Source organism: Osmia bicornis, chromosome 3, assembly GCF_907164935.1.
Source record: "Osmia bicornis bicornis chromosome 3, iOsmBic2.1, whole genome shotgun sequence".
In the NCBI taxonomy this organism is placed as follows: Eukaryota; Metazoa; Arthropoda; class Insecta; order Hymenoptera; family Megachilidae; genus Osmia; species Osmia bicornis.
In genome coordinates this window covers 11605475-11677563 of record NC_060218.1, presented here as the reverse complement: position 1 = coordinate 11677563, position 72089 = coordinate 11605475, and the positions used below count along the sequence as shown (strand labels likewise).

General features: G+C 38.5%; 2 protein-coding genes and 1 long non-coding RNA gene across 16 annotated transcripts; 2 read left to right on the top strand and 1 right to left on the bottom strand.

Annotated features, from left to right (window-relative positions):
• The first annotated feature begins 11082 nt into the window (after positions 1–11082).
• Positions 11083–11979, top strand: LOC114881388. The gene is made up of 4 exons (XM_029198163.2): positions 11083–11119; positions 11212–11305; positions 11417–11713; positions 11802–11979. The coding sequence occupies exons 1-4, from the start codon at positions 11083–11085 to the stop codon at positions 11977–11979; spliced, it is 606 nt and encodes a 201-aa protein (XP_029053996.2).
• A 29471-nt stretch (positions 11980–41450) lies between these two features.
• Positions 41451–45839, bottom strand: LOC114882157. Its single transcript, XR_003790381.2, has 4 exons — positions 45505–45839; positions 45300–45438; positions 44871–45233; positions 41451–41742 (listed from the first exon to the last, which is right to left on the bottom strand). It is a non-coding gene; the product is annotated as an uncharacterized LOC114882157 (long non-coding RNA).
• Positions 45840–59098: 13259 nt separating this feature from the next.
• LOC114880952 (coronin-2B-like) lies at positions 59099–71460 on the top strand. 14 transcript variants are annotated; one of them, XM_029197482.2, is made up of 12 exons: positions 59099–59209; positions 59509–59636; positions 59718–59823; positions 60607–60881; positions 65756–65953; positions 66285–66401; positions 66908–67222; positions 67286–67510; positions 67597–67806; positions 67874–67991; positions 68074–68300; positions 68394–71460. In XM_029197482.2, exons 4-12 carry the CDS (start codon positions 60738–60740, stop codon positions 68586–68588), a joined length of 1749 nt encoding a protein of 582 aa, XP_029053315.1. In that variant the 5' UTR covers positions 59099–59209; positions 59509–59636; positions 59718–59823; positions 60607–60737; the 3' UTR covers positions 68589–71460. The 14 variants fall into 14 exon arrangements, with proteins under 14 accessions (XP_029053315.1, XP_029053317.1, XP_029053319.1 ...); XM_029197484.2 differs by having other exon boundaries at positions 59494–59636; XM_029197489.2 differs by lacking the exon at positions 60607–60881 and adding an exon at positions 63898–64152 and having other exon boundaries at positions 59100–59209.
• The last annotated feature ends 629 nt before the right edge of the window (positions 71461–72089 follow it).

Genomic DNA, 72089 nt, shown 5'->3' with positions numbered 1-72089 from the left:
TAGAGTCGATTCCGTTAAGAAGCCTCTGGAGCAACCATATGAGGGCCCGTATCGTGTGCTAGAGCGTGTCACGGATACCGTATTTGTTATAGATTTTAAGGGTAAGGCCCAAACATTTTCGACGGAACGGCTTAAACCAGCTTTTATGGAAATTGTTGAACGTAGAGATCCGCCGAGAACATATGCTCGGGTGGTGTCGTCTGCTCTCCCTGACAGGTCAAGCGACTTGGAGGGGGGTAGTGTGGCGGCACCTACGTCCGGTGGGCCGTCCCGTCGAAAAGTGCACTTCCGGCTGCCGCGGCGCACTCTGTAACGCTAGAAAACGCGGGAAAAGGCATTTTCCCTCTCCCACGCCAACGCTTGGCGTGAGGCATTCGTTTCCTCGACCGACCACGGAAAGGTCGAGACGCCCGTCCATGGTTTAAGTTTATGTGTGTCCAAAGCAAAAGGATTACTGTACATTATAGATAGACGAATTATATGTAAGACTGACTAGTTAAAATAAAAGATCGGGATTTATATTTTTTGTGAAAGTTTTAGTGGTGTCGAGACTTTATTTTTCCCCTTCATGAAAATCGCCCGTTGGTACTGTAGGGACCGCGCCTTACCACGTACGCAAAAGACCCTACAACGCGGTCAGAACTAGTGGCAGCGATACCTTTCTCATCACCCAGAATTAAGGAAAGATCTTTATTTTTCTTCTTTTACGTTGTGCGCTCGCCTCGCGTCGCGCAACGTAACAATTGAGTGTCGTCGTGCAATTTCTGGGTAAGATCTGTCAGAAGTGGAGATATGCCCGTTTTGGCGAAGTAATTTCTGCAGATTTTGATTGTGAAGGAGTCTATGCGGTGGATGTTGGCTTTGTTGTGTAATATTATGTTTTTGTAGTTTTTAGTGTAGTTAGATTCTCTTGTTTTTCTTAGGTTGATGCATACTCTGAGACAATGTCTTTCGGACAGTGCTTAAGGGGGTAGACACGGGTAATGCAGCGAGGTGACATTACCGGCAAAAATGGGCCTAAAAAGGGGTTTACGGGAATACACTTTTCGTCCTTATATGAGAAGATTTGGGGCTGGGTGAGGGCTCATTCGAAAGAGGAAGGTCCAATGCAGGGCGGTCTGGTCATGGTTCAACGAGATTGTGTCGATATTTAATAATATGAGTGTCCAAAGTAGAGGAAGAATCGACAAAATACATCCGCAGATTCCAAGTATTTTTTAGGTCACTAAAACAGTTCTGTGACTCAAACGGTGACCAGACCGCCCTGCATTGAACCTTCCTCTTTCGAATGAACCCTTATTTAGATCAAAATCTTCTCATATAAGGACGAAAAGTGTATTCCCGTAAAAGCATTCCCAAAGACGAGTTCCGCCATTATCTAGATACTACAGAGCAAGTTACGTGACAAATTTAGTTCAGCTAGTAGTTATAAGGTGGCGTTTAAGTAGAAAGGCTGCCGATCTGGAATCATAGCCAGAATCAAGCGTCAGCTTGATTACGTCACTCGAACTGTGCTGCGAAGGCAAGCGAAAAAGGCAACAACGCACGAACGCTGAGTGAGACGCACTACAGTCATGCTGTCCTTCTCTCATTCTGCATGTTGAGATTGTCCCTTTTCTCTAAGATTTGACTGCCGTCCGCCTGGATATTTCACAGCGCCCCATAACAAACCTCGCCTCATTCAAACTATATCGTGTTTGGTATCATTTTAATCAGAGAAATTTCACCAATGCGCTAGTAAAAATTTCGGTTAAAAAAAGTCAAAAATAAAAAAGTTTTATAATTGAATTAGTATTAGTCACACCGATATGTTTCGGCTCTTTCCTTTGATCATTGGACCTCTCGCTCTCTCCTCCACTGTCTGTCCCTTTCTACGTTCACGCTTGGCTGGCTATGGCATATAATCCGAGATTCGACACCTCTGCTGAATATATGAATTGTTGCACATATTCAACTTTTACTGTACAGACGCGAGGTCCCTCCATTTATTAGTTCTAATAGTACCATATTACTTTTTTATGCAGAATGTTTCAAGGAGTTGACACAAGTAAAAAAAAATGCAATTCTACTTATATAAAAAATGGATTTGCATTTTTTGAGTGCATCGTTGCATTCACGAAGAAAATGAAATCACAGAAAAATATACATTATCATACCATTGAACTTTTACATAAACAGCTTTTCCCTATCTCTTACCAAATTCAAGATATAACCCGTCCCAATGGCATGACGTATCCTGTATACTTTTATTAATTAAAAAATATTTATTTAAAAAAGTTAATAACCTTTTCTAAAAATAATTCTCAGATTGCACGTTCCTTCGGTTCTTCAGAGCAGGCATATATTTTTCAGCAGCGGGGAGTGCTACGGTGTGCTATGTACAATAAAATCCACGCGTTTGGTCAGTCAGAATTTATCGGAGCGGGACAATTCTATCATTTGGGTTGAAAGAAGGATAGCATGATCACCGTACATCTCACTCTAAACACGCGCCAATGTTTCGCTTTTGTTCTTCAGGCGTATCGTCGCGATGCCTCTGACAAGATGAGCGTTTGAATGTGTTTGTAAAAATACTTGTGGCGCTGTTGCCTTCCTAGATCGTGTTGCGCGCACGCTAGCTAAGAATTAAACCTTTCAAGTTCGTAACAAAACACGCAAGTGGCTCCACCAGGCCCAACGAGACAAGTACATACTGTATATACCGACGTCCCTAATCGGAGAGGTCACGTGCCGTGTCTACCCCCTTAATAGAAAATATTTCAGTCTCAAAGCAATTTGAAACGGTTGTATTTAACAATTTTATTTTATATACTACCGATCCTAACAACTGCTGCAGTTTTCGCGACGGTAGTATCATTCTTATGCAAAATGCAATTGAAGTAAATAACGAATATAAATTAATAGGTCGAAAATTTTTAACTGCAGCAGATTTTTATATACAGCCATGTAAGTCGTCACTGTTGGGTATTTTTTTAGTACAGCCAAATTTAGGACCTTCTGAAATATTCGACTTCAGAAATATTCATTATAAATGTGCCAAATTACAACATGCAAAAAAATTTGTCATTTTTCCCTCGCTTCATTCCAATCGGTAATTCTCTGTCCATTTGTATTTATCTATATTCACAACTTAAACTTGCCTTTTTTGTTACCTTTGTTGAATTCCGGGTTGGGGAATCAAGTACAACACTTTAAAACCAAGACGTTTATTAGACGAACGGCAAGAAGCGCACGCTGGTACTGACTACAGAAAAATCTAGCAAGACGTTTTACACGGGGTACATGTATATATAGGGTAAGCATGAGTAACCGGTGGTCAGCGGATGGCCAAAGTACAAGGGGCAGGATGAATAACTGGGGAGAAGAAGCTAGATTAGTTAGGACTATGAGAGATCAAGGTACAAGGAATAGGATGACTGAGTACAGGAGGCTAGATGAGCTGGAACTATGACTAGGATATGTTTGTGTTAGGATATCTTTGTTGACGGTGAGTTGGTCATACAACACCTTTATCATTTTAGTTCATCTTTTAATTTATCATTTAGTAGTTATTAGTACTCTTAGCATGAAAAAGTAATCTCGCCTAAGATTTTTTAGGAAAACAAAATATGTCAGCAAACACTTGGACTGTCGTGAGGTTTGTGGAAGACGGTACCGTCGAGGCTGTCCCGTCAACTTAGATGCGAGGAGATTTATGCCACTGGCCATTGTTGCACAGAAACGGCTTAACAGCCGCAATTAAAAGGTCCGAGCCGGTAAATTTATACTGGCCGACCCATACCATTCAAATTTTTAAGCACGGCATTTTTGGTAAGTTAAAATTGTTAGATAACATAAACGCGTAAGCACTATAACATGCTATTGCACATTTTCAGATACTTATATCAAAGCAAGAGAAAAAGCCAGGATAGCGAAGAACACTAGCGACCTTCAGTCAGAAGTTGAGACAATGCGGAGACGAAAAAGGACTCGCAGATTTGTCTCATCGGAGAGTGATTCCCAGACTTTACCCTCGCCTCCACCGATGCCGGAAGGGAGAAAGGAAAGTATGTGACTACGGTATTACAAAACATATAAATGCATTACAAAACATATCATTTCAATTACGTATGTAATTCTATTCTCTACAATTTGTAGTGACAACGTTTGGCGATAGTGCTGCAGGGAATGCAGCCGTATCATCCGCGACAGCTCCCACCGTAACAGCCACGGCAGGTCCCAGCAGTAGCGGTGAGTTAATTCATTTACATAATTTCTAAACATGATTAAATGTATTTCAACAAATGTAATACCTAACAAACAACTTGTTGTAGGATGCAATAATTCAAAGATGTGTAAATGCTGCAGAGAGAGAAATCAATTCCTGGATACATTAATCAAGCAAAACCACCTAATCCGCGGATTGTTAATGGATTTGACGGCTGACATGAAGGAATTAAAATTAGCACGCAAAGTTGACTCTGTTGCAGAACTGCCAGTTTCATTATATTCTAGATATGAGGGACTGAAATTTCCCCTTACGCGGAAAGAAGATTTGTTGCTCTTAGAAACCTCCCAGCAAAGGAGGAGCATTTTAAAGATGCAGTAAGCAAGATACTGATATATCGAACAGCTTTTATCTTTCATAATTTACAAACAATATTTTACTTCCAGGTTCAGGAATTAGCAAGAACAGGTGGGGGGGATGGTACAACTACCAATTTGTGAAAAGGGTGTTGTCCTCAATTATAGACAACAACTTAGAGCTGACATACAGCTGGCTGGGAAGAAAGGACAAGAAAGTATTCTGCACCTTGCATTCAGCTAGGTTGGTGTTCCGACTATTCGGAATTACAATAAAATGAGGAAGGACATGAGGTGGAATTGGCGTCACCGGTAAATAAATAAAACAAATGATATATAGTTAAAACAAAAAATAACTTTAATAACTCAAAACCCTAACTGACTCTATTCTACGGGTACCGGCTGTAAAAAACCCCAGTCAAAAGTGGAGAAATAGCCTGGTCTCAGCAAACAAATTATATTAAAAGAATATATATATAAAAAGATACAAACAAAATATAATAGTATAAAACGTGAAATAAAACTAGAAATTAAGACTAGCATGCACTTGCATAATCATTCCAACTGTTACATAAATTCGCACAATCGAGAGCTCTCTTACCAATCGTATCGGATGGTGTCTCGCCGACGTCGCAACAAATCGTCGTGGTCCTTACCAAAAAAATCACAAACCCTGATCACAGGAAGCGTCCCGACAACGAGGATAAAGTGGCCGTAAAAACGCACCACTAACTGCACGGCTAGCCAGGTGGGCAGAATGAACCGATCGCCGAACTGTGCGCACAGTTAGCCGTCTGAACCACCCACAAGATCGCCCGGCCGTGCAGAAATGACAGCACCTAGTGCTTCAACAATAGGACACACGCCCGACAGCCACAGCGCCCGTCAACAGACACCACCAGTCCAAGATCCAAAACACAATTCACTCTTTTACAAGATTCGGGAAACTCAGAAAATTCTGGGAAAAGCTCCCGCACAAATTGACCGATCACGGTTCAATGTGCGGGCCCGGTTCCAAGCCATACCTCGCCACCACCACCGACACGCCGCTCGCGCCTGCGCAGTGTCGCGTAACATCGTCCAACCGCACACCCTCGCGCAGCGCCAAATTTAAAACCAACCGCTCGAGCAAGCAGGCAATCGCGCGACGCGAACATTCCGCCCGCCTTCGTCCACCGGACGAACCTCTAACTCGCGCTCAAATCATTGCACTATCCGCCGCAGGCTGGGATGGACTCCGCTCTACCCATAACGGGCATAATCGCGCAACATGCCGTTTTAAACAAGAAGTAGCCGTTCGTACCGTGGCTACTCTCACTAAACCATCCGGTCCAAGGTGGACTTCACTAACGCGCCCGAGAGGCCATTTCGAAGGAGGATACCGGTCGTCCCGCACGAGAACCAGTTGACCGACCGCGAAATTTTCCGTTGGTCCTCGCCATTTTGAACGCTCGTGCAGATGTTGCAGGTATTCCTCCGACCATTTCTTCCAAAAATGGTTTCGAATCGATTGAAGCAATTGGAACCGTTCAAGACGATTCTCTGACACGTCGGGGGGTGACTCGTCTGGAATTAACCCTGAAACTACACCGAGAAAATGCGCAGGTGTCAAAGCCTGCAGATCTTCAATATCCGCGCTCAAAGGACAAAAAAGACCACGAATTGAGGCACGCCTCAATTTCTACTAAGACAGTCGAAAACTCCTCAAAAGTTAAAGGTCGATCACCGATCGCCCGTTTCAAGTGGTGTTTAACAGATTTTACCCCCGCTTCCCATAAACTTCCGTAGTGGGGAGAATTCGGAGGGATGAACGTCCAAGTCGTTACGTCGTTCGCGAGAGTGGCGGCTACACCCTTATAAAAATCCGAAGCCGCTATAAACATGGCCCGCAACTCTTTATCCGCGGCTTGGAACGTAGTAGCATTATCGCTGTAAAGATTCCGGCAGACCCCTCGACGTCCTGCGAAACGCCGATACGCGGCAAGAAACATCCGAGTCGTGAGATCGCTCACTGCTTCAAGATGGATTGCTCGTGTCGCGAAACAAACAAAGAGTGCAATATACCCCTTATAACATTTATAACCCCGACCCTTAGCAGTGCGAACCTGGAAAGGTCCAGCATAATCTAAACCGGCGGAAGAAAACGGTGGAGCCGATGTAATCCGCGTGGCAGGCAGATTACCCATCATTTGCCAGGCCAAACGTGGCTTAATGCGTTGACAAGTGACACATTGTCGAATCTCCGTTTTGACCAGACGGGTCCTACCGAGAATCCATGCATATTGTATAACCGTATTCGACGTGAGCGTAGGTCCACCGTGAAGACAGGAACGATGCGCGTGCCGAACAAACAAACGACTAAGTGAACTAAGTGAACGGCGCGGTAAAATAGGTGGATGCTTGCGATCGTGAGACAAACTCGAATTTGCTAGACGACCCCCAACGCGCAAAACACCGTCCATCTTGTCCACAAACGGATTTAAACTAAGCAAAGGGTTACGCTTCGGTAAACTTTTCCCCATCTGTAACAATTTAATTTCTGAATCAAAAGCATGCGCCTGTGCCAACTTAACTATTGCAATTCATGCTGCAGACAATTCTGATGTGGTCAAAAAATCCGGTAATTTAGAAAGATTGCCCTTGCGCCTTCGCAAACTACCCAATGGACGTAAACAAAAAGTCACAACACGAGTTAACCGAGTCAACGTAGAAAATTTACACAAAATCTCCGGATCACTCGGAGTCGCTTCAACATGCAAGACCTGCGGAGCTAGCAGCGCTTTCGGCCAGTGCTCCTCGGGCATCGTAAGCCAATCAGGCCCATGCCACCACAGGTTTGCATGTATCAAGTCAGCGGGCTTACTACCACGTGTAGCCAAATCTGCGGGATTCTCATTCGTGGGCACATGCGCCCATATAGCACTCGGCAACTCGGTCTGGATGAACGATACACGGTTCGCCACAAAAGTTTTCCAATGGCATGGATGTTTGCGAAGCCAAGTCAAAACAATTTGACTGTCAGTCGAAGTGAAAACAGGCAAATCCTGTAAAAAATCTAACTTACGAACATGGCAAAGAAGCTTGACAAGTAATACGGCCCCACACAGCTCTAAATTAGGGATGCTCACTGTCTTCACAGGAGCAACTTTACTTTTCGCGGATAGCAGAGAAACTCGAAAACGACCATTTCCCTCATTGATTCTAATATAAATTGCTGCAGCAAAAGCACGAGATGAGGCGTCTGAGAATCCATGAATCTGCGAACCCGAGTCGCAAGAGGCTCCCATCCATCGACTAATAGATAAATCAGGTAAAATTGAAAGAGAGCTACAATAATCACGCCATCTATCCTGCACATCTAGTGGTAGAACAGAGTCCCATCCAACCTTTAGAATCTAAAGATCCTGCATCAAAATCTTGGCGGTTATTGTAATCGGAGCCAACCACCCCAGCGGATCAAACAAGCGCGCAATATTTGAAAGAACAGACCGCTTGGTTACTGCTCCGGTTAAGCCTTGAAAGTCTAAAGCCGGGTATCCACCAGTATCAAACGCCCGTATCGTATCACCGTTCCGAACCCTTTTGAATAGGCAGACGTTGCCTCGTTGCATGCCACGGCGTGCTACGGCTCGGACAATAGTTCTTCGTGTCTTGAAATAAACTCCTATAGGCGAGAAGTTTCGATTTGCTGCATGCTGTTTCTTTAGTGTAATTATCCAAACCATATCGTGTTTGGTATCATTTTAATCAGAAAAACGTCACAAATATCTTGGTAACAGTTTTTTAAGAAAAAAATGAAAAATAACAAAGTTCAGTCGTTGCATTAGTATTATCTCACTGATGTATCCAATTCCAAATCATATTATCTCGTGCCTCAAGTATCATGTTTCCACTTGACATAGCATTTCGGGCCTTCGCCTGGGTATGTTGTTTTTACGTTTCAAGTGGTTTCCGAACCAATCCTTTGAACGACAAGAAACCGACAATTTTCGGATCGGCCCGTTCCTTCGCCTCCGTATCACAGACCAATAGAACTTTCGATACTCGGCAACGGAAAAATCTCTGGAAAATTAACATTGTCCTTTTTCAATAATCACACAGGTGATTATTAACATTGCTCTTTTATGTACAGCGTAGCACCGAAGATAATTGATCTGTTTAAATATATTTAGACGATAAAATTTGTCTAAATTAAATTAGATTAAATTCATAAATAATTTCATCGCTTTTGAAATGAATCCAATAATACCCCAAGATTTCAAATAAATTGAAACCCAAGTGACGGCACGAAACGCTATGTCAAGTGCCAACGCATGAACCTTTCCTTCGATGCAACGGCAAAGAATCGACAAATTTTTCGGATGGATCCGTTGCCTCCGTTCCTTTGGAACGGCACGCAGCAAAACGAAACTCCTCGCCTGTAGTGGCCCAGTCCTATTGCCTAACCATTTATATCAAGAAACGAAGAAATGTTGTCCGCGCCGCAGCATGCCGTTGCATGCAACGAGGCAACGTCTGCCTATTCAAAAGGGTTCGGAACGGTGATACGATACGGGCGTTTGATACTGGTGGATACCCGGCTTAACGTAGTGAAACGAAATTCATCCCGATTTGGATTCCACTGAACCCATAAGTTTTGACAAACTCATCGAGACCTATTGATTTTGAGTCTTCCGTCCCAGATTGCTGTGTATTGCCCGGCAGCAAATCAGAGTGATTCGCAGCCCATTTGTCTAACTCAACGCCCGCTGATTTTAAAAGGTCAATGTGCTCCCGTCGGGTGCGCACCGCGACGGCGAGCTCTTCCGCGCCCGCAAACGTGTCGTCCACGTACGTGTTATATACTAAACACTGGGCACCGAGAGGGAAGCGCGATTTTTCATCCTCCGCCAATTGTAAGAGCGTACGAATCGCGAGATAGGGAGCACACGCCGCACAGTGGGACAAAACGGCTTTCGGCGATCAAAATTCTGTAACTTCGATTCTATTGGAAATATTTTAATGAAATTTTGGGACGTTTTTGCCTACATTATGGTACATAAGTTGTATCAATATGAATCATATTGTAATACAGGGTGTCAAAATATTCACATATAAAGTATAACGGGTTCAATATCCTTCACTTGTTAGACATATTTTATGTCATTTATCAAAAATTTGACTCAAAACTGTTAATAACTATAATAAAAACGGATTTAATAATTAAAAAATTACAAGACATGTGTTATTATAATATATTTATTTATATTGCCCCATCGGATTATCACTTATTCCGAGCATTACAACATTTTTTGGTGGGTAAAAAGTTCGAAAATATTGACACCATCTGAAATAGCTTACAAAATTATTTGAATCAAAACCACAGAAATTTTATCATGACGGAATAATGGCTCTGACAAAAAAATGGGAAGAAGTCATACATCGAGAGGGTGATTACGTTTTTTCATAAAATTTAAAGGTATTTTTACAACATTAACACATGTAACCGTTCAAAAAACGGCACGAACTTATGGGATGACCTAATATTTATTATGATCGATACCAAATTATTTGTGAAAACAGTTTCGACAATTATGAAAATTTATCATGGCATATTGCAAGGACGAAATAGAGTTTTGGATGACGAATATACACGTGGAATGAAGTTAACTGGTTAATAATCGTATCTGTTACTGCTTTTCCATCTCCGCGCGCAGCGGCCAAGATGGGTGTAATTTCATTCAATAGCCATTTTCTTGAAAAAGTGCAAAAAAGTGCACCCGACTTTTTCAGATTCTGATAGAGGAAGGTTCACTCTTTCCTGTAGTAATAATTAAACATGTGGCAAGTTGTGGCATTTTTTTTAAATCAAACTTAAAGTTGAGATTTTAGTTAAATGTACTTCGTTTCAATCAGATCCTATTATTTAAAAAGTTGTTAACATTTTAACTTACTTTATGCACTTAATAGAATCTATACTATCCTAGTAAACTTTATCATTCATTTGAATTGAATCTTCCCAAGTAAAATTCATTAGAATCGTACATTGAAGTTACGGGTAATATTATCAGCGTTTCGTTCCTACGAATTTCTACTGACTTTGAGTGCGAACCACGGCAAAACGGAAGCAAATATGAAAAAACGGATTACACTACGTTAAACTACAGTTTATTCTCTATCGATGTATGTAATTAGTTTTTCAATTTTCGAATTCATGAAAATCGAATTTTGATCGCCGAGAGCCGTTCTGTTCCACTGTGCGCCGCACAGTGCGCTGCCACTAACACGGTATCAACCATGAGATGTTACATTTGCGGAGCAACCTCAAAAGATTTTAATAATTTATTAATAAAAAAACCAGTTGATCCAAATGCAATAAAATTCGGCTTGTCAATTTTGCATGCAAGAATCAGATTTTTTGAAAGTTTATTGCATTTATCCTACAAACTACCGATACAAAAATGGCAAGTAAGAACTGAAGCCGATAAAAATATAGTGAAAGAAACAAAGAGGGAAATCCAGGACAAATTTAGAAAAGAAATGGGCTTATTAGTGGATATGCCAAAACAAGGATACGGTAATACTTTAAGTTAATATTATCAATTTTAAAATAAAAATATCTCTGTAAAAATGAATTTGCAGAAAATTAATTTTTGTTTAATGTTTCAGGCAATTCCAATGATGGGAACACAAGTCGAAGATTTTTTAAAAAACCGGAAATATCAGCTAGGATTACTGGCGTAGATATACGTCTAATAAGAAGGTATAGATTAAAAATCGTCTTTTTCTCAATTCTGCAACAATAGTTTAACTTAAAAAGACCTCATCTTGCTTTTACATTTTTGAAAAAAGATTGGTTTTGTTATAAAAATAGATTCAAAGTTATTTTGGAAGTTATATCCAGTGGGCACAAAATCAATGTGGAAAAATTCGGAATTTATACCATGGACACAGCTAAACTGTATGTACAGTTGTATTCCTGGTATCCAATGACGCCAACAGTACATAAAGTTCTTATTCATGGACCATTGGTAATACAAGATGCATTGGTGCCAATCGGACAGTTGTCTGAAGAAGCGATGGAAGCCCGAAACAAGTACGTTCGGAATTATCGCTTAAATCACGCAAGAAAATTTAGTAGAGAAGGGTGCAATATGGACGTTTTGAAGAGGTAGGATTAAATATCGACTCTAAGTTACTGCAATACGTTATAATTAACGAAAAATCGAATATTATTTAATTATTTTTATTATGAATAGGCTTCTAGTCACGTCAGACCCTTTAATATCTAGCCTTCGAAAAAATATTAAGAAAAAGTCAGAACCTTATACAAAAGAGGTTACAGAAATGTTTCTCCCAATTTCGGAAGCTGAAGAAGAAGAGGAAGAAGAAGATACGGACGAAGAAACAGATGAAGAATCATTCATTGATTCGTGAATTCTTCCGTTTCCAAATATATACGTAATTCTAATTAACACGTGTATTATTTGTCCCTACCATAAAATCCCTTCATAAACTATAATTTCAGTTTATTTATAAACAAGACCAGCAAATTATAATTTTAAAAATTTGTTTCAAAAAATGATTTTGTAAAATCACTGATTGTTAAAGAAAGAATGCACAAAAATGTTAAAGTATTGTTTAAAAGGATCAATATGCACTTAATCATTTTTATAATACTGTATTGTTGCCTAAAATACCCACCTGCACAAAAGTTTAAAGATTCAAATGAATTAGAAGTGCCTAAAAAATGAATTATAAGAATTGATATTTGCAACAAGTGAAGTTAAATAAAAACATGTAAAAAAAGTAGATATATTGTAGGAATTGTATCAGGAGTGATGTGGATTGACCCAGATATATATTCGAACTCCAAAAAATTAAAAGAACGGAGTTAGGTATATGATTTCAACTATAAAATGTTTTCTGCCGCGTTTGGCGTGCAATGACCCGGCGCCATCCCATAGATCACAGTTGTCAACGGTATTCCACCGGCGTCTTCGACGAGGTAGGAGCCCACACTATCCTTTGCAAATTTTGATCAACGCGCACGACGCAAATTTGCCGAAACATCTTAACAACGTCCGCCGTAAACACAAAACAATACCGTCGCCAATTTAATAGGATCAACGAGAGATCACGCTGAAGAGCAGGTCCCGGCAAGAGCAAATCATTTAAACATTGGCCTTCGCGAGTCTTTCGCGACGCATCAAAAACTACTCTAATCTTCCACTTGGACGGCGTCGATTGCACGACCGCATGATGTGGAAGATACCATGCACGCGAATTAACAAGCTCCGGCGCGGGAACACGTTCCATGTGTCCCAAACTTTCATATACGTCTAGGATCACGATCAAACCGGCGATACATATGCGCAAGAGAGCCCATAGCCATACGTCTGGTTTCCGGACCAACCGTTGGCGGCTCAGATTTTAACGGAAGACGCACAATAAAACGACCGTCCACATTACGACCGTGTGACTCTCGAAACAATCTTTCGCATGCCTCGTCTAATGGTTTAAGGGCACAGACTCCTTGTGCTATGACCTGTATGCGTGCACTCACACAATCAACGAAAAGCATGCACGTATACGCCATGCGTGAGAGAGACATTCAATTTCGTAGAATCGATGCGAATTTCCATGATTGCTTTTTCTTCTTATAAAACATTCATTATTATATTTCAGATAAAAAAAATTCAATACCATAGCCATGACTGGGATGGCTGACATGGTAATCGACGATGCAGACGCCGCGGAGAAAGAAGAGGCCGAAGCAAGCGGCGGGCGGCGGGCGACGGGCGGCCAATTATTATTTATATACCTATATTGAAAATATTTAAATGAATAAATTGGATATATAGATCAATTTACATCTGTTTATTTTCCATTCTTTTTCTGAAATTATTAATGCCATGTAGTTTTTATTCGTATAACTTTTATAGTCGCGTACGTTATATGTATTACAGAGTCTCATCGAATCTGTCGTGGCGTGTGACTCGAACATATGTATTTCTGCCGATCGGTACTACGTTGTTTCATTCATGATACTCCTTCTCTTTCTACCGCGCTGTCCTTTTCTATGTCCGCCTGGAATTAAAATCTCGCTCGGCTCGAGTGAATTCATTTTGCTAGATGGTCAGGATTGTCACAGATGTGGCAACATCGCGACAGAACTCTGAAATGATGTGATTCGACAACTACGCCGCCTCACTTTCGTTTATTATTCTACATAATGACGTTAGATGTCACACCGTCAAATGTCAAATTTCTCAATTAAGTGTTTTCATGATTGGCCGATTCTTTCCAATAGCGCTTACATCGATTCGGAGGAGGCCTCGAAGGAGTCTGTGCCCTTAAATGTCCCGTGTCAATGTGACCATACTAATGCACCGAATAAAGTTTTTTATTTTGCACTTTTTGTTAATAAAAATTTCACTATCATGTGGAGAAGATTTTTCTGATTAAAATGAAGCCAAACACAATATAAATCGGTCAACATTTAGTAGCATAATATTTGGTTAAATATTGTGCTTGCGAGTATTTCTCTCTTTGTTTATCCTTCTTGCGCTATCCTTTTCTATGTTCGAAAACATCAAAGAACGACGGATTCGTGACGCTGGTGGAGGTAGAATGAATGAAATAATACACATAACGTAAGTACGCAACCATAAGACTTATGGGCACAGACTCCCTCGAGGCCTCATATGGTTGCTCCAGAGGTTTCTTAACGGAATCGACTGTAATGAAAACGTGTGAACAGTCATGTAAATGTTTTGGTGCAAAGTGTTTACGTCTGTCGTGATGTGCTACCTGTCTTGGTCTAATCTGTCGCATGTAGTTTCTAAATTTGTCTAAATAAAAATTGTCTTGAGGTTGAGAGTCAATAAAGAATTCCCCCGACAGCCTAAGGGGAGTCCCATACAGCATTTCTGCTGCAGTTACACCAATATCTTCCTTGAAGCTGGATCACAGCCCAAGCAATACGACTGGGAGTATTGCGACCCAGTTGCTGTTTTCATGGCACATTATTGCCGCCTTCAGGGAACGATGCCACCTTTCAACCATACCATTTGAAGCAGGATGGTACGCTGTAGTATGAATATGCTTACAACCTATTAAATTTGTTAATGCCTTAAATAGAGCTCCTTCAAATTGTGTGCCTCGATCTGAAGTAATTGTAGCTGGGGCTCCAAATGTTGAAATCCAAGTGGCATAGAACCCTGAAGCGACTGTGACCGCTGTAATGTCTTTAATTGGGAATGCCTCAGGCCACCGAGAAAATCTGTCGATTATTGTCAAGCAGTATCTGTATCCGTCTATTGGAGGTAATGGTCCTACAATGTCAATGTGTACATGTTTAAATCTTTCCTCTGGAACAACCATACGTTGAGGTATATTAACTATATGCCTAGCAACTTTGCTGCGTTGACATTGAATGCAGGTTCTGGCCCAGTGCAAAATGTGCTTGTTCATTTTAGGCCAGACGAACCTGCTGCCAATCAGCCTTTTCGTCGCTCTACCGCTAGGATGAGAAAGATTATGTACATTATCGAATATTTGCTTCCGCAATGCTGCTGGTACATAAGGCCTTATATTATTGCACGAAACGTCGCAGTAAACTGTATCGTCAGTATTGTCTAGTCTAAGTTGTTTAAAGTGCAGTGCCGTGTTGCTTTGTAAAAGTTGTATCAGTTCCGTATCAGTCTTTTGATGTTCGGCTAGTTATTGTGTGCTCACCACGGCTGGCATATCGATAACGTCCAGCCGTGATAAAGCGTCAGCCACTGTGTTTTCCAAACCTGGTGTGTGAGTTATATGAGTAGAGAACTGTCCAATGAAATCTAATTGTCGCAACTATCTAGGCGAAGCTTTGTCTGATTTTTGCTGAAAAGCATAAACTATTGGCTTATGATCTGTCTGAATAGTGAAGTCGCGTCGGTCTAATGAATGTCTGAAATGCTTAATAGATTTCAAAATTGCAGTTAGTTCTCGGTCGTACGTACTATAGCGTTGTTCCTGTGGAGTAAACTTTTTTGAAAAAAATGCCAATGGCTCCCATACTCCATTGATTTGTTGGTGAAGCACTGCACCCATTGCATTGTCTGAAGCGTCTGTTGCTAAAATCAGCGGTGCATTGTGCGAAGGATGCACCAGCAACGCTGCGTTCGCCAACGAGGTCTTACATTTGTTGAATGCATCTAGCGCTTCTGCAGACCACTCAATAACACGCTTGTCACGCTTTTTAGCTCCCACTAAATATTCGTGGAGCGGAGCTTGAATTGCTGCTGCATTTTTAACTAATCTTCTATAAAAATTTAACACGCCTAAAAGCCGACGTACCTCTTCGATGGTTTTGGGTTGAGCGTAATTCTTAATTGCCTCAACTTTTTCCGGCACAGGTTGGATTCCCTCCTTGTCTACGAGGTACCCCAAATAATGCACCGAACTTGCGCCAAAAACGCATTTAGATAAATTTATGGACATCCCATATTGTTGCAGTCTCTCGAGCACCTGCCGTAAATGCGCTTCATGCTCAACCTCGTCGGTGGAAGCTATTAAAATGTCGTCTATATAACAGAATGCAAAATCTAAACCTCGGAGCACGGTGTCCATGAAACGTTGAAACGTCTGTGTCGCGTTTTTCAATCCAAAGGTCATGACATTGAATTCATAAAGTCCGAACGGCGTTATTATAGCAGTTTTGGTACGATCTTCCGGTGCAATCGGAATTTGGTGATAAGCACGAATCAAGTCGAGTGTTGTAAAAATTTTTGTACCGTGTAAATTGAAAGAAAAATCGTGTACATGAGAAATTGGATATTTGTCCGGTATGGTGATACTGTTCAGTCGTCTGTCTTCACCACATAGCCGCCAATCACCGCTTTTCTTCTTAACTAAAAGTAACGGGCTAGCTCATTCGCTACTCGACGGCTGACAAATCCCCTGAGATAGCAAATGTTCACCCTCAGCTTTTGCAGCTTTCAATTTCTCAGGGGGTAGCCTGCGAACCTTTTCCGCTACAGGTGTTCCTTTAACGGCTATGTGATGACGTACCTGATGTGTCGGGTTGTCTTGTCGTCGAACCGTTCGCGTCACGTCTTTGAATTGACTAAGTAACTGAAAATACCGGTTGTTGTTGTCGATTGTCCTCAGTGAGGGCTCCAATGATTGCACCGTAAGTCCTGACGTCTGTAAATTGGTCAATCCGTCGACTAGTCTTCTGTTGCGTAAATCGACCAGAAGACCGTACCTGTTCAAAAAATCAGTGCCAATTATCGGTTGTTGTACACGGACTACAATAAATTCCCAAGCAAATGGGCGGCGTAATCCGAGATCCAGGATTACGTTCCGAGTACCGAACGTGTCAATCGGCGTACCATTCGCTGCAAAAATCTTAAAATTAGCGGGAGAGGGTTTTCCTTTTACCGAGTTAAGCGGTAATACGGAAATATCCGCCCCCGTATCTATCAAATACTTAAGGCTACTTCGCTTATCTCTAACAATGAGGCGGCAATTCCGCAAGTAGCCGTCCGATGCCGTCTCAACTCGGGGATGGCCGCTCAGTTTCCCTGAGCGGGACTGGTTGACGATGACGGTGCTGACGGAGGTGGTCCGGTGCAAGCGCACGGGATGACGCAGCGATGGGCTGCCTCCCCGAAGCATCGATGGTAGAAGCATAGTTCTACCCTGCCATCCTGAGAACGTGGCCGCCGGTTTGCGGACCTGTCTCGCTGCTGAGATCGTGGTCTCCATGTTGAGCGTGGGCAGTGCTCCGTTTGTCGCGACTGCCGAACAGAAAGTGCCTCCACCATGGCCGTTAATTTCGTGATTTGCTCTTGGAGCTGGTCGCTCCGAACTGAGCTTGGGCACCGCTACTGCTGCTGTGACAGGTGCGGACATCTCCATAACTTTGTCCGCTAACAAAGCTAATTTATTAACATCGGCCGTGTCGCTAATTGCTAAAATGCTCCGCACGTTCTCTGGTAAATTTTCCAGAAGCAATGTACGAAGCACTGCCTCCCCGATCTAACCACCAGCTAGATTCCTCAGCTTCTGTAGGCAATGCGAGGGCTTCTCGTTGCCTAAATCGGACCCCCTGAGCGCCCGCCTCAATTTCGATTCCGGGGATTCATCGAAGGCGTTGACGATTCTTCTTTTGATTTCCTCAAATTTCCCTTTTAGTGGTAGACAGGTGAGAACGTCCGCGATAAACGGAAGAACCGTGTGGTCAAGCTATGTGACCACGTGACGATATTTTGTATCATCGCTCGTGATCCGCGCCAGATCAAACGCCGCTTCAACCTGCGCGAACCACACAATCGGATTTTCCTTCCAAAAAGACGGTAATTTATGCAACGTAGTCGCATTGATGGACGTCTCCCTGTTGGATGTCTCTCCCTTTGTGTCGGCCATCTTGTCTCCCTGCGCGTCCTCCCGCGTGGGTGAACGTTGCAACGGCATTTTGTTTGTTGGCGTCACTTTTCTATTGCACTTCAATCACCCGCGATTCCTTCGTGGAAAATCGATTCACTACTGTCGGGGTCACCAATTGTAGGGGCTTTCGCGTACGTGGTAAAACGCGGCCTCTACAGTACCAACGGATGATTCTCGAGTAGGGTAAAATAAAGTTTTAACGCCACTAAAGCTCTCACAAAAATAGAAATTTCAGTCTTTTATTTAAAACTAATCAGTCTCGCGAATAATTCTTCTATCTATAATATTTGGTAGTCTATTTACTTTAGTCGAACAATTTCACACACTTAAACTATGGACAGTTGTCTCGACCCTTCCGTGGTGAATGTGAGGATCAGAATGCCCCACGCCAAGCGTTGGCGTGGGAGGGGAAAACGCATTTTCTCGCATTTTCTAACGTTAAAGGGTGCGCTGCGGTAGCCGGAAATGCACTTTCCGACAGGACGGTTCACCGGAAGTAGGTGCCGCCACAGTGACATTTGACGGTGTGACATCCATCGTCATTATGCAGAAGAAGAAACGAAAGTGAGGTGGCGTAGTTGTCGAATCACATCATTCGGTGCATTAGTATGATCACATTGACACGGGACATTTAAGGGCACAGACTCCTTCGAGGCCTCCTCCGAATCGATGTAAGCGCTATTGGAAAGAATCGGCCAATCATGAAAACACTTAATTGAGAAATTTGACATTTGACGGTGTGACATCTAACGTCATTATGTAGAATAATAAACGAAAGTGAGGTGGCGTAGTTGTTGAATCACATCATTTGAGAGTTCTGTCGCGGTGTTGCCACATCTGTGACAATCCTGACCATCTAGCAAAATGAATTCGCTCGTGCCGAGCGAGATTTTGATTCCAGGTGGACATAGAAAAGGACAGCGCGATAGAAAGAGAAGGAGTATCATGAATCAAACAACGTAGTACCGATCGGCGGAAATACATATGTTCGAGTCACACGCCACGACAGATTCGATGAGACTGTAATACACATAATGTACGCGACTATAAAACTTATACGAATAAAAACTACATGGCATTAATAATTTCAGAAAAGGAATGGAAAATAAACAGATGTAAATTGATCTATATATACAGTATTTATTTATTGAAATATTATCAATATATATCAACAATAATTAGCCGCCCGTCGCCCGTTGCCCGCCGCCCGTTTCGGCCTCTTCTTTCTCCGCGGCGTCTGCATCATCGATTACCATGACAGCCATCCCAGTCATGTGGTATTGAATTTGTTTTATCTGAAATATAATAATGAATGTTTTATAAGAAGAAAAAGCAATCATGGAAATTCAGTGGCTACTGTTGTACACATAATTTCCATTTCACGAAAAATCTAATTCTGCCACATTTATTACATAAAAGAATCAACGCTTTTACTTACTTGCGACGTTGACGGCCTCGGATTCTCTTTTCTCTTCCCTTTTATCCGACTTCGTTCCTTAGACCTCTTTCTCCTGTTTCTTCTATCCTCTTTCTTTTTCATTTCCTCTTTCTTTTCTTCTTCTTCTTCCTCGTCCATCTGTGAAGAAAGTAATTTATGTATAGATAACGTAATATTAATTATGTAAGATTATATCTGCCGATTATACGTGATTAGACAGCATATTTGCAGTCCAGTTGTCCTGGTAGGTAATGCTTTCTTGAATATACCTATATATAATTTTTTAGTTTATTTCGAGAAGAGGAAAATGCTGTTTTTAATTTCTCAACGACAAAAATGTTCATGCAAAGATGAATGAAGATGAATGAAGATAAATATTGAAAAAAGAAAAAGTTAATGGAAATAGATGATATAGGACATTAATAATTTCATGAAGAGAATAAGAAAAAAATTGTTTCAGCTGAAAAAATAAATTTAGAGCCCTACGCTCGCTTCGCTCCAAAAAACCTCTTCTCGGGAATCCTTTCTTCAAAAATCTGTAACAAATTTTACGAAATATAGTATGGCATCGCGTAATTCACGAGATCGTATGATCCGCGAGTACAATTGCTATTTCATGCAATTGTGAACCATTAACAGAGTCAGTGTTACTACACTTTACAGTGCAGTGCGACGCCGGACAGTAGCAGTATTCGTGCTACTTTCTGAGAGAGACCTTTTGCGCTTTTCTAAGCTTGCTTTCTCCTCTGTTATAAATTGAGGCTCCCGAATGGGCATTCCCCTATTGTACCGGCTATCTATTAATTCCGGTGACATGCACAATAAATAAAATTGAATTAATTTTGGCTCCATATTGTTTTGCCAAAAGTTATCGTCTCTATCGACTCTAATGTACTTTAACCCTTTTCAGGTCCAAATACAAAATAAGCAATATTTTCTACCTGTGACATGTAATTGTCCTTGTACTTGGTAGTAATAGTAGTGGTTCCTGTTCAATGAATTTCCTTCTGCGTCTGCAAATATACGCCGAATAACTGCAACACTTTTGATTGCCTCCTCCGGCAATAAATTCTCCGCCGTTTTCGGACATTTGATTTCCACAATGCCTTCTTCGTCTATAAGTCCATCTGGCGAAGCTCCTAAGAACAGGATGGCACTATCAATAAATAATCCACATTCTTTAATTTCAACACCAATGCACACACTTAGTTTTTCACGTGCGAATTTTTCGCATTCCTGTCCATATTGTACTGCAGGTGTACTAACGACTTCACTGAATTCCACAGAGCGTACCAATTCGACGACGGCATATTCTTCCAAAATTAGAGGCCGTCAATAATTTAGATTTGTAATTCAACCATCTCGGATTTTTCGCTTGACCGATGGTTTCTTCTTCAATGGCAACTCTTCTATTTTGCCAATTCTGTAACATTTCCATATGTTTTTTTCCTCTAATTCATAAATATTGTTAGCCATATCCGGCTTTTCAGCGTTTGGTCCGTAATTGGAATCCTTTTCAGAACGGAATTGTTTCCGCACGTGCTTTGTAATTTTTTTTTCCTTTCTCTTTTCACTGGATTTCTCATTTTCTTTCTTCCTTCTATTTTCTATTTTGCGTAAAATAACGGGCGGTTTCTTGTTCATCGCTGTATTCAGACGCGACAACACTTGTTTTGTGTTATACTGTAGGACAGCAGCAGCACATCTTCCCGTGTAAGATCCCCTCTCTCTCCGAAATTCAATCTTTTTCCTCCTGTATATTTTGCGATGATTCCTTTGAAACTTTCGACGGCATTATTGTTGCTGTTATACAGTAAACTCTCAGCATGCGCCAACAGAGGTCGAAGTATTTCTTTGATGTATTTGTACACTCCCATCTTCATCAATTCGGGAACAATGTTCTTTTCATCCTTTTTACTCGTTCCATCACAGAAGTATTGTAGTTTTGAACAATCTGCGTGTTCACCAAAAACGTGGCTAGGAACATTGTGTATGTCGGCGTACAAATTCTTAATTTTCTCAGCGGTTGTTACTTGCTGACTGTATCTGAACTCTGCGGCTTTTACTATGTCCGCACGCATTCGCCGAATGCTGCTTTCAACGATTCTTCTCAATGGACCAGGTGTTGTCATCTTTACAACTTCTTTCATTTTTCTGCAAAAGTTTCTCAACAAATGATTCGTGCATTCAATTTTTTTTACACGAATCTGCGTTTTATATGGATCCGCATCTATAATTTTTTTATAAACGCTGTTGTCCCCATCAGCAATCAGTGTTGAATAAATCAGCCCACGTTTTTCTACGCTGGTCTTTAAGCCTTCGACTATAGCATCATTTTCCATAGCTGTTGATGCTTGGCTTGCGCTCCAATTATTGAAACAGGTGTGTTTCCGTGGCTTTTCTTTCTTTTTCGCAACACATCGACAAATCCTGCACACCTTGTTTCTCACACCGATAAATAAAACTTTCTTCGTATGGTATCCAATTATAACGCCGACTCCAGATGCGGAATCATACGTCCCAGTCCGATATGATCGTTTCATCCAGCTTCCATCGGCCACAACGGGGATGTGAGGGATTCCAAATCCAGGAACAATATCGCCTCTTTCAATGGCCAAGCGTTTTTCTTCCTCTGCCGCTGCTACCATCTCTTCTTCTGCAGCAACAATTAGTGCTTTCACGATTTTATCGTGATGCTTTCTAAATTCTTTCTTCGTCATGGAGGGTATGTTCATCGCTGCAAGGAACTCCTCCATTTGGGCATAACTGCCTCCATTCACAAATGTTCCAGCAACTGCACACTGGTTTGTTTCCATTTTATTGCTTTCGTCAGGTTCACTGTGGATTTCACCTTTATATTTGCACATATCGCACATTACACTGAGGGTGGTCCTCAGGCCCGACCGTTTCATGCCGGTTATTTTTAGATGTCTAATTCCACAGTCCTCCCTGTTTCTAGCATGGTCGCCTATTTTCTGAAATTCAGCAAAAATGTGCTGCATGTCCACGATACTGAAGCCATTTGGTATACAGAATTGTTCTTCAGGCTCGTTCGTTACAACTTTGTGTATCATCAATTCTTCATTTTCTGAATTTGTGCCTTCAATATTTTTCCCATCTTCTGCATTGTTTCTTTCTTCAATTGCAAACAATTCATTCGTCGTTTCTTCAAAAATTTTGGTCGAATTTGCCGTTTCTGTTTCTTCATCCAATGGCAAATAAATTTTCTCGGGGGTGTATCTTTGTCCATCGGATGTTGATTGTACGGAACTTTTCTGAAGGGCTAACCGCCGCCTTCTTTCGCGGCATGCTGTTTTTTTCGAATATCTTTTCGTACTGGTTGTATATTTTGGCCGACGACTTCTATTATCCGCCACACATTGATGTTCACATTCATTTCTCCTATCTTCAATCACTTCAACCATGAGAACATTTTCACTATCACTCATTGTCACTATCACACAACAATATTCACCTCTCACTTTGATTACTTCACACTTTCAAAGCTTTGAAATAAATTCAATGATGTTATCTATTTCTTGCTTCGAATGCAACTGTCGCGAAAACGTAAAATGCAATACGGAGAAACATAGGGCACCATGGTGGGGAGTGTTTCTAAGGACTACGAAAAATGAAGAACAATGACGACAATATTTATTAAAAAAAAACTTTTCAAGTTGTATTCATTTATAACATTATGATTTTAAATTATTAAAAAAATATATAACATGAAAATAAAAATTCAATCCGTAAAATTAGAAATTAGAAATTAGGAAAGGGTCTACTTTATAAAACAGTGAACTTGGTCTTGATCCCCACCAACATTCGAGTGGTTTCAGTATCAACGACAAAAGACAATCACATTCCAAAATGTCAGAAGAAAAGGTGCGTATAATCGGCCAGGAGAATATTATATCAATAATATTACGTTATTTATGTATAAATTACTTTCTTTATAGATGCAGACAGACGAAGAACACAGAGAGACAAGAAAAGAAGAAAGAGAAGGAGAAAAAGAAGAAGAAAAGGAAGCAAGAAAAGAAGAAAAAGAAGCCAAAAAAGAAGAAAAAACGACAGAAAGGAGGAACAGCCGTCGACGTCGCAAGTAAGTAAAAACGTTGATTTATCTATGTAATGAATGTGGCAGAATTAGATTTTCGTGAAAAGAAATCATTTCTGCAATAGTAGGAAATGAATTTACACGATTATCTTTTGTTTTTTTTTAATAATGTCACAATTATAGTACAATTCATTATTATATTTCAGATTAAAAAATTGCTAAAGAAAATTGCCTATGGCGGTGGCCACCGTCGAGGAAAATGGGGCGTCCGCCGTGGAGGCAGAGGATGGGGCGGCGGCAGGGGACGGGGCGGCGGTAGAGGAGGACGCAACGTCATTATAAATTATTATTGAACAATAATGTACAAAATCTAAAATTAAAATAATAAAAAGAATATATGATAAATTAGTACATATCTCTTTATTTCTTATTCCCTTTGTTGCGAATCTCCGGCGAATAATCGCGTCAGACCCGCGGGTGAGAATATTCGCGACAAGAAATTCGTACGAGTGCGAGTGAGAAAGCAAGATGACAAAATCGTTGTCGTTCCGTGCGACAAAACACAGTCTGTCTCGCAAAGCCATCGGTATCGTCATCTTGCTTTCTCACTTGCACTCGTATGCATTACACCGTCCGCGCGATCAGCTGTCACCGGCGAGCTTCGGCCGCCGATTCTTTGTTTTCTATTTATAGACGCATTTAGAATTAGTGTAAAACTGTTGCATCCTCACTCCCTCCGATTGACCTTCTTAAAATTATTAATGTCCTGTAGTTTTCATTCCTATAAGTTTTATGGTCGCATACGTTATGTGTATTATTTCGTTCTTGCTACCTCTCTTTCGTTCGCGCTGTCCTTTTGTATGTCCGGCAGGAATCAAAATCTTGTCAGTAAATAATAAATACATAAATAGGAACACAAACAGCACATTTATATCGCCTTCTATATCTTTTTGCATATAGAATATGCGAAATGTGCAAGTTTTATAATTCATTTCTCTGGCATATCTGTATATTTTTCATTGATAAAAAACCATGATTATAAATATGAATAAAACAGTTTTGTGGTTTGCCACACATTATGTATTGTTTCATTCTCAGACCTCTTTAGCGGCTCGAGCTGATTCATTGTGCTGATGATTAGAATTGTAACAGGTGTGAACAGCGTGACAGAAGTTTTAATACGTTGCGGCAACTATGCCTTACTTGTGGCTATATTCGCGTAGCCGTTTGTGGTGACAAATTATCGACTGATTTGTGTTTTTATCGACCCTGATGATAACGTGGTCAAATATACCATCAATGCCTCTGACGGAGAATCAGTGAACTATTCTTATGTCTATTTGACGTCTGATGCGTGCAAATCGTAGATTCCATTTTACGTCTTCCAGAAGTGATAAATTGTGAAAAATCGAATTTCAGTGATATTGTGCTAGTTCAAGGAAAGTTGGTCAGCTCTGTTATCAGTGAAAAAACAATTAAATCGTCCAATATTCGCTAAAATGTAGCCGAACGCAGCATTCGGCAGCCATGTTGTTTGCTTACAACAGCGTCTGTCTCAATCGTACAGTTTCGAAAATTCCATTTTTCTCAACGTATGGTGTTTATTAGCATTAAAGCGGACCTGACCGACCTGTAGCGAAGTCTACCCGTGTGTGGTGTACCCGCGAAAATTTCAATTATGCAATTATCGAGACGAAAAATGGAATCTACGAAATCGAGTGTCTCTCTCAAAACATGGCGTATACGTGCATGCTTTCCGTTGATTGTGAAAGTGCACGCATACAGGTCATGGCACAAGGAATCTGTGCCCTTATAGGAATGAAAACTACCTGACATAATAATTTCAAGAAGGGAATAAGAAATAAAGAAGTGAATAATGAATTTTAATATAATTCTGTCACACTTAGACCGGGACACCCTGTATATGCAGATACAATTATATTAAAATTCATTATTATATTTCAATAACACGTGGCTGGGGTGGCTGTCATGGTAATCGACGATGTAGACGTCGTCGCGGAGAAAGAAAAGGCATTGTTTATATTTATTGATTACATTTCAATCAATAAATATTGTATGTTATAGATCAATTTACATGTCTTTATTTTTCATTCCTTTCCTGAAATTATTAATGCCATATAGTTTTTATTCCTATAAGTTTTATAGTCGCGTACATTATGTGTATTACAGAATCTCATCGAATCTGTCGTAGCGTGTGACTATATTTACGCCAATCGGCCCTACGTTGTTTCATTCATGATACTCTTTCTCTTTCTCTCGCGCTGTCCTTTTCTATGTCCGCCAGGAATCAAAATCTTGCTCGGCTCGAGCAAATTCATTTTGGTAGATGGTCACAGATGCGGCAACACCGCGATAGAACTCTCAAATGATGTGATTTGGCAACTATGCCACCTCACTTTCATTTCTTATTCTGCATAATGACGTTAGATGTCACACCGTCAAATGTCGAATTTCTCAATTATGTGTTTTCACGATTGCCCGATTCTTTCCAATGGCGCTTACATCGATTCCGTGCCCTTAAGGTGATGCTAGCGTCGAAAACTTTACCGACAGTCCCTAGAAAAATCCCTAGACGCAAGTTCTCAGAATACGTCCTCATTTCTAAACAGAATGTAAAAAAATTTGAGGGATGTGTTCAGAAGGCTCTAAAGAATATTAGTCTGGTCCTTATATTATCCAAATCGTCAGAAAGTTATAAAATATTGAAATTGCTGTCTGTCAACGGTCAAGAAAATGGCGGATCGGACTCACCTAGATTGATTTATTCGTAATATAAACATTTCTGCCAATAGTTTGTCTAAATAGGCACCAGACTAATATTCTTTGGGTCGGATAGAATAAAACGAGCACTCAAGGGATGATGTACAAGTCTCCAGGAAGAAGTATTTTGAGAACTACGATTTCGTTGACTGTTCATTCGCGAAAGACGTCAACAAGGTAAAACAGACCAGAAATTTAGTTCCTCGTTTATTCTGTAGAGCGCAGTTCGTTCGTTTTCTACGCTCGACCGCGCGCTCATTCGCAGCTCGTATAACTGAATCTGTGTGCGTCGACCGAACCGTCGACGACGATATAATGTATCGTGGAGAATGGGATGTTCGAGCCTGGAAGAGGCGATAGACTTTGATGCGTGAATTTCTTTTTCACGCGACGTTCTATCGACTACGATAGCGATTTTCAACCTATATGTCATGAGATCATTATTTCTATCATTATTTTTTGTTGCTATTATTTTTTTGTTTTGGTAAAACTGCAGAATAAATACGTCCTTCCCGAATTTCCGGATATGATATTCTATTCTTTTTTTGAAAAATATGAACGGCTAAGAATGGTTACTAATAGTTCTGCAGGTATAAATGGGGTCATTACGAGGTCTGCTGGTATTGTTTTGAGACTAGCGGTATAGATAACCGACCATATTAGCGGAGCGCACGACTCACCTACCTGAAACAGGGGTAGACCGCGTCCTTTTCAATCTCATTGTGACGCCAATTTTCATTTCTCGTCACTGATGCTGACGTGAAGAAGTGATCATTATTTGTATAATTATTTTGTGTTGCTATTATTATTTTTTTTTTTTGTAAAACTGCATAATAAATACGTCCTTCCCGATTTCCGGATATGATATTGTATTCTTTTTTTCAACAATATCAACGGCCAAGGGTGGTTACTAATTTAGTTCTCCAGGTATAAATAGGGTCATTACGAGGTCTGCTGGTATTGCTTTGAGACCAGCGGGATAGATAAGCGACCATATTAGCGGACGACTCGCCTACCTGAAACAGGGGTACACCGCGTCCTTTTCCAGCTCATTGTGACGCCAATTTTCATTTCTCGTCACTGATGGTAACGTCAAAAAGTGATCGATTTAGCATGTAATGACTGAAAATCGATTTCTTCAACAACTTTTTCGTATACATATAAAGAGCGGTCTCATTTAGTTTCCGAGATATTCGCAGAAAGCTGCCGATACAGGTGCATTAAATTCTACCTATAGTTGTTCATTTGTGACAGCATACATACGCGTCAGATTGGTTGCCACTTACCTTCCCTTTAGAAACGAGGGTCGAGCAGGAGTAAAGGTTCCGTTCACAACTACATATACCAGACTCCAAGAAATGTCTATTCAAATTCAATTACAAGTGAATGTTATTGATGTAATAAGTTAGGTTACGGTATATATCTACATCCGGCCGCCGTAAGGCGGTCGGCAACGCTTTTATTTAAATAATATATAATACGCATTTATAGCTTTTGTTCATTTCTTAGAATTTCTTTTTACACTTGTTTTGATAATTAATTTATTATTATTTCAGAAAAACATTGCCGGCCGCTTTACGGCAGCCGAATTTAAATATACAGCCTTTCCTAACCCATCACATCAATGATATTCATTTCTAATTAAATTGGAATACACATTTCTTGAAGTCTGGTATATGCAGTTATGAACGGAGCCTTTACGTTCGCCGACCCTCGTTTCTAAACAGAAGACAAATGGCCAGCGGATAACAACCAACACTTATGCATGTGCTGTCGTAGGCCCACATCTATAGGCAGAATTCAATATGTTATATCGAAAGTTTTTCGTAAATATCTCGGAAAGTAAGCGAGACCGTCGCTTATACAGGGTGTTCGACAACAGGTGGGCAATATTTTAAGGGGTGATTCTAGGGATCAAAATAAGACGAAAATCAAGAATAACGAAATAGCGTTTACGGTTTTGTTTTCCAATTATTAACGTTTAAAAATTCAAGTAAAAAGCGCCAGAAACCTGCAATCCGCTCAGCACCGACGACCGAACGTCAGGTCAGCAGGGGTCGGTACAGTCATAACCAAGAATCGAAGCCGAATGCTGCAGTACCGAGAAACAGAATAGTACGAGGTAAGTTTCTACTATTCAACGATTCTTGGTTATGACTGTACCAACCCCTGCCGACCTGACGTTCAGTCGCCGGTGCTGGGCGGGTTGCAGGTTTCAGGGGCTTTTTACTCATATTTTTAAACGTTGATTACTTGAAAACAAAGCCGCAAACGCTATTTCGTTATTCTTTATTTTCGTCTTATTTTGATCCCTAGAATCACCCATTAAAATATTGCCCACCTGTTGTCGAACACCCTGTATGTTCCGGAAAAAATGGTTCAAAATATTGGTTGCTATAAAATATCCAAAAATCATCAAAATCAGCGAGGAGGTAATTGTTCTACACTTATACCGAAGTTATGAATAAAAATAAAAATAACAATATCTTGCATTCAAACCGTTATATAATTTTTTATCTGAAAGCATGTATTTCATATACAGTAAAAGGTGGTATATGCAAGAGGGATTGTATCTTCGAAATACATATTTCCAAATATTGCTTTGGTTCTTCAATGATAAGTGATAGGATTAAATTTACCTCATATGCATAATTACAGCAAAGTACACTTTTATATTTCTTGTATTTTTTGAGCTATAACTAATTGAATATGTTGAGTTCTGTTGTAATTGACGTTCCAAAAACCTATTACACTATGGCTTTACATTTTAAAATAATGCTAAAATATTTTTGACCAGCTTTTCGAGGCCAATGCAACAATAAAACTGTTGTACTTTTACCAATGTGTTAGCGATGGCTTATTTTTAAGGGTCGTCGAGGGCAATTAACCCGACTCTAGTATGCTTTCCTACGCTTTATAATGGAGACTTGGACTCCGTGAGGTCTTGAAAGAGGGTGAGTGAAACTAAACAGGCCTGGTGATCGAGGATGGCTGATGACCACGTTGGGTCTCTCAGCTATTAGGAATCGAAGGATTGCTTGTTTGAATGGAAACTGTTTACAACAGGCAAGCGGCCCGCAGGAAAGTTCTTTCAGAATCGCCTGCAAAAACTGCTCAAGGCCGCAGGGTGAAATTACGATAGGTCTGAGCGCTGTGCTTTCGGAGTTAGAAAAATTGAAGTAGGCAAACAGTTGAGGGAGGCCATATGTATTTTGTCAGCGCGTTTCCCCTTCAAGGGAAAGTACCCAATCGAGCGGAGTGTCGTAAACAAAAGAGTATACATACTGTCAAAGACGTCCTCATGAACGTGGATTTTTGGGACAGCAGGATATCATTGTGTACGGTCGTCGTGTACGATTGTGTGAATAAAAGTTGAACATTTTATACGCCCACTATTATTTAGTCACCCACTCGGTTAGTCTTACAATAATGTACTTTATTATTGTTTGTAAAGTACAATAATGTACTTCATATAGTTTGAATTATATTTATTTATTTATTCAGAATATGCTGCGAAACTATTGACTGGAAATTCGGTGCTTTATGATGTTAGGAAAAGCCCGTGATTTACATGAAACCGGACAGTTTCTTCCTATTGAAAATTAAAGTAATTTACAAACTAACAATAATAATAGAATAAACAACATAGAATCGACGATTCGGCTGCATGTAAATGATGTGTACGGACGCAGAATCGACACCTCGGCTGGATAAATGTAACCTTTGAAAACACAGAGCCGACGCCTCGGCTGATTTTGATTTCGATCTCTGGCTTTTCGCCAACTTGTAACATCAATTTTAGCAAGTAATTACAATTCAAATTATATCGTGTTTACTATCATTTTAATCAGAAAAATCTCTCTAATGCGCTAGTAAAAGTTTCAATGAGAAAAAGTCAAAAATAAAAAAGTTTTATAATTGAATTCGTATTAGTAACACCGATACGTTTCCGCTCCTCGCTTTGAATCCTTGGACCTCTCTTTCCTCCACTACCTGTCCCTTTCTACGTTCACGCTTGGCTTGCGCCGCATGTAAACACAGAATCGACACCTAGGCTGGAATGCAACCACTGTGTCCCAATCTCGGTTGCATTTATTCAGTTGTATACAAGTTGGACTGTATTTACTTGTTAAATTGACGATAAAAAGTTTCGGACTAAGAGAAGGGTAACGAATGAAAAACACAGAAGCTACGATCGTGATAATCGGCAGTCCCTCTTTCACTTGTTGTCCTTTTCTACGGTTGAAACTGTCATCAAACTTCTAACAAGGTAGGAACTGTGATCACCCGATCGGTGAGCGCCAACGGAGGAAATGCCTGCAATGTGTACAATGCTTTTATTGCAGTCAACTTTTAAAAACGTAGGCAAAACATCGACCGTTTGCTAGACGGTCAAGAGTATTACGACGTCAAGGCTAATCGCTTCCAAATGTTGGGAAAAGTCGTGGCCTGAGGGAAATACAGTGGGTCACAAAATTATTCGCTCACCAACCGAATACCTCATTGGATGAAATGACTTGAGGCTTTTTGAAAAGCTATAAAAATTAATTTACTAAGATATGTACCTGTGCTGTTTTAAAAAATTATAGTTTGTCGAAATCGTGGGAAAAAATAACGAAGGGTAATTTTTCAACTTTTTAAAAATTTTAAATATGTACATTCAAATAATTCACATTGCCTTGACGACCTCGCTAATAGGCTTGATTTTTTTTTTTTTTTTTATGGAAGAGGAAATACGTTTACGTACGCCCAAGGCATTCCCTTTCGCACTCGTCTAAGGGAAAGCTCGGGCAGTGTGGGACTCATACCACCCAAAAGGGGTGATATACTACCCACTAAAACCTCTTCCCCTGCACTATCTTATTACTACCTTATTCTATCGGGAAGGGCAACAGTCTATTATTTTTAATAATATTCACGAAGTGACATCTCAGCCGCTGTATGTCATGGGAATAGTTTTCTAAACAAGGGTTTCCACCCAAAACTATAGTAGTGATGTATGCCGCCGCGTATACACCACAACTGTAACAATCCGGTTGCGCCTGAACTCTTTTAAAAAGTATATCCTTTTTGCGAATATGAGGAAATCGTAACGCAATATATTTTTTTTCTTCCTCTACGAGCTTCTCATATGTACTGCCAGGTAAACTATCGTATACATGGAGTTTGCGGCGATTGTAATAGACACTTCGCCAGTGATCAGAACAGTTGCCTCCAATTATTTGTACGCTTTTGTCACTACGGCAGGGATTGATACATTTTGGAAACTGTAAGTATAGGACACTTTGCGTTTCAAAAGGAGTAGTTTCTCTGACGACACGTAAAAATCGATCTAACGATTCATCGTTTAATTTACTTTGTAGAGGTAGTACATTTTTCTTTACGTCAGTTACGGAACAAACAGCACTCTCTAATATATAGTATCGTACAGCATCATCTGTACAGTTTTCTTCCTGGACTGAATGACTGACAATGACACAGTCGCTATTTACTGCTTCAACACTGTTCTGTGTCATGTTTTCATATGTATGCTTTTTTGCGATTTTTCTGCTTGATTTTTGAATAGATGCGTCTTCTTTTGCCCGTAGTATGTATTCTGGATTTCTAATAGGCATGTGTCTATTGTGGCGGCTGTCCAGTATTTCCGGAAGCATGCATTCTTCGTAGAAACGCGTTAGGAAAGGTTCCATATGATTTGTCCAAAACGCGTCGTCCCTATTTACGCGGATGATATGTATGCTTTGAGGTGTCCAGATAGCGAAAATACAGTACTTCCGTTGCGTTACATGCAACTGACCTTGTACTTGGTAGAAATACTGGTGCTTCCTATTCATTTCTTGTATATCTCTCTTATCGAAGATGTTTCGTAAGTGACGTATTGTTTCTATTGCGTCTATCGCTGTCAAATTCTCAGCAGATTGTGGGCATTTTAGTTCCACTAAACCGTCATCTTCGATAAGTCCATCAGGAGATGCACCCAAGTATGGAATGTCGCGATCAATGAACAATCCACAAGTTCGAATTGTTGTTTTCATTGCGTTCGCTACGACTTTTCTTGCAATGTGTTCTTTATCGCGGCCATATTTCATAGCAGCGGTATCGATAGATGGAGGATATAAAATATTTTTTACCATTGCTGCACAGGACGTTGTTTGTCTCATGCGACACACTGCTCCAAAATTCGAAGCAGTTAGCATTTCCTCCTTCAAAGTTCTCCATAAATCTGAATCGTTTTGCTCTCTTGTGTTCGTTTCTATTATTGTACGATTTTTTGCATTATCAGCAAGCTTTTCAAAATGTTCCTTGCGAAGTTGAAGCAGCATATCACTCGGAAGATCGGGTCTTTGCGAGTTTGGACCATAATATTTATCCGTTCCTTGCACTGGCTTTAATTTCCTTGTCTTACCATAGGTCATTCGAAATTGTTTCGTTTTCGCAACTTTTTTCTGCCGCCGTTCCTCCAATTTCTTTACTAGTGGCGGAACGGATTTACACATGTTTTTATGCATTTCTGTAAGTACTTGTTGCGTATTGTATTGCGTAACAGCTCCTGCAACTCTAGCATTGTAGGAACCTCTTGCACCAAAATTAATACGTTTTCCACCAATCTCTTTGCAGATAATTGAATTAAATGTTTCTGCTGGATTGTTTGTAACATTCATTAACAAACTATCCGAATAGCAGCTGAGGAATCGTATGGCTTTCTCGACTTCGCTATACAGACCGAACAATTTCAAAGATGGAACGTAATTTTTCTCAGCTATGTTTTCGTCACGCATACACGTATGGCTGCGGCTATTGCACTCCTTGTACTCACCAAATATATGGCTAGGAATACTTAAAATGTCCTTCTGAAGTTCTCTAGCTTTGATATGCTGAGGCCCTGTTTCTTGTTTTCGCGCATATTATATTTAAAATATATTTTTAAATTATATTTCGGTACGCAACAAAGCCACGATCTCTGTGACCCTTCGTTTGCGTTTTTTCAGCAGCGTGTCTCAACTTTTTACATAAATTACGAAGTAAGTGATTGGTACACTCAATTTTTTTAACGGTTACTTTTTGAGGAAAGGTCTGTTATTTACAATAGTATGATATACGTTACTATCACCATCGGCAACAACCGTTCTATATATCAAGCCATGCATTTCAATGCTGCATTTGAAACCTTCACCAATAGCATCACTTTCCATGCTACTAGAACTGGCATAACGATCATAGTTTTTATAACATTTATGATGTTTTGGGGATGTAGCTTTTCGTTCCGCTATATCACATATTGTGCAATATTTATTTCGTATGCCGATAAACAGAACTTTTCCTGTGCGGAAACCTATAATGGCACCAACACCGGAAAGTGAATTATAATTCGTACCATACGATCTCTTCATCCAGCTACCATCCGCTATGACAGTTATGTATGGGATACCGTCGACGACTTCATTGTTTTCAAAAGCTAATCGTCTTTCTTCTTCACCTGCTGCCTGCATGGTATGCATTGCGCTTTTCATAAACTGATCTACAAGTTTTTCACGGTACCTCCGGTACGTCGTTTCAGCCATGCAGGGCATGTTCAGGGCGGCGCATAATTCTTCTAATTGTGCATAGCCGATTCCGACTGTAACAGTCGCGGTTGTCGTGGCCTCATTTACATTCATTATATCTGAATTCATAGGTTCCGACCAAACAGTATCTTCGTAATTGCACATTTGGCACTTGAAGAAAAACTGTGTCAGACACCCATGCTGGCGACTACCGATCATTTTCCAATCGCGAAAATGACATTCAATACCTCGCGCATGATTGTCGAACGTTCTATGTATTTAATTCCAAAAGAAGTGAACGTCAACAATGCTGTGGCCATCTGGCACATTTTCCGAAATACGTCCCATATCTTCGTGTCCGACGTCTACGACGAGATTGTCGTCGCTATCGTCCAGGACGTTTTGTACTACTACAGTGGGTCTCACACTTGTAGAATCGCATTGTACAACGACAGTTTCGTCGTTTTCGCGAAGGACGTTTTGTGATATGCGCCCAAAATCTTTATTTACGAAAAGGACGTTTTTCGATTCTGGGATGCGCCCCGCATCTTTATATTCGAAATATTTGTCTTCGAAAACTGCATCAGCTTGAATCGTCGTTGTCGACGATTCCCATTCTTTCCGTCGCCTGCAAAGTAAAACGAATGTAGGACAATTCACACAAGTTACTGAAATGTACATATAAATTGTTAGCACTTACAGTTTTCTATAAGCTTTTTTGAGGGAGAGTCTTCTGGTATTTTTTTTATTTCCCATTTGTGGTTATTTATATCACAAATGCTTGGAAATTTTTATCCGACTTCGAAAAGGAGGAGGATACTCAATTCGATCAGTATATTTTTTTTTTTTCTGGCTTTGTTCACCGATTACTCCGAAATGGATGGACCAATCGGTATGAAATCTTTTGCATCTTGTAGGATATGTCTTCCGATTGGTCCCGTTATAAAAACATTTCGAATTTTTTTATTCTGACCGGTTTTTATTGCAAAAAACGGGAAGTTTCTAATCTCAACATAGAATTACTTCAATGATCCTTTAATATTTTGTCGGGGGCATGATTCTGAACAACTTTTTCATTATGCATAATTAAAGGAAACCTTTAGTTTTCGAGATATTCGTGAAAAACTATTGTTATTTTTTCTGCCTTTGTTCGCCGATTATTCCGAGACGGATGGACCAATTGGAACGAAACCTTTTGCATCTTCTAAAGTATGTCCCCCGATTGGTCCCGTTAAAAAAACATTCTATACTTTTTCATTCCGAACAGTTTTTATTGCAAAAAAACGTACTATTTCATGTACGCGCGGTGTATGTTCACCGATTACTCTGACAAGGGGACCGCCAAGGTGAGGACAACTCGATTTTATCGACAGTAGGTAAAAGTTGTAGTATACATAGAGTGATATAAAACCCTCATTGGTTTTGAGAGAATGGGCCTTTGTTTTCGAGTTATTGCAGTTTAAACAATTCTGTGCATTCGGTCTTTCAGTTGTGAGAGGCCGTTTACAACAGCGGCGCTGTAGGTGAGTGAGTAAGGTAACGGACTGGAAGTCTGGAGGTTGCGCGTTCAAAACCTCTTTTTGGAGGTTGAAATTTTTTTTTTTTATGATTTTTTTCGATGCAATTTGTTTTTGGTTTTATTCTACATTAATTTAAAACAAATAAATATTAGTAAAAACATTTGTATATAAAAAAATAATGTATATTTCTGATACAGCGTATTGCTCGCGTCTGCAAGCAATTTTGCATATATATACTATATACTGGAGAAATGTTTTTCTGTTCGGAATTGTTATACCGAAGGTATCGACGTCTGGAATTTAGGATTTTGTACTTGTGAAAAAGTTGCGTTATTACAATGTGCGTGGTGTGTGAATAAATTGTGCTTCCATTGTTTTTATGATATGTATCATCCTCAATATTGTGCGCAATTCCAGGCGTCGATACCTTCGGTATAACAGTTCCGAAAAGAAAGACATTTCTCCGGTATATATATGCAAAATTGCTTGCAGACGCGAGCAATACGCTGTATCAGAAATACATTATTTTTTTATATACAAATGTTTTTACTAATATTTATTTGTTTTAAATTAATGTAGAATAAAACCAAAAACAAATTGCATCGAAAAAATCATAAAAAAAAAAAAATGTCAACCTCCAAAACGAGGTTTTGAACGCGCCAACCTACAGACTTCCAGTCCGTTATCTTACTCACTCACCTACAGCGCCGCTGTTGTAAACCGCCTCTCACAACTGAAAGACCAAATGCACAGAATTGTTTAAACTGCAATAACTCGAAAACAAAGGCCCATTCTCTCAAAACCAATAAGGGTTTTATAACACTCTATGTATACTACAACTTTTACCTACTGTCGATAAAATCGAGTTGTCCTCACCTTGGCGGTCCCCTTGTAAGATATGTTTTAAACTAGACTCGGGCGCGCAAGTTAATATCTTGCCAAATTATTTCTTTAGTAAAATTAACAAGCAATTTGAAGTAAAACCTACAAATATTATACTAGAAACGTTTGGCGGGTTCAAAATCAGACCTCGGGGCACGGTGCAGTTAAAATGTAGAGTCAAAAATAACGAAATATATGATGAATTCATAATAGTTAATAAAAAAGTAACACCAATTCTGGGATTAGCAGCCTGCGTTAGACTAAATTTAATCAGTAAAGTTGATCTAGTTAGAAAAGTCTCAGAAAAAGATGAGTTTATAAAGAAAAATAAGGATATCTTTGAGGGATTGGGTAGGTTTGAAGAAAAATGCAATATAGCAATAGATTCAAGTTATAAACCAGTGGCCAGACCACCTAGAAGGATACCGCTTAAAATAAAAGAAAAACTAAAAAATAAACTGCTAGAATTACAAGAGAAAAGGTAATCTCTAAAGTTGATAATCCGAAGGGGTGGGTTAGTAATTTGGTTATTATTGAAAAACCAGACAAATCATTGAGACTGTGCCTTGACCCGAGGGACCTGAACAAAGCGATAAAGCGAAATTCGAGTGTACTTATCCCAACCGTTGAGGAAATAAGCGAGAAATTGTGTAATAAAAATATCTTCACTGTTCTAGATTTGAAGGACGGATTTTGGCACGTTGAACTGGATGAGAGCTCGAGTGAGTTGTGTACGTTCAGCACTGTCTTTGGCAACTGGAAATTCAACAGATTGCCCTTTGGGGTGAACATGGCACCGGAATACTTCCAAGAAATCAATAACAGAAACTTTGGAGACATTGACGGTGTCACCGTTTACTTTGATGATATTTGCATTCAGCAGAAACAAATGAAGAACATGATAAAATATTAAAACAAGTACTTACGAGGGCCCGAAAACTAGGAATAAAATTTAACCAGAACAAAATTCAGTATAAGGTATCGGAAGTAAAATATCTGGGCCATGTTTTCTCAAAGGAGGGCATGAAAATTGATCCTGAAAGAGTCAGAGCAATTGAGGCCATCAAAAATCCTAAATCAAAAATTGAAGTACAAAGGATACTTGGAATGATAAATTATGTTAGACAGTACATACCGAATTTAAGTAAATTAACAGCCCCACTACGAGAATTGCTAAAGGATAGTGTTGAGTTTCACTGGTTTGAGTATCATTTGAAGGCTCTGCAAGAAATAAAAATAGCCATGAAAAAGGCCCCTGTTCTTGCAAATTTCAATGCGAACAGGGAAATCTTCATCCAGTCTGACGCGTCAGGATCCGGTCTGGGATGTTGTTTGCTTCAGGATGAGAAGCCCGTGTTTTTTGCGTCTAGAAGTTTAAGTGAGTCCGAAAAGAACTATGCGGTAATAGAAAAAGAACTCCTTGCTATAGTATTTGCCACCAATAAGTTTCACCAATTCGTTTACGGGCGAAAAGTTCACGTGTTGACCGATCATAAACCGCTTGTTAACTTGTTAAATGAGAAAAATATAGGAGACATACCATCTCCTAGACTTCAGCGAATGAAAATAAAACTCCTAAGGTATGAAATAGTAGCAAAACATGTATCAGGAAAACTCATGCATGTCGCAGACCTGCTGTCAAGATCGTACTTAGAAGAAGCGATGGATGAGAATAATTGGATTTCGGAGGTGGTACATTCGATAAGCACTAATCTGAACATATCAGAAAAGCAGAAAAGAGAAATTCAGAAGGCCACAGAATTGGATCCCACATTGAATGAAGTTATAAAACACAGCCTCCTAGGTTGGCCGAAAGCGAAGTCTGGAGTTAGGAATGATGTCAAGTTCTACTTTAAATATCAGAATGAACTAAGTGTTCAGGACAATATGCTTTTTTTTAACTATCGGCTGGTTATACCGAGTTCATTGCGACAAAATATGCTGAAACTGTTACACGAGTCTCACTTAGGAATTGAAAAAAACAAAAGCCAGAGCAAGACAACTAATTTATTGGCCGGGGCTCATGAATGAAATTGAGAATATGATATTAAAGTGCGCCACCTGCGAAAAGTACAGATCCTTGAACAGCAGGGAGCCATTAATAACGCATGATATACCGGACATACCGTTCAACAAGATTGCATGTGATATCTGTGAATGCGCGGGAAATGAATACCTTATAATACAAGACTATTACTCGAAATGGTTGGAAATATTAAAACTAAAAAACAAGACTGCCGGTAAGGTCATACTAAACCTCAAAAAAGTATTTGCAACTCATGGAATACCAAAGACGATAATATGTGACAATCAACCTTTTTCCTCCTATGAACTTAAAGTCTTTGCACAACAATGGAATTTTGATGTCGTCACGAGTTCTCCACACTACCCCAGGAGCAATGGTCAAGCTGAAAGGGCGGTTCAAGTGGCCAAGAAAATACTAAAGAAATGCATTGAAGAGGACAAGGAATTAGATGTAGCATTATTGGAATATCGCAATACTCCCATAACAGGCCTTACTGTGTCTCCAGCACAAGTGCTTTTTAGTAGACGAACAAGAACAAAAGTTCCGATCCATTCGGACCTACTCAAGCCAAAAGTTGAGTCGCAGGCTCATCAGCAAATTGAAAAAAGACAAAAAATTTACAAATATTATCATGACAGGAACTGCAAACCCAGGCATAGTTTGAACGTCGGCGAGGATGCAGTCATATTTAATAAAAATAATAAAAAATGGGAATCGGCAAAAATCCTGCAGAAACACAGGAGTCCTAGGTCATATATTCTACAAAATCAAAATGGTAATGTAATAAGAAGGAATTCAGTTCATTTAAAAAAATCATATAACGAGTACAAAAGGATACAGGAACAAGACCACTGGGATCAACTATAAGATACGGATTGCAACAGAGCCAGCAATGATGAGAGTGATCAAGCGAGAGATCATAACCAACGACCAGATGCGGTTGCTGATGGGCCTGCCAATCAAGCAAGATGTCAGGAGAATAACAATGCTGTGACTACAAGAAGCGGACGAAGAGTGAAGGAGCCATCAAGATACAAAGACTACTATAAATACTAATAATATCACAAACAGGTGAAGGGGAAGGTGTCATGGTTGGTCACACTGCGTAAACTAGTCAGCAGACCTTGTGATAAATGTTGGTACGAGACCCCGCCATAATAGATTACTAGAGTACGTTAGCGTCCTGAGCCTAATGTATATATTCAGCAACGTGTATCATTATATAATTTAATAAATAACTAATACTTGTTTTGTATGAATTGTGTTACACATTGGTGTAACTTACACTCCCTAGACCTCAGTAGGTCACTAGCTGCGCGAGTTAAGGGGGTAGACACGGGTAATGCAGCGAGGTGACATTACCGGCAAAAATGGGCCTAAAAAGGGGTTTACGGGAATACACTTTTCGTCCTTAAATGAGAGAATTTGGGGCTGGGTGAGGGCTTATTCAAAAGAGGAAGGTCCAGTGCAGTACGGTCAACTCATGATTTCAATCACAGCACTCTTTTAGTGGCCGAAAAATGCTTCGATTCCGCGAGTGCATTTTGTCGATTTTTTCCTCTACTTTGGACGCTTATATTACTAAACATCAACATAATTCCACTGAAACATGAGTTGACCGTACTGCACTGGACCTTTCTCTTTCGAATAAGCCCTCACCCAGCCCGAAATTCTCTCATATAAGGACGAAAAGTCGAATCCCGTAAACCCATGTTTAGGCCCATTTTTGCCGGTAAAGTCAACGCGCTACTATTACCCGTGTCTACCCCCTTAATGATCAAGTAGATTGTATTAATAGCTGTGGAATACAGATATAAATGAAATGGAAATTATTTTATACTTTTTAGTTCATTTTGAAGTCGGATTTTTTTTTTGTTAAAAATCATTTTATATCAATAATATATATGTATGGCTTCTATGCGAAGACGTCTTATATATGTATATGTATGTCTTCTATGCGAAGATGTCTTATATATATGTATGTCTTCTATGCGAAGATGCCTTATTGTTAGAAAGAAATAAATAACAACGACAGCCATGGCAACGCTCTAAAAAGAAACGAAACGCCAACGCGCTCTCGTTTTCCAATTTCACTGGCGTCGTTGAACTTGCAGCGTGCAGAAGGTTTCGGAAAAAAATGGAAAAAGGCGACAGTAAGTGTTTCTTGTTTTCTTTACTTTGCGAGTGTCATTGACAATTATAATAAGGTGACCATTTGTAACAAAAATATTTTTGCTTTGTCTCATATACAGTGGGTTTATGTGAGCCTATAATGAAAATTTAAAATATGTCTTTCGTAGATTAAAATGAGTTATGTGCATGCTTAAGATTTCGACAAATATAACAGACGATTATTCCAACAATTATTGCAAGAATTCTTGCAGAAACCGTTGCAATAGTCGTCTGTTTCATTGTCTCTTGGACACGCGTCTAGAAAAGGTAATTTTCTAACTTTTTCATTTCAGCCTGTGATGAAAATTTAAAATATGACACTTGTAAAAAATATGTTATGAGGATGCTAAAAATTTAATCGAGATCGGTCAATTTCAGAGAATTGCGACTTCTTACATGAAAAGTCAGGATTTTCAGAAATAAATTACTTGTAACTTCTCAGTGCATTGACCGATCTCGATGAAATTTTTAGCATACACATGAACTATTTTTTACAAATGTCATATTTTAAACTTTCATTACAGGCTGAAATAAAAAAGATAAAAAATTGCCTTTTCTAGACGTGTATCCAAGAGACAATGAAACAGACGACTATTGCAAGGGTTTCTGAAAGAATTCTTGCATTAGAATAATCGTCTGTTATATTTGTTGCAGTGAAGTTGGCCACACATACATTCACTAACAAATTCACGCTTTTGTCTTCCGGAGTATCACCCATGTTTAGTTTCTATTTTTATATTATTATATATGTATCCATTTCTATTTCATTATATATTTTGTTTTAGATACTAAAGAGTACAAAGAGGAAGCTGAGCAACCTCAGCCGGAAATGCTGCTGCAGCTGCAGCAGCAAGTACAACAACTGCGGTTGCGGACGCAGCCGCAGGAACCGCGGCAACCGCAGCCGGACCCGCTGCTGCAGCAAATACTGAATATAAAAAAAACATCGAAATGTTAAAACATGATGGATATATCGTAAGTCGTTTTTTTTATGTTCATGTTTGTACGATTTTTGATATTCTTTATTTATATATAATAACATAATTTTTTTTTCCACAACAGACGGCACAGGCACAGCGGTCGCCGCTCGTAAACTTGTACGAGCCTGATGAGCCACAGGAGCATATAGTAAGTCGTTTTTTTACGTTCCTGTTTTTACGTTCCTGTTTCTACGTTACTTCCTTCTTCTATTCACTGTTTATGAATAATAACATAATATTTATTTTTCCAGTCAATCAGGTCTATAGAGCGGCTGAGAATTCGTCACAGGTGCAGAAGATTAAACAGGCTGCGGCGGCAGAATATAGCAGTACAAGCTCGCGGTCGCGAAAGGACAGGACCTACAATTAATTTCAATTATTATTAATTTATTTCATTTTTTTTTTTAAATATATAATATTTAACAAAAATTACGTTATTATCATTTATTCCCATATTCCTTTTCCTATAGGAAATAAACGGGACTTGTGCCCAAAATACTATAATCTTTATTATTCGCCTTTTCACGTATACCCACCCACAATCGCTCTAGTTCTCTTTCTGCCTATCATTACTCACATCAATCACTCTCCTCTCGTTCCCACTCTTTGTCGGGACATATTATTTTGTAGGAATTCGGGGTACAATGTCGGGACATATAAAATAAATAACTTTAGACATAAGATTTGTAGGAATATTCTTCCCTTGGTTATGTTATATTACAAGAAATGTATATATAACATTTGCCTGAAGGAGTTAGGTCATTCATATATTTCATAGGTCATGTGTACAGTATCGTATTTTATATTATCCGTGTCATTTCGGTGTATGCGAAAAGTAATGTAGCATTGCATGCCGTTAGTTGGATGCGATAACTGAGGTGGCGCTGAAATCAGTTTCTGTTCGGCCTAATTTTCGATGAAACGTTGACTGTTTTTATACCGACGCGGAATTCGAAGTTCGGCCTCGACGCTCGCATCACAGTTTGGAGGGTCTGCAGATATCTTTAGGATGGTTTAACGATATCTCTGGGCTATCTGGGAGATGACATTGTTATTTCATCAAAAGATAAAATTGAACATGAAAAACATTTAAGGATCGTTTTTCAGCGGCTAAAAAAAACATAATTTATGAATTAATTTTAATAAATGTATTTTCGGGAAGTCCGAAGTTAAATATTTAGGTTATTCAGTTTCTGCTGATGGAATTAAATCTTTGGAGGATAGAGTAATAGCACTGAAAGATTACAATTTTCCAAAGGACAGGACTGAATTAAGAAGATTTCTTGGAATTATCAATTTTTATTGAAGATTTATTCCTCTTGCTGTACAAATTCAAGCTCCAATACATTCTCTATTAGCTGATGCGAAGCAAAAAAGATAAAAGAATTATTAATTGGTCCTAGGAACAAATTGAAGCTTTTGAAGAAACAAAGAAGCAATTAATTTCTGCGACATTATTATCGCAACCCTTAGATAATGCTCCTTTAACTTTAAAAACCGATGCTTCTGATGCAGCCATGGGTGCTATACTCGAGCAGTTGGTCGATGAAGTTTGGCAACCTTTAGGATTTCTCTCACAAAAATTCAGCAATTCTCAAAAGAATTATAGTATACATGATCGGGAATTATTAGCAATTTATTGAGGGATTCAACTTTTCAGATACATGATTGAAGGAACAGAGTTAACTATTCAAACTAACCATAAATACCTTTAATTTTTGCATTACAACAAAAATCATCAAAAGTATCAACTCGTCAACTTCGACATCTACATTTTATTGGTCAATTTTCAACGAAAATTATTTTTGTTCATGGAAACGAAAACATTGTTGCAGATTCATTTTCAAGAGTAGAAACTACTGACATGCCTATTGTGGTCACTACCGAAGAGTTGGCAGAAGCACAACAGGTTAATGAAGAACTTAAAGAAAATTGAGAATTGGTGATTCAAATACTAAAGTATTTTGTAATATTGTCGGAGAAAATATCAGACCGTATGTTCCTGAAATTTTGAGAAAGAAAGTTTTCCAAGTTGTTCATAATTTAACTCATCCTGGAAGTAGAATGACAAAAAAACTTTTGTCTCAAAGATTTATTTGGCCAGAAATATTAAAAGAAGCGGCTGAATGATCAGAAGAGGATCGAAAATATAGAAGAAGAGCAAAATTTATCGTCATACTCGAGAACATTCCGAAAACGTATACTTGTTCCTGAGGGGAGATTTCATCAAGTTCATATAGACATTGTTGGTCCATTATCAATTTGTAAAGAGTTTCGTTATTGTTTAACCATGATTGACAGATTTACACGTTGGCCTGAGGCTGTTCCAATTTTAAAAACTTCAGCTACAACAGTTGCTACTGCTTTCTTTTCGACTTGGGTATCAAGATTTGGTGCACCGGTTACTATTACAACTGATAGAAGAAGTCAATTTGAATCGGAAGTTTTTAAAGCTTTAGCCGAAATAGTTGGATTCAATGATATAAAGACTACTGCCTATCATCCAGCTTCGCATGGAATGATTAAACGCTGGCATAGATCATTAAAGGCAGTCTTTAGTCACAGAACTAAAGAAATTTTACCGACAGTTTTATTAGGTTTAATCCTAATTTTTTTCCTAGTTTTTTTAGGTTTAAAAAGAACAGCTTACAAGGAAGACATCGGAGTTTCTCCCTTCAGAGTTAGTTTATAGATCTGTGTTGAGATTACCTGAAGAAATCTTTTTGGATGAAGAGCCTCCAGTTAATCGCAAGATCTTACAAAATTTAAGAAAACATTTGAAATTTTTAAAACCTCTGAAAACTGTTCATCATATTAAAAAGATGGTATTTTTGTTTCCAATTTTACAAAGTTCTCATGTCTTTTTATGTTCAAATTGTGTTAAGCCACCTCTAGCTCCTTCATATGAGGGTCCCTCTGAAGTTTTAGGAAGGCCTTCGGGTAGAATTTTTGTTATCAAGGTAAATGGACAACCAATAAGTGTTTCTACACAGAGACTAAAACTAGCTTATTTGGAAAGTTTTTTGGATGATTCTAATGATGAGAATTTATTTGGAATCTCATCAACTCAAAGACAAGAAACTTTAAGAACATATCCTGGACCTAAAGAGAAAAAACAAATTACATTTAATATTTAAATAATTTAGCAAATGCTCGGAAGGGAGTAACTGTGGCGGATTTACATTTCACTTTATTAAGTTAGATTTCTGTTTTACCAATTAAATTCACATCTATGATTATGTTTATGTGCTGTCCCTGTCAAGCATGCATTATTTTAGCCAATTTTGTCTTGGCATTATTGCTGAGATTGCATTGTTGGCTATGTTATTAGGGAAATCTAGAGTATAGGCTACTTCTGTATGTGTTAAATGTAATATGTTTACTTCAATCTACGTACTTTTGTGAGGGTTCTGTTGTAACCCCTAGACTCGGGTTTCTATTTTTATTTCTTTCATCTTATTTATCTGTCTATTTTACTTATTATTTACCTGGCAGTTTATGTCTTGTACATAATGGTATGGGCACATCTCTGAACACTGTTGCAGTTACTTATTCTGCTTTATTTTATTGTATTATTACACGCTTGTTAAACACAGTCTATCTGCTCATATTTTATAACTGGTCAATGCTGCCATTTGTTCTTGGCTGACTACAATCATGATTGTTGCTATCACTGTTATTGAGGTGTTAACATTGTTCTAAACCAAACTTGTGTAGGGATAATTCATAACCCTAACCCTAACCCTAACCCTCAGGCTCTTGCTCCTTCTGACAGCTCATCCTGTCGATGCATTATGTTGATATCCAGCCCTTCTTAAGTTGTGATTTTGCCCTGTCTACATAACTTTTCACTGTAACATGATGAGGTGTTATTAACTATTAGTTACCTTCTTATATATCTGTATATACCACATTACCTTGGGGTGCTGTGGGTTGAAGTGACTGTGACTTTCGTTTACTAGAACTTGTCTATTGAAATATTTTTAATACTTGATACTTGAGCCCTTGTTCTTATTCTTGTGCTTCTTCTGCTCTCCTGTTTTCTTGCAATTAAATCTTTTAAGCAGATCTCAGTTAATTTGTACTCACAGCTCTGAATAATTTAAGAACTACTATCCTTACCTTTAATTCTTTTGTTCCTTTCCTTGATCGTGGTGTGTGACTATTACAGGATCTTCTTTATATTAAAGGTTGATTTAGTATTTGAATATTCTACTAGAGTACTTGGCATAGGAATTTGGATATACAAGGATTGATTAGGTTATGTGCTCTACTTTGACACATAACGCAAAGTGACTATAGATAGTAGAAGCAAGCAGAAGCATTCGATTCCGATTCGATTCTTTAGGTAAAAAAATCGATCTTTTGAATCGATTCTTTGGTATTCGATTTTCCCCAGAATCGATTCTTTCATGTAAGAATCGAAGGTCGATTTTTTGCCCTCCGGGGAATTAATTCTTACTAAATCAGGAAAATAAAAGTGGCAATTCAGACATAATTGCAAAGTAAGAAGCAAGCTGTATGTACAAGGGAATCACACACGTTATTAAAAATCCCTAGACCTAGTGAGCTGCGCGAGCACAGCCGACTCTAGTACTAGCCATGCTGAACAACGTGGCAACACCGCTCACGTGACAATCGGGAGTCCTATTTTCAAAAACAGAGTCCTGTGCTCGGAATTGTAATTACCGTCTTTTTTAATTAAAAGCTGTAGTAATATACGCTATTTTGTATTAATTATGTATAAACAATACTTAAACGTTGCAACTATGGCAAGTAGAAGTGATGTAGTAGTATAAAATTGTTATAAATGTGATATAAATTTTGTGTACTCTCGAAGTAGTTTGGTGTTGTGAAGCATGATATTTGAAATATTTACAGTGGTTTCAAGAAAATTTAGGTATAAAGCAAAATGAGACCATCTTTGGATCAAATTGAAACATTTAAGAATTGATAAACGTGTATATAAGTGAATAAAAACCTTGAAACAAGCGAAATTATTGGAACGAAACCAAAGAGGTTATGTGAAGTCCAGAGAGTAGCCGAGAGTCCGACGACGTTGATTGGCTGGGAGTCTGGGAGTCCGGGAGGCAGATAGAGTAGGGTTAGCTGTTGATATATTCAGACCGGACTCCCGCGGTGTTGCCATTTTTACTTCAGCACGGCTAGTACTAGAGTCGGCTGTGGCGCGAGTTAAGTATGGTCTCTCGCTGAACGCGGTATATGTGGTGATTCTTATAAATTCTCTTTTATTTATATCGACTTTCTGGTTTCAAATTTTTAGAAGAATCGATTTTTCTGATCCATAAAAACACATTCACTCCTAAAAAAAGTATAAGAATAGTGATTAAAATATAAACAATGTGGAGCGCCTGCTTTTTGTGTAAGAGTACGAAATATAAAAAAATAAAAGATCGTTTCTTTACAATAATCGATGCCGCATAGAAGACTCGTGTGGGATAGCCTGTTTACAAAAATGAAAATAAAAAAGAAAACAAAACAAGTCAATTTTTTTCAAATCGATTCTTTTTAGATCGATTCTTGTAGAATCGATTCTTTGGTTTCGATTTTTTAAAGGAATCGATTCTCTCATTCCGATTCAGAATCGATTCAAGAATCGATTCTTTCCGGTGAATCGAACATCCCTACTGGACATGCCTTTGTTCTCAAAGGCTCGTGAATTTGTGCCTCGAGAACGAGCGCCATCTGCTTTATCTTAATATAAAAATGTGAAACACTTCGCACTACACAGTCTAATACGCATTGACGGTAACAGAAGATTGCTTCGGTACCCAGGATTGTACCCCTTTGCTTACAGCCTTCAGCTCAGCGTTGCCATATCTCAGTAGACAAAGAAAGAGAATACACGCAACGAGATAAAATGAGATAGATACATGTCAAAGGTATGCCGCAAGATATCTTACTTTGTCGAGCAATGCTCGAGTTAATTCCTAGAGAAAAAACGTTATCCTGCAAACGAGAATTCAACTGCTGGCTCCTAATAAAGCATTACGATTGAGCATGTGCTATCGTGTGTTCACTTGCCAATACTGAAATATTACGGCATAGTAATGAATTAAAGTGAAACACCGTATATGTTATATAAAAAAATGTTATAACGTGATCATCTGATATACTATCATCAAATGGTTTCAACAATTTTTTAATATGTTCTGAATCACTTTTTCCGTACACATAATTTACGGACAGTTCCAGAAATTGAATAAAAATATTATCAATGTAAAAAAAATTAATGTCTACGGAGGGATTTGAACCTGGTACAAAACCGTTAGACTGCCTTAGCACTCTGATACATTGTCTCAGGACTACTAACACTATCGAAAATATCTACTTACTTTAATTTCCTTCATTTCTATGCTCATTTGTTGCATTTACAAATATTAAAGATTGCATAAAACACTTATTTGATAAAGAATGAAATATCTGTATATATGTATGTATTCTTATATCTTTTCTTAAAGACGTATGGATATAATATAAAATTTACATATTAAAAAAGAAAAATTCTGCTCCCTTTTGTTTAAATACTTCACAAATTAATAATTATCAAGCTTTCATTTTTTTAAGAGGTTACACACTAATTAAAAATAAAATTGTCTCCGTGGGATTCGAACTCGACCTTCTGGTTGTGACTTCTGCATCCATCGTCAGATTGCTCGGGACTCGCGTCAGAATACGTGAATTGATGGTGGAAAGCACCGAAGCGATAGCGCACACTGATAGAAGCAGATATATACTTGTGTGTGAAGTGCGAATACTAGTTGCAATACATATGAAAACAGATGTGGCAACATTGCAGTCATACTATATGTGCGTACGTCTCTTCACCTTACCGTAATCGATAAGGTAGTTGTGCCAGTGAGGTATGGTAACAGAAGAACTGTCAAAACAGGCACGACTGTTATACCGACTGTGGAAACCTCTCTTCGTACTGGGGCACCGACCAAATTATATCCAAATTGTATCATGTTTGGTATCATTTTAATCAGAAAAATCTCACCAATGCATTAGTAAAAGTTTCATTGAGAAAAAGTCAAAAGTAAAAACGTTTTATCGTTGAATTAGGATTAGTCACACCGATACGTTTCGGCTCCTCTCTTTGAATTCTTGGACCTCTATCTCCTCCACTATCTGTCCCTTTTTATGTTCACGCTTGACTGGAGCCGCATGTAAACACAGATTAAAACTTCTTTATTGTTAGTTCTTTTTTTATGAAATTTTTACCAAATTGTTTGTGAAAAACTCCTGATTAAAATGATACCAAACAACACATAGTTTAGTGCCACGGAACTGATTGTTTAGAAGACAGAGTTCAGAAATAGCAAATACTATTATAAGTAAAAATTGTCCAAACCATATCGTGTTTGGTATTATTTTACTCAGAAAAACGTCACAAATATCTTCGTAAAAGTTTTATAAAAAAAAAATAAAAAATAACAAACTTCAGTCGTTGCATTAGTATGACCTCACTGATATATCCGATCCCAGATGTGCCCAGATCATATTACACTACTCGGCGAGCGAACTTCCCGGCATCTCAAGAAGTATACCCTCCAGTAGTGGGGATGAGTTTTTCGTTTTCATTGAATCTTTACTATTCACTAAAATGCCGGGGCCTATTGATTTTTGGATATATTATAGAAATCGATATTTTAAACAACTTTTTCCTGTACATATAAATGATAGTCCATAAATCATCGAAATCGGGGAGGACGTATTTGCTCTGCAGTTCTACAGAAAAAAAATAATAGCAACCAAAAATAATGATAGAAATAATCATTTCGTGACATATGGGTTGAAAATCGCTATTCTAGTCGATAGAACGTCGTGTGGAGAAGAAATTCACGCGTCAAAATCTATCGCCTCTTCCAGGCTCGAACTTTCCATTCTCCACGATACATTATATCGTCGTCGACGGTTCGGTCGAGACACACAGATTCAGTTATACGAGCTGCGAATGAGCGCGCGGTCGAGCGTAGAAAACGAACGAACTGCGCTCTACAGAATAAACGAGGAACTAAATTTCTGGTCTGTTTTACCTTGTTGACGTCTTTCGCGAATGAACAGTCAACGAAATCGTAGTTCTCAAAATACTTCTTCCTGGAGACTTGTACATCATCCCTTGAGTGCTCGTTTTATTCTATCCGACCCAAAGAATATTAGTCTGGTGCCTATTTAGACAAACTATTGGCAGAAATGTTTATATTACGAATAAATCAATCTAGGTGAGTCCGATCCGCCATTTTCTTGACCGTTGACAGACAGCAATTTCAATATTTTATAACTTTCTGACGATTTGGATAATATAAGGACCAGACTAATATTCTTTAGAGCCTCCTGGACACGTCCCTCAAATTTGTTTGCATTTTGTTTAGAAATGAGGACGTATTTTGAGAACTCGTGTCTAGGGATTTTTCTAGGGACTGTCGGTAAAGTTTTCGACGCTAGCATCACCTTAAGGGGGTAGGCCCAGTACGTGACGTCACCGATTCGGGATGTCGGTATTACAGTAGTTTTTTCGTTGGGCCTGGTGGAGCCACTTGCGTGTTTTGTTACGAACTTGAAAGGTTTAATTCTCAGCTAGCGTGCGCGCAACACGATCTAGGAAGGCAACAGCGCCTCAAGTATTTTTACAAACACATTCAAACGCTCATCTCGCCAGAGGCATCGCCACGATACGCCTGAAGAACGAAAGCGAAACATTGGCGCGCGTTTAGAGTGAGATGTACGATGATCATGCTATCCTTCTATCAACCCAAATGATAGAATTGCCCCGCTACGATAAATTCTGACTGACCAAACGCGTGGGTTTTACATAGTGTACCGTAGCACTCCTCGCTGCTGAAAAATATATACCTACTCTGAGGAACCGAAGGAACGTGCAATCTGAGAATTATTTTTAGAAAAAGTTATTAACTTTTTTAAATAAATGTTTCTTAATTAATAAAAGTATACAGGATACGTCATGCAATTGGGACGGGTTATATCTTGAATTTGGTAAGAGATAGGAAAAAGCTGTTTATGTAAAAGTTCAATTGTATGATAATGTCTATTTTTCTGTGATTTCATTTTCTTCGTGAATGCAACGATGCACTCAAAAAATACAAATCCACTTTTTATTTGAATGGAATTGCATTTTTTTTTTACTTGTGTCAACTCCTTGAAACATTCTGCATAAAAAAGTACTATAGTACTATTAGAACTAATAAATGGAGGGACCTCCCGTCTATACAGTAAAAGTTGAATATGTGCAATAAAGATTGGGACCCAGACGTTGCATATAGCAGCCGAGGTGTCGAATCTCGGATTACATACATGCGTCGACCAGCCAAGCTTGAACGTAAAAAGGGACAGACAGTGGAGGAGAGAGAGAGAGTCCAATGTTCAAAGGAAACAGCCGAAACGTATCGGTGTGACTAATACTAATTCAATTATAAAACTTTTTTATTTTTGACTTTTTTTTACTGAAACTTTTACTAGCGCATTGGTGAAATTTTTCTGATTGAAATAATACCAAACACGATATAGTTTGCGTGGGGCGAGGTTTGTTACGGGGCGCTGTGAAAAATTCAGGCGGGCGGCAGTCAAATCTTGGCGAAAAGGGACAATTTCAACATTCAGAATGAGAAAAGGACAGCATGTCTGTAGTGTGTTTCACTCAGCGTTCGGGCGTTGTTGCCTTTTTCGCTTGCCTTCTCAGCACAGTTTGAGTGACGTAATCAAGCTAATGCTTGATTCTGGCTACGATTCCAAATCGGCAGTCTGTGGCGGCGTATAGAATACCTATTTTACCGACGCGGAAAGTGCATTTCCGGTAAGTTTGCACAAGACAAAAAATGGAGCCACATACTTCCGGGGCGCGCAAAATTTTTCCCAGAGAAGGAAAATGCTTTCTTCCCACGCGAACCGTCGAAGTGGAAACATCGTAGTTCTTTGAAATCTCGATAAAGTGCGCATAGTTCCGCAGTTTTCTTTGTGCGAAGTCAATCATTTAATAACTAATTAAGTTTGTTCGCAGTTCGAGTTTAGTTTGAAACAATTAATTATAAGAATTTGCAGCTAGTGCACTCTGAAATAAACTAGTTAAAACATTACCCTGTTGATTCTTTTTCCTCGAGGGATAAGACAGTTTAGTTACGCGTGAGAGTGTAGTCAACGCTACAAGTCTTTCTACTTAGACGCCACCTTATAATTACCCGCTGAACTAAATTTGTCACGTGACTTGCTCTGTATTATCCAGATAATGGCAGAACTCGTCTGTGGGAATGCTTTCACGGGAATTGGTTATTCGTCCTTATATGAGAAGATCTTGAGCTGAATAAGGGCTCATTCGAAAGAGGAAGGTTCAATGCAGGGCGGTCAACTCACCGTTTGAGTCACAAAACTCGTTTAGTGGCCTAAAAATGCTTCAATTCCGCAAGTGCATTTTGTCGATTTGTTCTTCTACTTTGGACACTGATATTATTAAATATGGACACAATCTCGTTAAACCATGAGTTGACCGCCCTGCATTGGACCTTCCTCTTTCGAATGAGCCCTCACTCAGTCCTATGTGTTCTCATATAAGGACAAATAACCGATTCCCGTGAACCCATTAATAGGCCCATTTTTGCCGGTAAGGTCACCTCGCTGCATTACCCGTGTCTACCCCCTTAAGGGGAAGTCCTTTAACTTGGGGGTGTCATAAACAAAAAGGGCATACTGTCGAAGGCATTCTCACGACGGAGGATTTTTGGGACGGCAGGGCATTCTCGTTCTGACCGTTGCCTTGTACTGAGCATTGCAAAATACAAAGCATAGTCAATTTTAGCAAACGCCCACAGTGTTTTGTTTGATTTATTTCTCCACACCAAATCATAATCCGCTTCGCTTAATCTGATCTTACACAAGTAAGCGATGACAGAAATGGGATATCGACTACCACATTCTATTGTGGCGGCACTTCCTTTGGGTAGCGTATTGAGAGTATCACCCTGTATTTGATTCCTGGCATCTCATTTAATCATAACCGTTGATTGTGCTGTTAATATTAATTTTTTATTTTGCCCGTATATCAATACTCCCACTCAAAAAAAAAAGAATATTTGTAATTGAAAAAAAATAAGAGGGAAAGAGAAAACATTACCTTTCATTTATTAATGATTGATCTTGGGTAATATGTACATAAATAGTCCAACATTTGTTGCGAGGATTGGGGAAAACCCAATAATAAAAACCCAATCAGACTATTGTTTTATCTATTAACTATGAACTTACATTGAAGACTATTCTAATCATTATCGTTAATATTTTTATTATTATTATTTATTATTTTTCTTTTACTTATTTAAGTTCTTCCAAACCTATATGGTCGCGGATGTAATTGAACTTCACCGTTGGTATTGGCTTTCTGAAGCTATCCGCCGATTGCTCACCTGTTGGAATATATTTAAGTATTATGTCCTTTCGTTCTATTTTTTCTCGCGAAAAATGATATTTAACATCAATATATTTTGTTCGCTTATGATCTGTTGGATTACTAGCTATAGCTATACAGCCATTATTGTTTTCGAAAATAGTTATCGGTATTTTTAAATCCACATTTATACTTGACAATAAGGATTTTAGCCAACAGGCTTCTTTAATACCTTCATACAACGCCATGTATTCGGCTTCGGTTGAAGAAGTTGCAACCGAATTCTGTCTTTTTGTATTCCAACAAATCGTATTTTGATTGAACATTTTAAAAATATATCCTGTTGTACTTTTACGGTCAAGCTCATTTCCTGCCCAATCAGAATCTACATATCCAATTAATATGTCTTTATAATCATTTCTTTTGTAGACTAAACGATGTTTCAATGATCCTTTAACATATCTCAAAGTCTTTTTAGACTTTGCCATAATTCTTTATTATTCTTGTTTTGGTATCTACTAAACAAGTTAATGGCTAAGCACAGATCAGGCGATGTACACAGCATGTCATACATTAGGCAACCAATAACAATTCTGCACGGCGCTTCATAATACTCATCAGAATTTAAAGCAATGTAGTCTAATTTGGCAGGTAATGGCACACTTACACTATTACATTCATCCATTTTGAATTTCTTTAAAACATTTTGCAAATAAATGTGTTGATCTAATGTAATTATACCTTCTTTTCTTTCTACATTAATTCCTAAAAATAATCTTACTTCTTTCATATCTGTCATTAGAAATTTGTTCGTTAAATAATTCTTAAAACTTTTCATCGCGTTTTCATCGTATGTTACTATTAAGAGATCGTCAACATATAAGATCACATATATGTTTTTACAAATGTGATTTTTATCAAGAAAATATAAACGTTGACGATCTCTTAATAGTAACATACGATGAAAACGCGATGAAAAGTTTTAAGAATTATTTAACGAACAAATTTCTAATGACAGATATGAAAGAAGTAAGATTATTTTTAGGAATTAATGTAGAAAGAAAAGAAGGTATAATTACATTAGATCAACACATTTATTTGCAAAATGTTTTAAAGAAATTCAAAATGGATGAATGTAATAGTGTAAGTGTGCCATTACCTGCCAAATTAGACTACATTGCTTTAAATTCTGATGAGTATTATGAAGCGCCGTGCAGAATTGTTATTGGTTGCCTAATGTATGACATGCTGTGTACATCGCCTGATCTGTGCTTACAAGGAAGGTTAGGGAATCCGGAAATTCCAAAAATTATGAAATTACGCATACAAGTACAGTAAGTCATCCGTAATACGACCCTGTTTTCCGTTGGTGCCATAATTCGGGTTTAAAGGGTGAAATTACCCCTTGAAAAAAAATTCGAAACTTTCTTTTTTGTGGAATATCTTAAAAACGGTGAGAGATATGAAAAAAAAGTTTAAACAAAAGTTGCACAGTTCTGTTGTGTTTACGAAATGGCGTCAAGAAAATTTTTGAAAAGTGCATAATTTTTGAGTTACCCCTCCCCCCCAACCCCTGAAATTTTTTCTTGTTTTTTTGCTATACTTCCTGAAATACCTCTGGATTTCCTCTTTTCATCTGTATATATGAATTATGTGTTACAATCTTTTTTAAAGTAAATAAAAGCATTATTTTCAAATTTGAGATTCATTTTAGCAGTTTTAATGTAATTATATAACAATTTTTATGTATATGAAATTACAACAAACGTAAATAATTTAAGCATTACTTTATCAAAACCTGCTAAAATGAATCTCAAATTTGAAAATAATGCTTTTATTTACTTAAAAAAGATTGTAACACATAATTCATATATACAGATGAAAAGAGGAAAGAAACAAGAAAAAATTTCAGGGGTTGGGGAGGAGGAGTAACTCAAAAATTATGCACTTTTCAAAAATTTTCTTGACGCCATTTTGTAAACACAACAGAATTGTGCAACTTTTGTTTAAACTTTTTTTTCATATCTCTCACCGTTTTTAAGATATTCCACAAAAAAGAAAGTTTCAATTTTTTTCACCCTTTAAAACCGAATTATGGCACCAACGGAAAACAGGGTCGTATTACGGATGACTTACTGTACTTGTATGCGACGTTTCATAATTTTTGGAATTTCCGGGTTCCCTAACCTTCCTTGTAAGGAGTTTTGGAAACCATGTTCCTTAATAGTCACATCAAAACGTTCAAACCAGCATCGCGCCGACTGTTTTAAACCGTACAATGCTTTGTTTAATTTACATACGTGACCCTCTTGTGCATCAATGCCTTCCGGCACACGCATGTAAATCTCTTCTTCTAATCGCCCATTTGATGAATTAGCAAATTGTATTGGTTAGCAAAAGCAAGAAGCATTCGAAAAGTCGTGATTCGCGCAACTGGTGCAAAAGTCTCATTGTAGTCCAGTAAATACTGTTGACTAAAACCTTTTGCAACCAGTCTTGCTTTGTATCTACATGGATTTCCTTTTTCATCCATTTTAATGTTAAAAATCCACTTGCAACCAACAATATTTTTATCTTTTGGATGAGGAACGATATTCGGTTCGCGCTCCGCTCTGAACTCGCCGCTAAGCTCCGGAGCGCTTCGGAGTGCTCTGGCTCCGTTTACTACAGGGTGATCCTCTCGCTAGTGGACTCAAACGAAGTGCCGCCACATCAGTATGAATGGACCCAAGCCCTTTTCTCAACGGGGGTGCATACTGTAACTGTGTCCGTGGAAAGGTATCTGTTGGAGCGTCCACTATTAAATATTTAGAAAACGTGCCCGATATGGGCTGATCGAAATTTCGTTCTAAGAAATAGATAATGTGGAAGCACTTGGAAATAAGGGGCGTCGTCCTGTCTCCATAAAACAGGCACCAACGGACCACGGTCGTGAACGTTCGAACAGTTTGTTTTTTTCTCTTTTCTTTACCGCGTAGTTCAGAATTCAATAGTGTCTTGCCGCGATCAGTTTTCTATTACGAAGTCGAGTGCTTTTACTCGATTATGTCAGTTTTCTACTCAAAAACACAACGCGCACGAGGCCTTACCCGGTTCGTAAACCCGAGACCTCGTCGCGCCAACAGAAAATTCACATAACGCCCGGGGCCCTACCGGGTCCACTGATTACAACCCCAGGGTCCCGCCGGCAACAATCGAATCATCTGCCCGAGGCCTTACCCGGTTCGTAAACCCGAGACCTCGCGGCGGCAACAATTAAAGCGCATCGCCCGGGACCTTACCGGTCCCTGAACACAAACCTAAGGTCCCTATCATTCATATCATTCATATATCAATCATATCACACGCGACACACTCACACACATAACTCAAACTTCAAGGGTTTTTTACGCCTTCGGGCTTTTTCCCTTTTTATTCAAACATCTTCAAGGGTTTTTTACGCCTTCGGGCTTTTTCCCTTGCATTCATGAATAAACTCTTATTTTATCACTTATTAATGCCGAATAATTCTTTGTCAAACCAGCGTCGACAAATCCTAAACATCCTTTCGAAATGTTCGGTAGTCACGGTCCTTTCCCAGAACATCGCCCTTATCGCTCTCAAGTGTTTAGCGCGCTGAAGATCTAAAATCAAAGGGGGAAACGGATCGAAGAGAGCTGACTTTGAGAGGACGGGCACTCTTGTTCGAACCTCAGACGAAACAAGATCCAACTCTTAATTTTCTAAAGATTTTATTCAAAAAATAGTATTGAAACTGTTCATGTGGAAGAGTTTCGATCGTACAGTATCGATAACAGAAAAAGGACTAGGGCCACTTCATGCTATTGTGGCGGCATTTTCTTTGAGTCCACTAGCGAGAGGATCACCCTGTACTAGCTGCCCATGCCTGCTCTAAACTCTAAACTCTAAACCCTAAGCAAAGGGGTACAGTCCTACGTATCAAAGCAATCTTCTGTTACCGTTAACATGTGTTAGTCTCACCGACAAGAACTGTTAAAGACTGACATCCCCTGTGTTAAAGTGCGGCACGCCAAAGGTACGAATGGTAAATGGTTGTGAGCATTTGGACGTGGTGCTGCGGATAATGGATAATGTAGAATATTGATATTATTCATTGTATCGCCGATCAGATAATTTAAGAACTGTTTTACCACCAACGAGATAATTTAGACTTGGCACAGCACCTTCGAAATAATTATATCGTCGGTGCTGCTGGGAAAACAATTCTGTTTTACTTTATAATTGTATTACATCCTTATTGTTTTATTTTCTTTATTGCACACCACTATAATTATTTCATAATCGATACTATGTAAATATAATTATTGTTTCGTAGTCGGTACTACATAAATATATGAAAATATTCTTAATAGGGAATAACATACTAAGCGTTTAGTGTATTTTGCGACACCCTGGAACGTTTTTTTCGAACGTGCAATAAAAGTGTAGCGATCAACAGTCTCTCGTTGGTGAGACCACGAGATACAAACACAGGTAAAGGCTGGTTCAGACACGGCTAGTAATTTAGTCGAGTGGGGAGTAGCTACTTACTACTAAACCGTTTAGCGCATAGAAATGTGTCCAGACTAGTACAGTTGAGCTTTGGAAATGGAAAGTACAATATACATATATCGCTTGACTAAAGAAATGCGTCCGGACAGGTCTGTTCGGAAGCTTAGTTAGTGGTGGGGGAAGCCTACTCGACCAGAAAAATCTAATGAAACGGGTCTACTCGACTAAACCGTTTTACTAAACTACTCGACTAAACTGGAGTGTCCATACACTAAACTACTCGCCACTCGCCAAAATACTAGCTGTGTCTGAACTAGCCTTAAGGTATAGTTGCCACAACGTATCAAGACAGTACGTGTATCAAGTCACACTGTTGCCACATCTATTACAATTCTGACCATTAGCAAAATGAATCGGCTTGGCCGAGATTTTGATTCCTGCCGGATATAGAAAAGGACAGCGTGAGCGAAAGAGGACGTGTGCTGTCTTTAATTTTTTAACGACAGCTGTACAATTTTATGTCAGTAATGAAAAAAACGGTACAAGCATAAAAAATGATACCAGGACAAATGGAGTGTTAATATGCTAAGGTGCTTATCACAGTATCGTCATTATCGAAGCTACTCCGATAATTGTTTGTCGTGTCAACAAGTTTAGAGAGAGATGCGGAGTATGCAAGAAAAAGAGCGTCTATAATCGCTCGTCGTAGCGAAAGGGTTAAATAAAAAGTTCGTGTTAGAAAAATTGAAGTAGGCGAAACGTCTCAGACCATGTGTATTTTGTCAGCGCATTTCCCCTTCTTAAGGGAAAGCCTCCTAACTTGGAGGTGTTGTAAACAAAAGGGCATACTGTCGAAGGCGTTCTCACGACCGAGAATTTTTGAGACGGCAAGGTATTCTTATTCTGACTGTCATCGTGTACGATTGCCTACAAATAAAGAGTATACCTTCATCCACTCTGGTTGTATTACAGAGTCATCTATTACGTTAAGCCTTACATTCGTATCAACCTTTTTACGAAAAACATTTCCAACATGATTTGTCTTTAATATTATCTTATTTCAAATAATTTACATCTTGAAAAATATCTCCAAAACATCTGTAAAACGAGCTTAACCCGAATCACCAAAGAGATAATAATAACACCTACCAGATAATATATTATCTCATATCACATGATAATTATTCGATACGAGAATATCTTCATGTTCTGTTTCTAAGAAAACGGCGAATTGCGGGGACTTTGGTTCGTGGTTAAAAGGAAATATAATAATATAACTGAAACACAGGATTTACTTGCACAAATGTCTCTTTCTTGCACTATGGTAATTTTACTCCGCGACTATCTTCTTTGGCGAGTTTTTTAAGAGTGAGTAGCGACGCTTTCTTTTTAGCGCGTCTTCTTAGAATCTAGGCTTACCAACTATATATTTACATCGTAACCTAGTAACTAAAACTAACTAACTTAACTTAACCTAGTTACTCCCAGAGGGCACTTCAGGAGCGTGCATCGCTTGTCGCCACAGAATTTTTTTTTTTTATTTATTTATTTTCCTCGGTACAGTTTGTAGGAACAATTAGCCACAAAATTTTTCCGAAGACACAAACTCCCATAAGGATGGCAGTCTTTAACAGTCTCTTGTCGGTGGTTAGACTGCTGCAGTGCGAAGTATTTCAAATTTTTATACTAGGGGATAAAACAGATGGCGTTCGTTCTCGAGGCACAAATTCACGAATTCACGACCCTTTGAAAATAAAGGCACGTCCAGTCTTGTTGAATCTATAGTCAGTGCTCACTGCCTGGTACTTGCTGAATTACAGTAGCGACACCAAACAGCCATTTCTAGATATAAAATAGCGACACAATCGTGTCGTGCGTTGATATGAAATAATACAGCAGGTAGTTTTTAAAGTTCATAATATTTTTCTTATTTTTACTTTGTTTAAATCATTTTTGAAAGATGGTACATTATTATACTTCGATTAGTTGCTTTTCACTAACAGTAATATTTGTCTATATTTGATCTAACTTTGTAATACAAAACAGATCTGTCCTTAGCAGGAGGTTGAATGGAACATTTGATCCGAATCTTGCGCTGAAAGACTTTCGCATTTTATTTCGCATAAAATACTCGTGTGACGTATTAGTAGTTATTCTATAATTTTATTGGAATAAATTTTAAGGTTATCTGTTTCCAGTTAGATATTTTCAATAATATTGACTTTTGCACCGGGCCCCGTAAACCCAAAGGACACCTCTGTACAAAATCAACTGTTCCGTACTCCATTCTATTAATTCATGAAATTCATGAAATATCTAAATGCACGTATGTACCTATAATTCTACAAATATTTGATGATTCATCCGTTTGATCTAAATTCATTCGGTTTTGTTCGTTCGATTTTAGTAACCATCTTTCATACACCGTTCCTCGAGCAGACCGCCTTCCATCACGGCGTGTTCTCGGCTGCTTTCAAAATCGATATGTAAATCGGTGTTGCACGGATGAAATGGTGAGTGACGCTTAGCCAGTGTTACATCAGATTAAACTACGTTTCTAACACGATCGTGTGTATACTAACCGCGAACTTTAAAGCTATTCCGTGACGTGGATTTCTCCTTTCACCGTGAAACAAATTGATTTGATCACAAGCGATGCGTCAAAGCCGCAAGCATTCAAAATTATCATCTGTATTGTTACGTGATGCGAATACTGTAACACCTAGTTTGTGTACGTGAAAATCAATTTCTCGTACACACGTGTATCTATATTAATTCAAAAAACTACGGTGTGTTGTGTCACTAATCGAAAGTATGCGTCTCTAGTTTGTCGATCTATTCATTCGCTCTCGTGCAGTTTGAAATACATAAATGTTAACATTTCGGGTATCCCTGTAGAATAAATGCTCGTCCCTCTTTCTCTTATAAAACGTAAGCAAAGGAACACGATAAATGGTTGTGCTTTCTACTCGCAAGAGCAAATGAGTTGTTAGTTGGTGGCATAGCGTGTTCGTGGGCCGACGAGGAACTCGCGCGCTATTCGCCGATCTCTTGCGAGGGGAACGTAATTTAATGAAAACGCGGGATATTCTTTCGATTCGTGTCATCGTGGCGAGAACAGCATTCGAGAGCGGCGTGCTTTCGTGTTTACATGTTGCGCGCACGTCAGATCGATACGTCGTGTACATGTGATAGCGTGTTCAGTGAGTGGGTTACGAAATCGGTGGACGGAAGCGTTCGCACGTGGCTCGTAATTGTCCATTACTCGTGAAACGTTCTTCTTGTTTGACATTTAGGTATGCAGAGAACCTCTGACATCGGACTTTGAAATACCAACAAGCAGTCGTTAAATAAATAACGTGGGAAATACGAGTTGTGACTGAGTGGCACGCGTCGAAGGTGGACAATTCGATAGATCATAGCTTCTATGGGATATAACATCGCGAACTGGGAAATGATACGTACGAGGGAGGAATTGGCGGAGAAATTGGGCCTAGAAGGCGCGGATGACACTCATACATTGTTGAACAATATGGTAGACGTCAGAGCATGCTACAAGCCAAGCGGAAAAGTAAGATCGTCATCTTCAATATTTTTTTTCTTTTCCGTTTTGTTTATAAATGGATGAATGTGGGTAGTAGAATATGTTTGGCTTGTTTGATGTCCTTTTTTAGTTAAAAAAAATAAGAAAAAAACATTAAATAAAAAAAAAATATATACTGATCGAATTGAGTATCCTCCTCCTTTTCGAAGTCGGATAAAAAATGTAACACCATCTATTGAATTTCGCTCTCTGCGCACTCTTTGTTTATGCATCAAGAAGTACTTCAACTGTTCTACTTTATCGTTCGACTTGATTTAACAAAATTGGCATTAATTGACGTTTACGATGGGGGACAACAGCTAGTTCCACTTTTTTAAGGAAGTATTCATTTAAGTTTACAATAACTGATAAATTCCGCTCATTGAGGAAATTAAATTGCAGTCTCTTGTATTCCAAACGTACTTCGCTTCGATAGTACTCGTATCGAATATTAAATCACAGCTCGCTCTTTCTAACTTATACAATTTATTCAATTAATTAATTAACGATTTCACTTAATCTCTATAATCAAACAAGAAAAAAAAAACTTTTCCCTTTCTCTTCCAATGCTCGGACACTAATTGCATGCGTTCACGTAGGATTCTTATAAAGCATGGATTGAACTCGCAATTTAGGGTAGCCCCCATCGAGTCTGCAACAAGGGTGCACAAAGCGGTAGGTATAAATTACAAACCTATATTATGAATTTTCTACAAATTTTCTATAAATAAAAACCTACATAATGACAATGTACGCGTTTGTAAGAGAAAAAAAGAAAATTAAAAAAAAAACACATCGGTCTAGCGCATTGAAAGAAGCACGAATAAGCGTGCCACGTGACAGCCGGCTGGCATCGGGCAACGGCTATATAACCATTGCCAGTGAAGTCAGTCAGTGCTGGCTCGGCGACTTTCGCGATCTAACGCGCGCGCCTGGAACTCCGCTACACGATCGTGTATGTATGTACATACATGTGCTTACGTAGTGCTCTTTTTTCTTCACGCGGTACTGTCTCAATGAAGACGTTGCATGACCGTACAACCAATTAAATACCTACCGTTGCTATCTCTTTCTCTATGTCCGAACGAGATCGTGCAAACTCTAAGGTACCGTTTCAAATGATTCTGCGACGCGTTATCGTGTATGCTTCTTCGCAGCGTGAAAGAAGAATTTAAATAATAATCCTGGCGTACGTGATTTATGCGGTGAATTAAATGATCGGACAGGTTCTTAGAATACAATGCAGGGCAACCTTCTCGAACGAATGTCGAGAGGCTAACCCGAATCTGTATTGTGAAACACGCAAATTGGAGCGCGCGAGAAATTAGCAAAGTGTTACACCAACGAAAATATACGCGCGGCAAAAAGAAACTATGAGTCACGCGGTAGGTTTTTGAAACGCCCTTTGTGTAAACCATTCGTCCGTGCATTTACATGCCCGTTCAACGTTCCGACGATTCCTTTTTCCTTCTTTCTAAACACGATTAAGCGTACTACACATGCGGAACACCGAAACCGGAAACGGCGGGAATTATCTCGTTAGCGCATCCCGTGTCGTACGGAATTTAAACTTTTTTTTCGAAGCTTCAAATCTAAATGAAATAAAATGAGATTGTCTCCGAGGAACTTGTTTTGAAAGCTATGAATTTCTTTTTTATTTTCATTACAAATCAATTCGAAGTTCGCGATCGCGAGAAGTGCGCATTAACCGCGACTATAAGTAACGTTACGAGCGTGTTGCTGTTTTTTCTTAGGCTTCTTCTTCAGCCTCTTTCTTCTTGCACGAGGTTCAAGCGTACAGGAGGAAAGAATAGGTTGTTGGCAACGACCGCATGAGTATTAGGTTGCTGCAAAAATAGTGTTTTCCTTGTTTCGTTCCCTTGTTTCACAATGTGAAAAGATCTCGATCGTGTCGTGATTTATTTTTTTATTTTTTCCATCGTTTTGAATGTTATACAAAATAAAACGTTCAGTGTTTGAAGCACTAAAAGAGATTATTTTAGTAGAACAATGTAAAACAGTGATGAATCCTCCATCTACTAAATATTATATAAATTTTCTTGATTTTCCATTTGTATCTTAGCATTTGCTTTTGTTTTTTATTAGTTTGTCTACTAACAAATCGTAAAATAACTTATATAGATTAAAACATACACTCGTTGCTGATTTTTTAAAGATTCTTTCCAGATTTCCGAGAGAATTGAAGCGTTAGAAATCGGGATGAGTTTTTTGCAAAGATAAAAGACAGTGATGACAGAGGAATATTTATTTATCGTATTCCGTTGGGTAGAACGATAGAATACTTTTCAGGCACGATACCGTTTATTTACATTCATGTTGTGACGCGTCGAAATTGAAACGGCGAAATTCCGCGAAGCGATCCGTCAGACAAAAATTTCGACCAAGAGTCGTCCTTGTCGACATATCTGAGCACATTCTTCTCCTTCCTTAATAGGCGACATCGATTTTCAAGCATGACGCAAGTTATGCGTTAAGCGCGTCAATGAAATATTCATACCGCGCGCTTACCCCTCACATTAAAGATTAGTATCTTTACGCTCTTCCTCCATCGATGATTTTCTCCATTTTTCATTCGTATCGTAACCAGTTTATTTTGTTCTTTAACAGTTTGACTAACAACAAATCACGAAATATGTTATTTTTTAACAATTGCTTCCGAAAAATACTTTTTCCATCCTATTATCATTAATTCAAGAGTTACGTAGATACCTATACTCAATCCAATGTATCGCAAAGAAATAAATAAAAATAATAAATCAAATAGAAAATTATTTTTATTCATTTAAAAAGGCTGAAACTATTTTACGAGTTTCGAAACGGATGTTCTTTCACGAACGCGTCGCGTATTCAATCTCCTATACGGTGAGCGTTTCGAAAAGCGGGTCGATAAACAATGATAAAATCGCGGTCGCGGCTCGACGCGTTCGCGATTCGATGATCTCGTGTAATTAGACGGCCTCGTGTTCCCTTTTGTTTCTTCCAGTAAAGCGGAAAAGCTTGCTCCAGCCGTCGCGCCCGCGCCGCCTCAGCCAGCGGTTACCATACACCTACGATCGCGAGTTTCGAAGTAATATACATAATAGTTGCATTTTCTCCCCTTCCAATGCATGGATACTGGCTTGTTCAATTTCTACGTTCCTGTTGTGCACTGGCGACCACCACCGTCCTCACCACGCACGTGTACCGACTGCCTGGTCTCTCGGCTTGATTAGTATCAGACATGACCAACGACAAACAGGTGAGTGCTTTCGGTGTTACACGACTATTTGTTCCACGAATTAGTATTCTTGTTTGAATACAAATTTTCAAAAGATTAAACCTGTTGTTAATAATCTGCCTAGTTTGGCTATAGTTAAAAATGAGATTCAACTATATCGGAAATAATATGATTGTAATTCATACTTGAATCGAATAAGTTAAGTAAAATCTGATATTTGTCGACAGTGATTGTTCGTTATCAACGAAAACGAATATCGGTGATCGTGATCGCCAGTTATCTGAAATAAAGACCGACAAAACAATAAATAATCACAAATAAGCGTAGCATACGTATTGTAACTGAAAAATGTATAACATATTAGGCTTAGGTACGTACATATCCAACGAGAACACGATTCTTTGTAATCACAAGAAATGGCACAAAGAATCAAGATTACCCGCACGATACACTTAATGTACATAAATACATATGTACATGTACTATATATATGTACATATATGTATACCTATTTATTCTCAGTTTCAATTATTTTGCACAGATATTATTTGCATGCTGAAGTAAATAGATGAACACCTTTGTATCATAATAATTGTACAGTCGGCACACGATTGTTTGTATGAGTTCATCAAATTTTCACGTTTCAGGCATGTTGTATGCAAACCAGATGTTTGCAAGTTGAATTTTCTTATGTAATGAGAGAACGAGACTGATATTGTATCATATTATCGATTCGATTCGATTTTAACGCGAAGAATAAAAGAAGAATTAGTTCTAATTATAGTGATGATAGTACATATTATGACATAGTCAATTGGTTTTCTTATACAATAATTATGTAATACTTTGTAGACTTCTTTAATACCTACGATTTATAATTTAGAAAATTATAAAGTTTACAAAGATCTCGTTAGAAAACGAATTTTTACTTTTTACCATAATTAATTACTTTGTTAACGGCGTCGTATAAACTTGTCACGATTCGCGTTCCATCGATAAAAATTGACGCAGAAACGTACCATTAATCTTTACGATACGGGATTACGGTTACAGTTTGGCCGTGTATTAACTATGGAACACGTTGCTTCGTTATTGTTGAGAAAAAGTCGCATAATTTGATCTGTCTCGCCGCGCTACAGTGCGCTCCGTGGCTACCACGCATCACGCGCGACTAATCCGAGAAAGATTTCACGTTTTGTCCGCGATTACCATACGTATTCGTTGCAAGAATCGAAGGTACACGTTGCTCCTTGTTATAGATCACGATGCGGAGCAACGTGTACGATTGAAAAAACCTGATAGCGATAGTGATACATACCAAGGTGTCGACTTGGTAACACGCTTTCGGCGTTGTTCCACGAAACTTTCTTCTTCACGGTTTCTGAACCGGAGAGAGTCCCAAACAGCTGTTACAAATCTTCGTTATCGTGTTATTGACCTTGCTTTAAATTCATTAAATCGTTCTTCAGCAACGACTTCAGCAACGATACTTCAATAATTTGCCGCGTTCGGTTAATTTTCAAATTAAAAACATTATTAGTAAAATTTGAGGCACTGATGATCATCATATCAGTGGATATGTTAAATAATTATATAAATTGATAATCATGTTTTTCTTTTTCAGTCTTGGTTCCGTGGTGTTCGAAGTAGTAAATTTCGCCACGTGTACGGGGTACCAGCAAAGAGGGAGAAATGCTACGACAATATCAAAATTACGAAGAATGCCCATGATTCGCAATTCTGCGCCGTGAATCCAAAGTTCCTCGCTGTGGTGACGGAAGTAGCTGGCGGAGGAGCGTTTCTGGTTTTACCGCTCGATCGCGTGAGTTATCTGCTTATCGATCCGTTTGATTCTAGCGCTCCATCATCACCTGATAGCCTATCAACGGGGTTGCTTTATCATTCGATTATACATCGACGCAAATAGCGTCCCAATTTAATACTGTTACAGCTCGGTATCCTTTATGGGATTAGAGTATTCGGAAATATATAGAAAGAATTGTAAAAATCAACACCTTCCTTGTCGATACTAATTTAGAAAATGATCGACTGTAGAACAGGTGTATTTTTTCTATTTTTTTTTTTAATTAATCGAGCCACTGTACTTACAACATGAGATATATTGGATTGCTAATCAGGATTCCATGTTTTAGACCGGAAGACTGGATTTTAATGCAAGCAGAGTGACTGGACATACCGGACCAGTTCTGGATATCAAGTGGAATCCGTTCAACGATAACATCATCGCTTCCTGCTCCGATGATTGCACCGTAGGATTGCTCTGCTGATTTCCTATCCGCGTTTATTTAGAATAATTAGATTATTTATTTGAATCTATTTATTATAATGCAAACTACCTCAGAGTTTTATGATCATTTTCATCAATTTCTAAGATTCAAATTTATTGTCATCAAATCGTGACAGACTTTCTATCATTTGATACGCGACAGCTTAATATTATTCATTTGGATATAAAGCGTCAGTCAGTCAGTAATTTCTATGTCTTAAAAAGAAGATTCTCAAGAATGTGACTCGAATAACAGTATTTTACAACTTTCATGTAAGTGAAAGTAAAATAAAAAAAGAAAAGAGCATGGTTATCACCTTTTACAAATTACACGTTTGCTAATGTATAATATTAAACGGGATGCTAAATACATAAGAATATCTTATCCTGCAACGCGATTCGCTCTCATTATTTCGAGCAACGCGTATCAATCTTCTCTTATTGCTATTCGCATCCTCTCACAATCTTCTTGTTGTTCCTCAATGTTAGATAAAACTGTGGCACATTCCTGACGGTGGATTATCGCGAAATTTGACCGAATGGCTGGTGGAATTGCAAGGACACAAACGTCGTGTCGCTTACATCGAATGGCATCCGGTGGCCGAGAACGTACTGTTCAGCGCGGGCTTTGATCATCTCGTTATCGCGTGGGATATAAATAGAGGAGAGGCCGTCAGCGTGATCGACAGGCATCCCGATGTGATCTACAGCATATCTTTGAATCGCGATGGCAGCTTGTTAGCGACCACTTGCAAGGATAAGAAATTGAGGGTCTTCGAGCCAAGATCCGGTATCGTGGTCTCTGTACGTATCTATTTTGTATCACAATAAAGTTCATGTTTTAAATGACAATTGTTTGTTAAACAGGAAGGAGTTTGTCATGCCGGGACAAAAGCTAGCAAAGTGGTTTTCCTTGGCAGTTCGGGACGTCTTCTCACCACGGGCTTCAGCCGCCACTCGGATCGACAGTACGCCATTTGGAGCCAACACGATCTCACCGTTCCATTGACGTGCGAGACCATAGATTCTTCAAGCGGAGTCGTTTTTCCGTATTATGATAACGACACTAATATGGTGTACCTGGCCGGCAAGGTAAACACCCGTATAGTCGGCGGGAACAATGATGTATGTATGTATAGTTGGAGGAAGCGATATAGTTTAGAGTTTCTTATTTCTAGGGTGATGGTAACATCCGCTACTATGAGATAGTGAATGAGGCTCCTTGGGTCCATTATCTCAGCCAATTCATTTCCGGCAATCCACAAAGAGGACTGGGTGTAATGCCAAAAAGAGGCGTAAACACTTCCATATGCGAGGTGTTTAGATTTTATAAATTGCACGCCACCCGTGGAATGTGCGAACCGATTTCAATGATAGTACCTCGAAAGGTAGGTATCTTGTTAAATAAATTGCTTAATATTTGAATTTCAATAATCGGGAACTTTCACTTTCCAGAGCGACCAGTTCCAAGAGGACCTGTATCCTGACACTATCGGTACCTGTCCCGCTCTATCAGCCAGAGACTGGATCAGTGGCATGAATAGTCCACCGATTTTAATTTCTCTGAAAACCGGTATAACCGTTGAACTTTCAACGTTCTTTTTATTTTTTTTCTATGCACTTGTTGCTTAATTTTCTCGTGGAAATGTTAACAGGTGGCAGCATTACCACGCACAAGCCACGCGTTTACAAACCGCCGCAACTTCCCCCTACAACCGACTTGAACAACAAAAAGAAATTCGCATTCCTGTCTACTGAAACTGTGCCAGACTACAGGCCAATCGAGTTTCATGATATGTCGGAGAAAAGTCAAAAAACGTCTAGCAATCAGAGCACCAAGTTTCAACAGCTGCAACAAAAATTTGGCAGCGCTGTGTTGCAGGTACAACTAGAGTACCTCGGTACTTTGATGCTCTTATTTTAAATTTACGTTTCGTACGACCAACAGAATGTTGTCCCGATATTTTAATTGCAGAAGAATATCATTTCCACGACGCTGAACGATAACAAGGTTTTGGAGACCGTAGACATTCCTAACAACGAGGCCGAGCTCAGATTGGCGTTCGCTCGTCAAACCGATGAATTAAGACTGGTCCGACGACAATTAGCTAACAGTCAATTACGCGTGAAAGAGCTAGAAGAACAAATTCGCAAGCTTCAGCGTCAGTAAATCCCCTAATCTCGTTTGTTTCGAACAAATTCTTAATAGCTTTATCGCCAAAAGCATGGTACTTAAAAAACATTTATCGTACATCGTTTACCACCGCTACAATATTTAAACTTTCGCAAATTTTCACAAAAAAGAAAAGAAATAAAAAGAGAAAAGTGGTGCAGGAGATTTTAAAGCGGTTCGAATTTATGCTAATTGATTACATTTCTTGAATGTATCTTGTGAAAGTACGATTGGATACATTTTTATAATATATCTCGTCTCTCTACAATTTATATCTTTTCTCTGCTACCTTCGTGTGAAAAAAATGCAGCAATGAAGCAACAATAATTTAGTCAATTTTTTTAGACATCGTTCTATATAGAGAATTTGAAGATAGAAAAAGAACAAACGAATAATTGTGATCTACACGATTGCCTTCACTGTACAGACGAGTTTTTGTCTATATATATCAAATGTTGATACCTCTTCGCAGTTTTTAACACTCTACTTTTCTTTATATTTATTAGACTTGAAAATTTGAAATTTGTATTATGAAACTTTAAAAAATTATATTACAAAGCTTAATAAATTCATTTAAATTATGTCAGGTACCATAAATTTTGTCAGAGTATAATTACTGACTGAAAGGGTTAAACAATACTTGTATTTGTATTAATTACCATAACGAAGAAGAAAGATCAACTTGATATAAAGATATAAAACTTCGATGAAGTATTAAAATGTGTACACGAAAAATTGTACCTGTCTGTTGCATATGCACGTTTACCATATGCAATTCGTTCTACAACAGAATTGTCGTATATAGTAACGCTAGGTATGAATGCAGATTATATGAGAATTGCGTACGCAATGAAACATCATGCGAGAATACAAGAAAAAGCACAAAATATAACGACGAATAATACAATACATACAATACCTTACAATAATTGAGATTCATCGTTTAATAATAGCAACTGTACGTGGTTGCAAAGAAAAAAATCATTCGAAGCAATGATTCTCGACGCATTTTTGTAATATTTTGTTACGTTAATTTTCTTCGAGATGAATTTATTGATTAACGAATATTTATAATTCTATTTATTATTCAATTCACACGAGTTAATTATTCACCTTTGATGTTAATATTATGAATTTTGTCGATATGTGTACATTAATTTACGCGTTAATTTAAAAAGCTAGTGTTGTGTTCTGTTCAATGTTCAGTTATGTGCAACGATGTCCTTACGCTCAATTCCATAGGAGTTTAATAAATTTATTAAAAAAAAATATCCAAAAAATGTGAGAAAACGTAATATGATGACAAGCTTTTCTGTTGATGGAAAGCGACCTCTTCTTCTCTACAATGTCTCTTTTCTCTGAGCATCGTTGCACGCAGCTGTACATCTCGCTTTCATATGTATATATATATAATTATACATACGGTAGTAAACTTAACCTGTCAACTACATATATGTATGTATATATATATAAATTATTTTATCGTCGAGTGTATTGATCACTGCCAACACCCACTGCCATGGTAGAAGAAGGCAATATCTAATTTTCTAACTGAACCCATGGCAGTGATGATGTTCAATTATATACTGTAATTAGTTTGAACATGTTAGGCTGACAGTTTTTTTTTGGTATAATTAAAAGAGAGCGTTATAAATGTGCATATTTAGCGCTAAAAAACAATATACAAAGCAACTGAACCGTGGGTGATATGCATCTTATGATCATATAGTTGAAATATTCTACAGAAAAAGATATGCAATATTCGATTCTATTTAATAAACACTGATATCTATGTGTGTCAAAATACTCTACATTACTAGGGCCAAGAAACGGGAAAGGTTATTAGTCACAGGATACTTTAGTGCTGCTTGATAGTGTTTAACAAACTTAATGGTTTATACACATATAAATATATGTATTTTTTCATACGGTATAGATGTACATACATACATAGTTGAAATTCTCGAGCAACAGGTATAAAATTCGAGTTAAAAAATGCTTGTGTTCAACGCGCATCAATCGATCATTATATAAAAAAATGAGATAACAAAATAGAAGGTGTAATCTTCTTAAATATTGATACTCGAGTGAACTATTGATACTCAAATTTCATCGAATTGCTTGAAGCCTGATGGAAGTGTCTTTCTAAGAGTATATCGCATACTGTGTTGCCTTCAACATTTAACACAGATGTTACTGATAGAAAAATCATTGATAAATTGATAGACTATAATACATATTGTATAAGCTTACTCCGGACCTATTATACTTTTGCCCCCAAACACTGAAGCAAATGTATAAAAATACTATATAAAACCAGTATAAATGATTTTCTTTGTTTCCTAATATAAACAAATAAGCACAGAAAGATTTTCAAGAAAATTTTTGTAAACATATGTATGTAGGTCTGGACCAGTCTTTAGAAGTTAAATATTGCAATAATATTATTAATCTAATTGCTCGACGTTAATCTGTGTGTGTATTTTTCTTTGTTTCACACCGTCGAATTTTGGTGCAATAAAGCTGGCGTAAAGGGTGTCCAATTTTCATCAACTGACAATTCCTTAATCAGCGAACAATTTTTTTCTTTTTATTCTGTGTAATTTTGTTTTAACGATAAATATTGTTATGATAGCGTATATCGTATAAAAAAGAAAAGGAAAATCCTATTTATCCTATGCATTGTTCATATAAACGGACATACCAAAGAGCGTTAACGTACGTACACGTATGTACCTTTCTACGAATGGTCATCAAACAAATTATCAATAATTGATCGACCATCGTGTTATATTTATATGCTGAGAAGATGTCTGTAAGACGAATGGAGGATCTCGTTCGTAAATAAAGAACAAAGTATTCGATTGTATTTCTGTCTTCTGACCCATATATGTATGTAGATACACATTTTTTATTTTGTACAATTTCATTTTTCATAGTTTCTTGTACTTTATACAAAACTAACTATAACTAATCGTTTAAAAAATAAATGAGATTCGTATTCTATACACAAAGTCTTTGTCAAAGTAAATAAGAAAGAAATGAGTACAAAAATAATTGTATAAAAGTACAAATGAACACATGTGTAAACCTATAGCAATTCGGAAGTGTATATCTGCTTACACATATTAATATATAATAAGTATATGCGTTAATTACCTATAAGACTAAATACATTTTTCATCGTGAAATGAATTTGATATTCACTTTTGCTATCTTAACACTGTACTTATTTTGGTAACTACTGACTTTTTCGATATTTTACTAAAAAAAGGCACATCTGTTATTTGAATTTCATAAAATTCAATAGTTTTGTATAAATTGTTTTCTTAAGGTATATACAATATACAGTACCGAGCATGGTGGGCTCCCCCAAGGAAAATAGCGATGCCCCCTCAGGGGGCACCTTCCACGGAAATGCCCTATTCCGGGGATGGCCCGAAGGAAAATGTCGATGTATCAGAGCAGGCCCCCTATTTATATGTATAAGTCTGTAGC

What these genes read in the sequence shown, in the direction of transcription:
- LOC114880952 (XM_029197486.2), top strand. Translation starts at nt 60,738, where the DNA reads ATGGGATATAACATCGCGAACTGGGAAATGATACGTACGAGGGAGGAA. An exon ending in TGGTTTTACCGCTCGATCGC is followed by an intron (nt 65,954 to 66,284) that starts GTGAGTTATCTG and finishes TCCATGTTTTAG; the next exon opens with ACCGGAAGACTGGATTTTAA. An exon ending in GATCCGGTATCGTGGTCTCT is followed by an intron (nt 67,223 to 67,285) that starts GTACGTATCTAT and finishes TTTGTTAAACAG; the next exon opens with GAAGGAGTTTGTCATGCCGG.
- LOC114881388 (XM_029198163.2), top strand. Translation starts at nt 11,083, where the DNA reads ATGGGCTTATTAGTGGATATGCCAAAACAAGGATACG. An exon ending in GATATACGTCTAATAAGAAG is followed by an intron (nt 11,306 to 11,416) that starts GTATAGATTAAA and finishes TTATAAAAATAG; the next exon opens with ATTCAAAGTTATTTTGGAAG. An exon ending in AATATGGACGTTTTGAAGAG is followed by an intron (nt 11,714 to 11,801) that starts GTAGGATTAAAT and finishes TATTATGAATAG; the next exon opens with GCTTCTAGTCACGTCAGACC.